This window comes from Schistosoma haematobium, chromosome ZW, assembly GCF_000699445.3.
Source record: "Schistosoma haematobium chromosome ZW, whole genome shotgun sequence".
Taxonomy (NCBI): Eukaryota; Metazoa; Platyhelminthes; class Trematoda; order Strigeidida; family Schistosomatidae; genus Schistosoma; species Schistosoma haematobium.
Window position 1 is genome coordinate 5,433,500 of NC_067195.1, and position 72,089 is coordinate 5,505,588.

Genomic DNA, 72,089 nt, shown 5'->3' on the forward strand with positions numbered 1-72,089 from the left:
CAAATCGATCCCGTAAATCTTCATACTGAACCTTCACTGCAACTTCTTCACCATAATGTGTAACAGCACGGTGTACTTGAGCTAAACTAGCTGCAGCCAATGGTTTATATTCAAAACTGGCAAACAGTTCAGTAGGTGGTTTGCCAAAGTCTTCCATGAATATACGATGTATCTATGAATGAAAATGAATTAATCAGATTTCTAAATACTACTATGAACGATCTAGTCACTTAGCACATTAAATTATTGAAACGGAGTGAATAGAAAATTACTGTCTTCAACTGTTAAAAGGTACACAGCAATTATAAAGGACAAGTAGAAGCTCCTAGCTTTATATTTCTCATTTATTTCAAGGTTTTTGCTACAACCTTGAACTACTGAAATATAGACAAGAAAAGACAAATTATTTTGTACATGTATATTATAAAGTCAGAGGTACCGAACGCGATCTCATAACTGAGCCTCAATTACTTTCATTCTAGATGAGCTGGTTCATTCTTTAACAGCCATCTAAATTTAATAATACACAAACAGAGAAATTTCCCTGTGAACTCTCAAATGATTATCCCTAAATGGTCAAAAATCCGATAAAGGATTTCTCCGGATAGAGTGATCACGCTTCGCAAAATATATGAGAGATGACCAAGAAGCAAGTAGATGAACGCTTAAAAAAACATAACTCGTATAAGATATAAGCAATTAGTGTCCCAGAGTATTACGGAAACGTACTATTCTCACTGCAGCAATTGAAGCACAATTCTTATTCAGAAAATTGTTGATCAGTGAAGAATGGGAGATGAATAATTTAGTTTATTCAAAAGCACAAAAATTAAGTAGGTTAATTACCAAATGCCCTGGTATGGCCGAGAGCGGGGTGGGTTCGCCCTCCCTATCGAAATACTCTCACACGGCCGCGCGTATACAGACTCTGCCAGGGAAGCCCTACTCACTGCCTTCTCGTGGCAAGGGTGTTCTTTACGAAAATGAGAGGACGAAAAGCGAATATCTGGCGCTTTAACCGGATTCCAAATCTATGGTACACATGGGCACCAGTATCCTGCGGGAACAAATGGCGTATGAACCAATTGTTGGTCACCGGCTACCATGGGACTGTATCTCCTTACGATGCTCCACTGCCTTGTGGGTTAGACCTTTGGGTCAAAGGCTCGGGGTGTGGCCCCCTAAGATAACCACCTGCTCCGGTCTGGGCACCCGGGCGGTATCGCAGCCCACATGCAATTAATGAACTGAACTGTCTATGATCATGGAAACTAATTCTCTTGCTTCGACGAACATTCAAATGATTCAATTATTATTATTGCTATTATTATTATTATTATCATTATTCCTATTATTATTATTATTATTATTATTATTATTATTATTATTATTATTATTATTTACTACGTCATTATTCACCCTCTTTTACTCCTACTCTGTCTATACTTATTTTTTCGACTTATACAGCAGCTCGTCTATGGTGGAAATTCGACTCTATCTAAACGTTCTCGAGTCACTGCCCGGTTGAAAATTGTATGTTACCACCGAATATGAGTACTGAAGCAGTTTATCTGAAACCACGTGCATCATTCAAACTGGCTGCCTTCAACGTTCGCACATTTATGCAGGTCGGACAACAGATAGGGCTGGCTATGTCTTTAGAAAGTCTTAATATTGATGTTTGCTGTCTATCCGATACCCGTATTCAAGACTCTAGTGAAGTACTACAAATTCGATCTCCATCTGTCGCTTCAAAAAGCTTGTTTTACGTGCGCCTATCCGGGGACGTTGTGGCATCTTCGTCTGGTGTTGCTGGCGTTGGTGTCGCACTAAGCGCTAGAGCTGAGGCAGCACTAATCGATTGGATCCCCATTAACAGTCGGTTATGTGCTGTTAGATTAGAAAGTTCCATCGAAGTGAGAAGAAATTGGCGTGAGAAACTATGTCTCTTCGTCATCTCCGCCTATGCCCTGACAGATTGCAGCCCGCATGCAATCAAGGATGAATTCTACCACCAGTTATCTGTTCTTCTCCAGAAAGTGCGTTCGACAGATATTGTAGTACTAGCCGGAGACTTGAATGCTCAGGTCGGGCGTCTAGGCACAGAAGAGAGTCGTTTAGGTGGCCGATGGTGACTCGTTGGTCGCAGGACAGATAACGGGGACCGTCTACTGCAACTGTGCACAGACTACAACCTGTTTCTGGATAGCACTAACTTTCGGCACAGTCATCGCCGATGTGCCACCTGGCGTCCTCCCTCTGCATCTCAAGCCTGGACTCAGATTGATCACATCGCGATCAGCTACCGCTGTCGTGGTTGTGTACAAGACTGCCGCTCCTTCTGGAGTACCTATCTGGACTCTGACCATGCCTTCGTCTGCGCCAATCTTACCTTACTTTTCAGTGGACAAAGAAGTGACCGCCACCAACGGATTGATGTTAGCAAGCTGGTTGCAACTTCTGTTGCTAGTAAGTATCGAACCGAGCTAGTTTCTAGGCTAGCTACCATTCCGCCGAGAAGTATAGATGAGCATTGGTTGCAATTGCATGACGCCATGAAAATGGTGGGTACAGTCAGTTGTGGGTTCGCGAAACGTCCCGCTTTTAAGCACTGGGTTTCTTCTGGTTCCTTACAATTCATTGAAGCCCGTCGGTCTACTCCGAGTAATCGTGAGTTTGACCACAAACGAAGGTTGTTACGTAGTGAAATTGGGCAAAGCTTGCGTAAGGACCGAGAAGCCTGGTGGTCGGAGTGTGCTTATGAGTTGAAAGCAGCAGCTGCATCTGGTAATTATCGGAAGCTCTTCCAACTCATCCGAGCCACTGGCAGCAAGAAGTCTGCTGTGAGTGAAACAATCTGCGAGGATGGTGGGATGCCAATCACTAACATCCATCGACGTCTTGGACGATGGGCAGAACTTTTCGAAGGGCAGTTCAACTGGTCTGCTGCGCCGGCAACATCGGTCAGACTGTCCTGCCCTCCATGGCCGGTGACGAATGATCCACCAAATGAGGCGGAAGTCCGCAAGGTACTCCAACTCTTGAAGCGTTACAAATCACCTGGTCCAGATGACTTACCTCCGGCTCTTTTTAAAGATAGTGGTGACTTTCTGACTAAGGAATTGACGACGTTGTTTACAAAGGCCTGGGAACTAGAGAATGTACTAACGTCATGGAATGAGTCGATAGTTGTCCCTATCTTCAAAAAGGGTTCACGTCGTTCCTGTTACAACTATCGGGGGATAAGTCTACTTCCGATTGCGTCCAAGCTATTGGCTTCCGTCATACTTCGTAGGTTGTTCAAAACCCGAGAAAAATTGACTCGCGAGGAGCAGGCTGGTTTTCGTTCTGGTCGAGGATGTATTGATCATATCTTCACCCTTCGCCAAATGTTAGAACACCGTGATACTTTTCAAAGGCCAACAATTGTAGTGTTTCTTGACGTCAGGGCTTCCTTCGATTCGTTGGATAGGACTGTTCTCTGGGATTGTTTATTGAAGAAGGGTGTGCCTGAGAAGTTTATTAACATCCTAAAAGCCCTATATACAAACACCTCAGGCAGAGTGAGGGCATACAACCACCTCTCTTCATTGTTCCATTCGAGCAGTGGGGTTAGGCAGGGTTGCCCAATCTCACCATTCCTCTTCAACTTTGCCATCGACGACATTCTGGAAACAGCTCTGATGGATGTAAGTAATGGCGGTGTAGATCTGTTGCCTGGAGAAAGACTTATCGACCTTGAGTATGCGGACGATATTGTCATACTGTGCGATAATGCCCAAGCCATGCAATCCGCACTTAATCAGTTGGCAATCAGTGTCCGTAGGTATGGTGTGTGCTTTGCACCTTCGAAATGCAAAGTACTTCTACAAGACCGGCAGGATTCTAATCCTGTACTCACCCTGGATGGTGAGCAGATAGAAATAGTCGAGAAGTTCGTGTATCTGGGTAGCTGCATAAGTGCTGGTGGGGGTGTGAGTGATGAGATTAATACACGTATAGTGAAAGCCAGAGCGGCTTATGCCAATCTGGGCTACCTTTGGAGCCTTCGTGATGTCAGTCTGGCTGTAAAAGGTCGGATCTACAACGCGTCGGTGAGAGCAGTTCTGCTCTATGCTTGTGAAACCTGGTCTCTCCGAGTTGAGGATGTTAGACGACTCTCTGTGTTTGATCATCGTTGTCTCCAAAGGATTGCTGACATCCAGTGGCAACACCATGTCAGTAATGCAGAGGTTCGGCATCGTGTGTTCGGGCACAGAGACGATAATTCAATCGGTGTCACCATCTTGAAACACCGACTTCCGTGGCTTGGACATGTTCTACGAATGTCGTCCCAGAGGATACCACGTCGAGCATTATTTGCCGACTCTGGGACTGGTTGGAAAAAGCGGAGAGGTGGTCAGTGCATGACATGGTGTCGGAGTATGAAAGAAAGCTGCGAAGGACTGGCTTCTGTTGGTCCTTCCCGACTCCCTGGTTGGGGTCTGAGAGATGGTACAACACAGTGGCTAGAGACGTTATCAGATATGGCTCAGAATAGAAGCCAGTGGCAATCATGCTGTAACCTTCTTTTACTTTCTTCATAAAACGTGGTTGTATCTTCCTTAACTGAAAAATTTCTTCTGATTGTACCCTTCTGTTTCCCTACTATTACTATTATTATTACACTACCTTACACCAATCTCTTCGTTATTGTTTTTTTGTACGTTCCCCCACCTTTTTTCTTTTTCTTCTTAAATTCTCATTGTTTTGTGTGGCGCATATATATTTGGCGCACTCCTGTGCCAATATATATGTGTTCAAATAAATAATAATAAATAAATACATCGAGACCAATATGCGGGAATGTATTTAACCATGAGATTTCGTTACAAAGAGCTCATCAAGTATGTTACAAATCTAGCATATACTAGTTAAAATCTACTTTTTACAGTTTTCCTAAGACATCAAATTATTCTCTATGTCAGACAACTTAGACATCTCGATCAATATCCGTTAATCAGAAGAAACCTAATTACTGAATTTATTAAAACACGTAGATAATGTAACACTACACGAAAATAAATGAAATCATGCGCTTTTAATTCTTTGCATCGAAACAGAGAATATATGAAATTAGGATTTCCGAAGAGTTTGACACTTTCCATTTTTGAAAAAGTGATGAAGTGAATACTGTCACAGCAAATATCCATATTCTAATAGTCTTGAAAGCTAGGTTAGGCATAAGAGAACACTAATTGTAACTTCAATATTTTGAATTATCGGTTCCGATTTAAGTGCCATCATCAAACCAAATTCACAAAGTTACAAGGTGATAGGAGTTCACCTGTAATTTTTTTGCTTCTTTAAACAGCGTGAAATTACCAGCGTAAGCTCCTTCAAAGACATTACCTCCCCTATATATTTACAGTACTATTATACTAGTTTGTGACGCATTTTGATGACCACGTAGTATGGAGATTATGATAACATATTTAAGACATCTAACACAAAATTTCGAAGTCAAAATGAAGTTGTAAAACACCAAGTGATGATACTTCATCTTTCTTTTAAGTCATAGCTTTATCGTATGAACTGATTTAGTTCTAGTCCCAGCAAAGCAGTAGTATTATTTTAAAGATTGAATTCACTGAAGTCAACTATAAGACCCAGTCAATCGGTCATAAGCATTGTAGAACCTGTCACATGTTTAACCATTTGAAAGGTCACACAGAATATGGTAATTCGTCTGTTATGTGAAAGATAACATTGCTGGAAGCGGTAAATAGTCCTAAAGCATGTATACCAGAGCCTTGAAGGCTGACGTCAAGATGCTTCACTTGTGACTGGCGAGTCACAATATTGTCACTGGTATCTGAGATAAAAAAGCGAGGCTGAAAACTCAGTACACTTGGTGCTGATAACCCCAACTTGATATCATACATTTTGAAGTAAAAAGTAAATGTGTGCAACTTGCTGAGTACATATTTAAGTATCATGCTACTTTTTTGCAACCGTAATACGGAGGATAACCAAACTCGCTGGCCACACAAATGTGATATCTAGATGCTTCCAGAAGATCTACATGTAACCTGACAGTTTACAGAAATCTGACACTTGATTTTTTTCCTACATGTGGAGAAGTCAGTGAAATGTATGTCAGAAAAATTTGAGACAATGATTACATAAAGTGGTCACGTGCGTTCAGCCTTGTAACTGGCTTACCAACCACTACAGATAAAGCAGAATGAGTGGTAAACTCTCTAAATCTATGTGAATGCATTATTAACGTACCTCATCCCCTGAACGTACAAGTGCTTGATCATGCAATTTTTCTAATGTTTCTGTGTACTGCACAGGTAAGACATGGTTCATACTAGCTAAACCCTGTCCCATCTTGATATATAAACCTCCATTAGAAAGACACCCTTGTAATATCCTGTCCGCAGCTCTTTGATGGCATTTAGCCAATTCATCATGATAATGTTTAGAACCCTAAAAAACAGGTCAACACGAAAATATATATTCATGGACTTTACTTGCATGTGGGAATATGGTCATAGTCCACTTATAATCCATAGATATAAGAGTCCCAGTATAAACAGCTCTAACATTGAAATTAATAGTAGTTCGACCACTCAAATAAATACCTCAGGAACCTTTTGGCTGTCAAAACATGATTGTAGACAGTTCGTTCATTTCCATTATGTAGGTAAACATAGTAGACAAGAGAGCCGAATATTGGAACAGAAAATGCCAGTCCCGAATAGCTACCATGTTTAATAGTTAGACCTGTCAGGCGAGACCACCTGCCACCGAACGTCATACTACCCGGATGACCACAACATGGTCAAGCCAATCAGAAACAAGGACACAAATGAAGAAATTTTAAGGTGCCCTATAGGAAACAAGGCCATGTAGGAAGCTGTAAACTTGGGGATGCAAACTTGACTCTAAAACTGTTATAGCATAGGCTGATACTTAATATTTCTGTGGGAATTTTCTCACTTACTGAACATCAGAAACAGTAAGCCACATGTAATAAGACATTCGGTGTGTTTCCTGGTTCATACTCATAAACTTTAAGTGAACTGAAACGGTAAAATGTTTGTTCTCAGGGATGTACATCCAGTTATTGAAGGAGGGTTTCATCTACGGAAAATTTTAGTTCCTATTCTCATCGCGGGAAATTAAAAGGAGAGGACGTAAGTGGACAAAAGGAAGCTTTGATCAGGGAACAAAACACGTACCGGTAAATTAGTTCATGAAACAAATAGGTTTGTAGGCATTTGATTCCCATCTTTACGTCGTCAGCTTCAATGGAGTTTGATATTTGAAGCCGATTTATGAGCCATAATATTCATACCTCGACTGAGCTAGAATGACCCTCTTTCACTTCTAGATAGTCAGCCTAGTAGTCCCACATTTTATCTCTGAATCCACTCAAATATATCGTTCTTCTCAGTCCTTATCCTCTCCCTTGTTTGTCATGGATATGTCGTGCTTGGAATGTTTCGATATCTGGATATTGTGATTCTGTTATACTTCTGTACCTTTAAATCTATTCTCTTTCAATACCGTTAGGTCTGTGGTAGATTTTGAACAGAAATAAAAGACGCTGTCACCATAATCCCTCGTAGTAACTTTATTTGATACATATTCTAAAATTCAACGTAGCAATTAAAGAATTTGTGTTTTGTTTTGTCTATATGAGGTGCAATTATTTTCGTGTTTGCCGTTTTACTTCATTAAAGTTTTTGACATCAACTGAAACCGCAAAATCTCCTGTAGCGGTAAATAAATCCCCAGAATAAATAGCACTAAGTTTTCGACATTGGATGCTGACCATATGTTTTAGTGGACTCATCTAGCTGAAGGTGCTCGGTCAGGCATCCGCACCAGATCACGTGTGGTAACGCCGTGCTCAACATCAACCGCAATCGCTAGCCAGATTAGATCAGAGAATTCCGATATATTGGTCATCGCCAAATATACTCTTCCGATCTCCTCGACTCTGTCTTTTGATTTCTCTTGGTGGGAACGAAATATATTAGAAGGTGTTACTGGTAGAAGCGTTGTCAAACACTGAATACCTGTGACATCATCATTGGTGAACCCAACGTGATCTGGTACACCTAATTGTAACTGTGAGTCTGTTCCTTTTTGGGATTTTTTATATATCATTGCCTTATTTTTTATTTTTTTAAACATTGTGATTTTTTTTTCGTGTTTTTCTTGGATATATATATATTTTCCCCTCGTTCATTATCGTACTTCATACTTCATCATGACTGAACAGACACCTAAAGTACTCAAGCTTAAGACTTTGTCCCCACCTTCGTTTCAACTGATGCCTTTCTGGCCCGACAACATCGAAGCCTGGTTTTGCTACGCAGAAGCCGACTTCCACGAGCACGGCGTGATCGACACACGTGCACAATTCCTCGCAGTAGTCAAGGCACTACCGCGCGAATTCAACAGGTACGTAACACCTAGTATGTTTACTAGTGATGTTTCCGATCCTTACGAAATCTTAAAACGCTCGATTCTTAAACGAGGAGATCTAACCGATCGACAAAGGTTAGATCAACTCTTCAATAACATCGACCTGCAACACGGTTCTGCGACGGACATGTTGCAACGGATGAGAGAGGTTATAGGCCTAAGAACTTTCGACGAAGGTCTATTCAAACAACTCTTCTTGTCAAAACTTCCCCAACAGGTGCAAGCAGTTCTGGTCTCGTTCCAGAACAACGGCTTAGACGAGCTAGCTGCATCTGCCGACCGCATTCTAGAAATTACGAAACCTTCTACTACCGAGGTATTTTCAGTCAAAGAAAGGCCTCACACGACTCAGAATGATATAACCGACTTATGTCACACACTCACGCGTTATCTTAGTCTTCGTACCGACCGTAAGAGATCGCGCACACCACGTAGAAGCATTTCTCGTAAGCGATCTATCTCTACACTGGCGCAGAAGTTAGCGTTCTCCCAGCAAATCCTAACGACCGACTACACGAATCGACCCTAAACTTATAGGCGGCAAACGGAAAACCGATCGCTACATATGGCAAAAGGTACGTTTACCTTAACGTGGGTTTACGCAAACCCATACACTGGATTTTCGTTGTTGCAGATGTTTCTCTACAACGCCACAATCTGATCAAGGCTAGTAGACGGGAACACTAATTTGTCCGTTTGCGTAACTTCTTTTACTGGTTGTAGAGTATCCCCAGTCACAGTTAAACATATGATAGACCCACTCTATCAACCACTACTCGATAAGTACCCTGGGATACTAGCTCCTGAAAAGCTAAGGTTAGCGAAAAACGAATACGGCATTTCCAACACTACATACAGTGATCTTCAGCACGAGTTATCGTCCACAACCCTTAAACTACGCATCAAACAGATGGTAACAGGTAAAGAAACCTTACTTTGTGACACATCTACAGGTAGGGATCGCCAATGAATAAATGCTTTCACTCGACGTCAATCAACTGATGTTTTCGTTCAACCTATTTAAAAAAACAAAACAAGAAAAACAAATTTTTTTAACGCTATTACGTGTTCATGAGTTTATTTTCCATTTTTTTCCAAACCCCCAGAATAAATAGCACTAAGTTTTCGACATTGGATGCTGACCATATGTTTTAGTGGACTCATCTAGCTGAAGGCGCTCGGTCAGGCATCCACACCAGATCACGTGTGGTAACGCCGTGCTCAACATCAACCGCAATCGCTAGCCAGATTAGATCAGAGAATTCCGATATATTGGTCATCGCCAAATATACTCTTCCGGTCTCCTCGACTCTGTCTTTTGATTTCTCTTGGTGGGAACGAAATATATTAGAAGGTGTTACTGGTAGAAGCGTTGTCAAACACTGAATACCTGTGACATCATCACTCCGTTTTCAGTTTCTTTTGTCCACAGAACCGTGGACCCACAAAGTCGTAGATTTGGGCTATTTTCTACCTAACAACTTTACTGATGCTATCAACCGAAATAGCATAACTTCCAAATTTATCAGATCCAACGTTAAAGATTTCGATTTGTTTATTAAGTGCATATTCACCTAAGTGCTAATGTTCTAAAAAATTCCATAGTCCTTGTACTCTCTGTATCCGAATTCTCAATATTTTGTAGAGGTGCTGACCACATGTTTTAATGGACTTACCTTGCTGAATGCGCTCGGTCATGCATCCGCACCAGATCACGTGGGGGAACGCCGTGCTCAACATCTACTGCAATCACTAGCCAGATTAGATCAGACGATCCTCGATATATTGATATCACATCAAATATATCGTCCAATCTTCCTCTAGAGAAAGAACCAGACCCAAATACAGAGTCAACAAACCAGCTGCTCACCGTGAACTTCGACCAAAACGATGTGCTTAAGGCTCTTAGCACCCTAAACATGGAGAAGTCAACAGGACCAGATGAACTACACCCCAAAATCTTGAGACATATTGCCCAATATATCGCGATCCTACTGACTGTGATATTCAATATGTCACTTCACCAAGGTGTGTTACCTATGGACTGGAAGGACGCAATCGTCACTCCCATACATAAAACAGGTCCATGACAAGTTCCATCGAATTACAGACCCGTAAGCCTCACCAGTGTGGTAATTAAAATACTGGAAAGATAATCAAACGGACCATAACGGCATTTATGGAAGCCAATAACTTGCTGAACATGGCACAACATGGTTTTAGAAAGGGTCTATCCTAAACAACGAACTTCCTTTTAGCTAGGGAGTTCTGGATTAATGCACTAGACAACGGAAACTCAGTGGATGTTGTCTACATAGACTTCAGTAAGGCTTTTGACAAGGTGCCAACTAATAGACTGCTATTGAAGTTGGAAAACCTTGGTATTGCCAGACCTCTTTTAAAATGGATTAAAGATTTCCTAGTAGGTCGTAGACAAAAAGTAAGAATAAATTCCAAGTGCTCCATCTGGAGACCAGTACTTAGTGGAGTAACCAAAAGTTCCGTCCTAGGTCCTTTACTTTTTATAATGTACGTTAATGATCTTACAAGTATAGTACAGTCCCCAATGTTATTATACGCTGACGATGTAAAAATTTGACGAGTACTAACTGGAGACAAAGACGCATTTACTCTTCAGGCAGACTCAAATAATATGATAAACTGGTCTAAAGAGTGGCTGATGCCTATCAACGCTGAAAAGTGTGTCTACATGCACTTGGATGATTCAGAGGTTAATAGGTACAACGCAGGTGATGTGTCATTACCAGTAGTCCGGTCTCATAAGGATCTAGGGGTGACAGTGAGTAGTGATCTTAAGACGACGGCCCATTGCCGGGAGGTCGTAGCCAAGGGGTTTCGAACCCTCTGGGCTTTAAAAAGGACATTCACTAAGTTAGATACTACCATGTTCACCACAGTATACACATCCTTAGTGAGAAATAAGCTAGAGAACTGCGTTCGGGCTGCAAGCCCCTGTTTAAAAGGTGACTCGGACATACTAGAAAAAGTACAGAGGGCAGCTACCCGTGCAATTCCGGAACTCCGGAGCTTATCACACAAAGAGCGACTTGAAAAGCTGGACCTCTTTACTCTGTCCTATCGCAGACTGAGGGGAGATCTAATTTTGATGTACGGAATACTGAGAAATGATTTCGGACCTAACTTATTCTCTCTTTTTCTTTCCACTAGATCGGGGCACCTCAGAGGACATAGCAGGCGAGTAGAAAAGCCAAGAACGAACAAGATACCCGTGGCCTACAGGTTTTCACACCGAGTCATCAATACTTAGAACCTGCTGCCTGAAGCAGTGGTGTCCGCACCTTCAATTGACGCTTTCAACAGAAGACTGGACACTTACAGAAGCATACTAGAGAAGGAATAACACAGGCCGTAGGCCTTCTGACCTTACTACACAAATTTGAATCTGAATCTGATTATAGAGCAGTAAATATGTGAGCGATTCCTGACAGGTACTCCACACTCACAACTTCTTAAATTCTACTGCAGAAGTCACTATCTGTAAGATCCGTTTTGAATGTTTTGTGTGTGTGTGAAAATCTCTCCATGTATACACTTGCACTTTGTTCCTATTGATCCCCTTGGTTGTACATTGTTAGTTTTTTGATTACATCTGACTTGTTAATATTTGTTTTTTATTATAGTTTTTATTTTTCTTACGCCTTCACTAAGTTTTTGTGTTTCTTCCCGAACTAAATCTATGTTGTTTTACTTGATACTTGTTCCTGGCGGTAGCCATATTGATTTGCTCCTCCTTTTGTGTGTGTTCTACCAAGTCAGGATAGAATAGCGTTCATTTGTTGTGACTGGTAATTTTCCCTCATCGTTTATCAACTTCTTTATTTATTGTAATTTAGATTCAATTGATTGAACAATTATTGGTTGAATAGCCGGGTGGTAATATTTGTTTAGGCAACGACGTACATTTAAATTTATGATGAATTATAGAACAGCTATTTACCCGATTACTTGTTTTGATTTTAACGGGCAGGGGCGCGTGTCTAACTTGCCTGGACAGCTATTCAACAGTCCAAACCGTTGTTTGGATTCTACACTATCTTTTCTATGGCAAGTTCAGTAAAGGTTAATTATTCTAAACCAGTAAAACCAGAGGTTATTTTAAAAACGACAGTCACAAAGTTATTCAGTCCCTGTGCATATTACTCAGGTTAACACTTCGTCATTTTGTTACCTTGGTTGTGAATGATGTATCTTTGGTTGGCACATATGTTGATAACCTGGTGACTTTCTGTGTGACCCAATGTGAAAATCTGCAATACATGAAGGTGCTTTGTAAGCAAAAATGCAAATATGGTTTGGTGTCAGTCCCTGAAACCTTGGGACTAGAGAGAAATCCCTGTTTCCTCTCAGTCAAGTGACGAACTTAAAGGTTATTTCTCCTGTTTTATAAGCATCTAATCCCATCATTGATCATTATATACTAGATTCTTTTCTTAGCTTACTCTTATACCTTCGGCGCCTACAGCGGACCTTAAAAGATTAGAGTGTACTTTAGTCCAAGGACTCTCCGAACACATCGTTACATTCAGACATATCTCCCACTCATAGGAAATATAAATGCTGCAGACGTTCTGCAGAAATATGTTGGTAAGCAGCAGCAATAAACACTCGTCCAAGAGCGACTTTATAAAACAGACAAGACAGAATCAGTTAAATCTATACCATTATGGAAAACCTGGAAGCACTCGACTGCCGTTTCATCCTAATATGGGTGTACTCAGAAGTGCGCATCCGCGATCCCAACTCGCGAGTTCCAAGCCTAGGACCTATCGGTCTCGCGCACGAACACTTAACCTCTAGACTACTGAGCCGACCAGCATCCAGTGGTGTTAATGTCTAACTTGAACCAATCCACGAAATCGCTCCACCGTCCACCATTGTCTTCAGTGAGTTACTGTCACACAACAGACCCAGTTGAACTCGTCTTAGTATGGGACTCCTTAACAGTGCGCATCCACGATCCTGCTCCCGGGATTCGAAGGGCGTCCAGTGCTTTCAGGTTTTCATGATGGTCTAGCTTTGATTGACTCATGAATTTAACTAGTAAGTTACTACAATATCCACAAAACCCCTTCCTGATTATAAATAAGATTAAGATGAATCTCTTTTCTTTATGAAATAATAGTGGCAAATTTATTTGTCAAAAACTACCGAATGTAGTATTGTATTATATGCTCACTATAACGTTATTGATTTCTACTTGTAATAACTCACTACTTCATTATTTTATTGATAAGTGCTGATTTGCAATGTAATCAAGTAAATCACATGTGCTAATTCTACAAAAACCTCCTCAACTTGTTTAAATTTCTTGGTCATTAGGCGTGAACAAATCCTAAATCACCAAAAGTATTAAGCATCAGAAATAGTACTACCTGTTTTCTATTGACTAATCCTTGATGGGCATTATGTGCAGGCAGTCATAATAATTTTTTGATATCGTCACATAGCGTTTTTACAGCTTAGCAATCAAATAATATGATTGATGCAGAAAACAAATGTACTAGAAAGGATTTTATGAATAGGTCGACTCTCGACGGTTAATAAATAAAGTGTTATTTCCCCGTAGCTGACTTTATTTAGCATACATTTGGTGTGTTGCTCTATTGGTTGTTACGTTTGTAAATCACCTGAAAAGTTGCTAGCCTGTTTGGAGCTTTGGAGGCAAAATCATTCATGCAAACAACAAAGTTAGGCGGATGAGATATTCTAAAACCTGAGGGCCACTGTCGAATTTACCTCAGCATTAACGAACGTATATGCCGTTATCGCAGACATGAGCTGGTAGTCATTAAATTTTGATTTCTAAGTTGTCTAAAATAAAAAATTCAAATGCCTTATGAGCACTAATATCTCTTAACAATCAGTTTATGGGTACGATTGTAAATAGATAGTTCGTGAGATATCAAAACACTGCGTCTGAAGCATATCTCTCGTAGATATACTCATGTCCGACTAATTATTATCGGTTTTCCATGCCGAAATTCATTAGATAATCGGTGTTCTCGTTAGTAATAGAGTTCATATTGTCAGCAGCACCATAAAATTTCACTAATAAACGGAATTGAGGTAGAAGTAATATCCGTAGGACTAAGTAAACGATACCAAAACAAAAAACGCAGAGGTACAAGTAAAAACTCCTTTCTTCTGCGGCTGTATTTCTGTTCGTTCAGTAAGCCTAAAGTAACTTCAGTTAGGTGTATGAAGGTCAGCCGAGAACCATCGATTGAGATTAAAACATTGTAGTTCAAGTAACCGTTTACTTGAATATTTTGTGATGGGGTTATGTTTCTTATTATTCTATTTTGAATGTGAAAGAGTATTTTGGTTTAGAACAATACTCTTGCATTCACGTATTCGCTATCCAGACAATAACACTTCCTTAAACGCCAAGGCCCTTAACATATATTAAAGGAGAGGAAGATATGAGTAAAAGATCCTTTTTGAAGGTTTCGTTTGTGAAAATCCCCAATCAGAATGAGTTTTGTGGAGATTTTTAGGAAATTTCACAGGTTGAAATCATGAGTCAATTGAAGCTAGACCACCATTGAAAACCTGGAAGCACTGGACGGCCGTTTCGTCCTAGTATGGGACTCTTCAGCAGTGCGCATCCACGAACCCGCTCCCTCGCGGGATTCGAACCCAGGACCTACTGGCTTCGCTCACGAGCACTTAATCATTAGGCCACTGAGCCGGCATCCAACGGTGTTAATGTCTAACTCCAACCAATCCACGAAGTTGCGCCACCGTACACTATTGTCTTCAGTGAGCTGATATCTCACAACCGACCTGGTTGAACTCCACTGGAGACGGCTTCTCATTAGAACTCCAGGAGGTTTTCCTGAAGTCAGTCAATAGTGAGCGGTTGATTATTATCAGAATGAGTTTTGCGGAGATTTTTAGGATATCAGCTCACCGAAGACAATGGTGTTCGGTGGCGCAACTTCGTGGATTGGTTGAAGTTAGACATTAACACCGTTGGATGCCGGCTCAGTGGTCAAACGGTTAAGTGCTCGCGCGCGAAGCCAGTAGGTCCTGGGTTCGAATCCCGCGAGGGAGCGGGTTCGTGGATGCGCACTGCTGAAGAGTCCCATACTAGGACGAAACGGCCGTCCAGTGCTTCCAGGTTTTCAATGGTGGTCTAGCTTCAATTGACTCATGATTTCAGCCTGTGGAAAATTCCCGATGTTTACACTTTTAATGTAGTCCTATCAATTCTTTCAGTTGTAGGTTGTGTTAGTCGTGTTGATTACATTTGAGGTGTTAGTATTTTTTTATTGAAGTTTTTGTTTTCCATGTTTCCTTATTAACTGCATTTAGGTTGTTTTAGTTGATACTTAGTCTTGGCGGCAGCCAAAATGACTTGTTCCCCTTTTGGTTATGTTGCTTGCATTGACTGGAACAGTGCATTTTTGATTGTGTATTAAGTCACTCTTCCAGAATTAGGAACATTCAGTGTTATAACGTGATCAGATAATATTTTTCGAACAAATCTGTGCGTGGTCCATCCAGAAATGATAGAATAGCATTTATTGTATAATTTTGGTTGAATAACTGGGTTTTACTATTTGTATTTATAATAAAATGTAGAACAGTCATTTACATAATTACCTTGTTTTGGTCTTAACTGGGCATTTTACATTTTTAAATAAATATGTGGTGATTAAACGAAGTTATTTGGCTTCCGTTTCGTGTATTTCAATTTTCATCCCTCTAGATATTCTGTTCCTTCGTTCGTGATGCCAAACGCTCGTCAAAAAAGTTATGCTCAAAGTTCGTTGTTGTTAATAAAAACAAACTAAATGACGAATCCTCTTTAACAAAGCAAGTGCCCCTTGTGTGTCGTGGTTCAGACTCAGATAGTGACTCTATTTGTCATTAGACGGTAGATGACGTAAAAGATCTAAGTGTAGATGGGAAGCAAAAGCTTGAAATATCAGAGAAGAGCATAGTACCTAAGGTGCCTGTTTGTAAACAGAAGTTAGAAGACCATGTACGTAATCTTTATGTCGTGGAGTTGCCCAAAATAAAACCTATTACAACCACCGGTCTGGCTTCTTCACACATAAAGTGAGGGGTGACTTCAAGCATTAAAAGGCTAATATTACAAACATGACTTCAAGTTCATAAAGACGGTTGGAATAACGTCAGTAATATAAACCAACTCTCTGTTTCAAACCAAAATCGGTGCTATTACCTATCTATCTATATAGGTTATGGATTGTTTTGCTATCTGAATATTAATAATACAGACATGAATTTTTTGTGTTTTTCATATGTTAAATTGTTAACCACCAATCACTACAATACGTATTAATGCGCTTAGATTAAACATCTCCAAACGAAATCATCCCTCGCCAAAATAATTCCTATTTCTTCAGATGTCGGTGCTTCTGAACTTAAATTTTCAAGTAAAGCGTGTTGAGAATGAATCTTAAAATATTGAACATAATCACAGATTTCACAATTGGTTGTTGGGACCCTCGTTTTCGCTTAACTGTCAGCCAGTCAATACCCGGACGAACTTGGAGACCACCGGCACTAGATGACACCAACTAGTTTAGCATCGAATCAGCATGGCCTGGATCCCAGTGAGAGAGTGATTTAGCAACGGTGGAATAACAACGAATGCTTAGTGATGAATAAAGAAAAGTGAGCTAGACGCTGGTGAGCTTGTATTGATAATGGTAACTAACCACACGATACTCGAAGCCGAAGATATAACCACTGAAAATATTGACATCCAATATGCCACACTTGGAGGAGGTCGATGAACGTGGACGCGGAAGATTCATTCAAGATGGCATGGTTCGATCATGCAGAAATGGTCACATTATGTAAAACGTTCTGAATGTTGTATTAAATATATTACTTTTTACCCAGGTCAAGTGTGTTCTTAAGAAATATCAGACGTTATGTAGCTGATTCTTTAGATACGACGTGTCAGGATAGACAATGACGTGACTTCCATGTAAAATCTTATAGACTAGGTTTTCACATCATGAAAAACCTAAGATTTTAGAATTAGGTCTACCATTACAGTAGTACTAAACATAACTCCACAAACTTGTGGAAAATTTGCGTTTTGACCGTTTATGAGCGGTCACCTAGAATCTATCCTCTTTATGCCGGAGGTATTATTCTATCATCGGTCTGAATGAGTTTTGATAGGTCCTTGCGATCAATGCCACCGAATTCCATCAAAGTGAGATTCAGAATGAGAAAATGGTGTGACATAAGCGGCTTTAGACAAGTCAGTAACAATGCTGCAATTAAAATATCTAATGTTAGGGTTTTAATATGGTAGAAAGAGCAAACTGACTTGTAGCGTGGAGTCGAGTCACGATTGACTATGAACACCACTAAAAAGGAACGCGTGCCAGGATATTCATAAAATTCCCCGGAAGCCAAATATCAGGAGGCAGTTAATGGAACAAGTCGAGATATATTTGTTGGCGATCTCGTGGTATCGAAAGAATACCGAGATCATGCCAAAAGAGTACAAGTGTGGTTACTGACCGTAACCGGATTCGCGCGAGGTCACAATGGAAGTAAGTATAATGGATGTTTTTAGCACAGTTAAACAAAGAGCACATTAAAACAGTCACTGGTACTATTGGTTATAATAATAATTGTTTTCATTAAACCAGTCGTGTTCTCGTGATAAAAGTAAGTCACTTCAGTCTAATACCGATACTAATTATAAGTCCCATATATATCCGACAGCCTGAATTAATTACTTATTTAATTTGTATAGACAATATGTGTGAGGAAATTAAATCAATATAGCGGGGATTCGATCCAGAATCTCTTCGGCTTCTTTTGCAACGAACAAGATGCTGAGATCCCAAAATGATGATAAAGATCTGGAAGAATCTCGAAGGTCTGAGACGTCACTCATGCCAAATATCATCCTGATAGCATTTTTAGTCCCAGTATGAGGTTCATGAACTGGAAGGCTATGTTTAGTAGTCCCGCAGACCACGAAGTGCACAACGTTCGAGAAGTTTCTCAGTCTATGACACATGGACGTCATGGGTATTTATTAGTCTCTTGGTAACTGTTTCTGAACAATATAATGGCGTTTTTAGTCATGAAGGCACGATCCAAGCTACGTTCTTCTGTATAGTTCAATATATGTTATTGAGGATTCGACATTGTTTCTTAACGTCAAGGTGGAAGCGTTAAGAAATCAATTGGCTTATCTCAGCTCGTCAAATGCATATTGTTTTATGAAGAGCGCCTCCAGTCACTTAACCTTTACCCATTAGAGTATAGGCGTCTTAGAGGTAACCTAATGGCTTACAGTATCCTTAACACTTCTGGACATCCTCATAAACACCTACTTAAGCTTAGTCCTAATACCAACCTAAGGGGTAACACCCAGAAATTGGAGATACAACATAGCGGAACGGACTGTAGACACAAATTCTACTCCTTAAGAGTTGTCAAATGCTGGAATTCGCTGCCGACTGAACTAGTCCAAGCGACTTCCCAGGAGTCCTTTAAGAGGCAACTTGATCTATACTTAAGGTCTAAAGATAGTATCATACTATGATTTACCACTTTGTTTTTCCTCTTTTATCGTTAACATATCTAGGTTCCTGCCTGGAGTTAATCGTGATCCCCTGCTACTAGACACGGAAGCCTGTTAAGCGAAAGCTTCTTTTATTCCGTCCACAACCATTTGAACCATTTGAAGAGCGCCTAACACAACATTGCCGCCACCGTTAGCATAATGTCTGAATTCGACTTAACAAAGAAGATAAGTAGTTTTCTAGATAAACACTTAACTTTACCACTGCTGGAATACATATGTGTCAAAAATGTAAGTCATTCAGAATCTTTTATTGCTAGATATATGATGAAAAAAGCATTCTGAAGACCAAATGGGAGGTTCTCTTGGGGACTTCTATGGTTGATTATGCCGCAGATACTTATAGAAGTATATACGAAACAGAGCCTCCAAAAGGTTTGACCAGATTACTCTTCTTATTTGCTAGGATTACTTGACAAGAGAGAAAAAGTCTTAGAGAGTATTCAAGAAACGGAGGTTAAGTTAAAACCAGTGAAGGTAATATTTAGTCAAGAAACAATGAAAGAAGTTGCCCAATGTAAAAACGCCAAAGATCTGTTGACTAGTTTGGAAACTAAATACAACTTCAAGACAGAGATGCTTAACGATATGTTTGATGCTGCACGCGTAAGTTGATTACTATAGTTCTACATGATATAATGTCTTTATTGTTCAAAAGAAATAGGTGAATTTTTCCTTCACTCACTATATCCAAAATAAATTTTAGATTTGCTGATCCTTCTATTTATAGGTATTTTATGATGCCGGAAATTACAACTTATCATCTGAATATTTAAAAATAGTCCGCCAGCTTGTAACCCCTGGGACACAAAGACATTTGGATGCCAGTTGGGGCCGCCTAGCCAGTGAAATTTTAGTCCAAAACTGGGATGAAGCGTTGGAAGATTTAGAAAAGTTGAAGGATGCTATAGATTGTCAAAATGAAGATAGAGTAAGTATCGTCAGCCTTTTTTGCATTATGTTCAAAAACACCCTTTCTAACTTTTGCTTATAAAACCAGTCAGTCAGCTACAACGTAGGACCAGGCATATATGTTCATCGGTCCAGGTTGCCATACCGCATTAGCACAGCAAGATGAACACCGGATTCATAGGAGTGGTTAGGTCAAAGGTAGTAATATATAGGAGAAAGATTGCATATAAGGATACAGTACAGGACGAAAGAATTAGTTCGTAGAAAGAAAGATATGAAGTGATTTTAATCTCTTAGTTTAAGGCCAGATAGATAGTGTATACACCGACGCCATTGTGATCGATTCTGAGCCGTCACCAAGAGTCTCCAACCATTGGTTACGAAAGTCACGCGGACCCCAACCAAGTAGTCGGCATCTACCAACATGGCTCAGACTGGAGGTTAGTGTCTTCAAGCACTGGTGCCGCGTTTTGGTTTGGCCGCCCCTAATTCTCTTCCAACCATCTCTAACACCCGTTAGCATTGCACGACGTGGTAATCGGTGTTCAGGCATACGTAACACGTGGCCCAACTATCTCACTCGATGAAGATTAACAACCTCATCAACTGATTTACCATCATTCCCTAATACCCTGCGTTTAACCTCACTATTACCCGGTGATCCCAACAGACGCCAGCAATATTTCTAAGGCATCTGTGGTCAAATACTAGTAGCTTACGGGTGTCTTCTACTCTTAAAGGCCATGTTTCGCTGCCGTAAGGTAAAACAGAACGGACTGCCGCGCAGTATACTCGTCCTTTTATTGATAGACGGATATCTCGCCTTCGCCAAAGGTGACGTAAGTTGGCAAAAGCCAAGCGAGCTTTCCGAATCCGTGCTGAGATTTCGTCCGATACCAGCCCATTAGAGCTGATCAGACTTCCAAGATAAGTGAATTTGTCGACGCGTTCGACTACTTCGCTCCCTATCCTTAGTTCAGGTGTTGACGCAGACCAGTCCTGAAGCAACAACTTGCATTTGGAGGGAGAGAAGCGCATTCCAAACATTCTGGCATTGCTGCTTAGTGCTACCAAAAGACTCTGCATTTTGTCAGCGTCTTCACCAAACAGGACTATGTCATCTGCGTATTGTAAGTCGATAAGTGGACCTCCTGGTAGGAGATCAATACCCGAGAATTCAGTAGACGAGAATGTTATTTCCTGCTTATAAAATGCGCTGTATATTATGAGGGAACAAGTAACTTGGTCTTATTATCCTTTGCCTCATCGTATGTTTTTAAGGTATCGACACCACACTTTCTACATGCAATTGTCAGTGCGAATTCAACATCATGAGACAATAATATAGTGTCTTATTATACTAAACTGTTTGTTATAAATGAATTTGTCGTCAAAAAGATGAGTACTCGAAACCAGTTTTGTAGAATATTCATCTAAGTCCGTAAGGGTTTTGGGCTCTAGATTGTCATATCAGATTAGTCTCAATGATTCATCATTCAGTCCTGATCGTAGCCAGTACCTTGGTTTGTTGATCAGACTTGTTTATTGTGGTAGTTTGATGGAGCTGAGTTAGCTGATAATTTTCTTCCTCTTAATCGTGCGATAACAAGCAGGTTGGTTGGGGTATGATAAGACCGGAAGCAGCAAACTCAGGGTTCGACCGTTTTAGGGTGTCGTGACGATGATGTGTTTACCTTAGACATCTAGCATTTGTAGCGAAGTCGCATCCTCGCGAAAAAAGAAAGGGGTTAAATGTCAACCCTAATATCATTATACTTCACCTGGCCTCGTGGATTTCTATCACCAGTGTTAAAACGTTGAATGTATGGGTCTGATCAGTCAATTGGCCATAAGCGACCTAGGCCCCGAGAAAACCCTGGAACGGCCGAGAGTGGGGAGAGCCCTCTCCCCCTCTCCAAATGCTCTCACATTGCCACGCGTATATAGCCTCTACCAGGGAAGTTCTACTCACTATCTCCTCGTGGCGGGGGTGTTGTTTACGAAATTGAGAGGACAAAAGCGAATGTCCGGTGCTTTAACCGGGTTAGTGGGCATGGAGAGTCCATCTAGTGGAGTTGGAAAACCCTGATTCCAAACCAATGGTGCACATGGGCTCCAGTATCCTAAAGGAACAAGTAGCGTATGAAACAATTGTTGGTCACCGGCTACCATGGGACTGCATCTCCTGACGTTGCTCCACTGCCTTGTGGATCAGACCTTCAGGTCGAATGCTCCGGGTGTGGCCCCCTAAAAAAACCACATGCTTCGATTTGGGCACCTGGGCAGTATCACAGCCCTCACACACCAAATGAAATTTGTGTGGACACATGTTACGTATGCCCAACCACCGACTGCCTCGACGTGCGATGTTCATTGGTATAGTAGTAGGTTGGAAGAAAGCTAGGGGCGTCTAGACCAAAACATAGCACAAGTCCATGAAGTCACTGACAAGTAGACTGAGCCATGTTGGTAGGTGTAGACTACCTGGTTGGGGACCGCGAGATGATAGCAACCGATGTTTAGAGACCCTGAATTACATAGCTGAAAATCGTTTGCAATGGCGCAGGTACATCCACTCTTTGTGTTCTCCTAAATTTTAATCCCCTGAATCCTTGTCTCTTTTTCTCTTTCCAGTTTTATTTCACTGGATTATACTCTTTAAATAATATCTTCAAACCCTAATCTTTCCGATTACTGCTTATACTCTTACCGCCTCTACCACTACGGGATTTGAATCGACAACTGCATCTCTGTGCTAGTGTGGTGTTGCAACTTGAACTGATGTACGTACGTACGAAGTTCTACGTTGTTACTGACTGACTGACTGTGTGGCGCATATGTATTTGGCGCATCCTTGTGTTAAGATAAATAAATAAATAAAAGCGACCTAGAACATGACATGTGCGTATCGACACAAGCTGCCATACTATGCCAGCATTCTGTGACGAAGTTGTCAGAACAAGTGTCAATGTAGTAGAATTGGTAACAGTATCAGCAGTAATAGAAAAGACTAGATAGACAGTACGATTTAAGAATAAGTTCATGGAATAGGAATTATGAGATGATTTTAAAACTCGAGATCTAACGTAAAACAAGACAAAAATGACTTCGTACTCCATTGCTAGTGGTTCTGAACGACGCCACCCATCTCCAACCTTTGGTTACGTTAAGTCCAACCAAGTAGTTTGCACGGGTGTAGTACGACAAAAACTACTCAAAAAGGTTTATGCGGCTGACTTCGAGCAGTTGTTTCTTGAGCTCTGCAGTCGTGCTCCTAGGTCGACAACAGCACTGTCAACTCAGTTACATAGAGTTATTTCTGGTCTCCTGACTGCATGTTAGAGCCTTCAATGTTCCAAAGTCGTGTTAAAGCAGGTGACAGGCTTCTTTTGATAGGATTCTAGAATCTTATGCCACTGGTACATGCTGCGTCTCCAAAACTTGCATCACGTGTGATCTTTCACTTGACTTCAGTCAATATGGAAGAGTGGCTCTATCCGACCCTCGTTTATCTGCAAATTTTACTTCTCGATGCCTTACTGTATGTAAACTCACGTTGATTAGATTCTGGTAGACAGTTGATTAGGCAATAAATATTCAGAAAATAGGGACATTCCATTGCCATTTCGTCTCTATATACACTCCTACCGACTAAAGTTCGGGTAAATAAAAAGATTGGTTTGTACAGGAAACGTTTGACCGTCAACGAGGTAACCGCCCAGACATAGTACTCATTGCCGGTTATTATAATCCCTCCGTAGTTAGTATAAATCAAGTTGGAAAATACTCAGGTGAATCTCTCGGCATCTTCGCTCAGTGGACATATGACTACGGTCGTGTTCTTGTAAATATTCCCAGACATCCATTTATTTCTATTTAGCACCAACTTTAAGTATTAGAGTAGACATCTGTCATGATGACCCCGAAAATCAACTCAATAGTTCATACCACCATCAGGCATCGTTAGGACACATGTTTAGGGCCTAATCATGCTATGGTGAGAGCTTGGTAAACTCGGTAGCTGCGTCTCTCGTATGTTTAGTAAAAAATCATGTCACTCACTAGTCTTATATAAATGTTCGTTTCACAATAAACCACATTTGTTACGTAAATGTTGGTGATACTGCCTGGTTACCTAAACCTCAGTAAGTCAATTGAGACTTAAGACAATCTTTGAGTTTTACATTGTCGAGGTAATTAACGTCCTACTTGGTTAAGGCTAGTAAATTTGGAGCCTGAAAATGTTTTCCTTACTGTCGTAAGATCAACTCAGTTTTATTGAAAATCCAAGGTAGTCAATCATAATCAATCAAGAACCTATATGTCAATGATTGCGACGACTGTTCAAGGCAATAATGATAATGTTTATACAGCTTTCATACTAGATCATTTTGTCTGTTATGAAAGTAAAAAATTTCCATTTATACCTAGTCATAAGTATTATTTCAAATTGATTCATAAGAATTTGACTGCGAAATCAAATTATTTCCAAATTAGTTAATGTTAATTAGTTCGTAATGTATAAGAAAATAAACAAAATCTTTGTAAATATTTAATTTTATGTATTTCATCGGACAGTCATAAAACGAAATAATCAGTTTACTTCACTATGAAGTTGGGATTAATCACCTAATCTTGGACATCAAACTAAGTAATCTAATTATCTTGTTTAAATTCATATGTATTGGATTACAAGCTTACACCATACTTTTGTATGGTTACAATTAAGAAATCGTAAACCTACATGAAATCTACAGGGGCCTTATTTTGGAAGTTTATGCATCTGCCGTTCTCGAGAACGCTCAAGTACTACTTTTCGTGACATAAAAGATTTATGGCAAGTCCTTTGGGATCAACAGTAGTTAGGTCGTCGAATCTTTGATGACTGACTCTAGTCTTGGATTGTCGTTATTGGAGTTTTCAGACTGAGTTAAAAATCATCCATTCAATCATACAGTCAGACATGATGCAAGACTTGGTACGGTTGTGCATTGGCTCAAGTTGTCATATCATATCAATACAGTTAATCGAAGCTAACACAATAAATCAAATTATGTTGAATTAACTGTAGTATCAGTTCTAGCCAAAAAGTTTAATATGAAATATCAGGTTCAAATAAAAAGAATGAAAGCTTGAAGCAATATGGAAACTCGAAATCTAGGGGAGGATAAAGAATGAATGCATCTGAACTATTTTTGGTTTTAATCCATATCAACTAAAGTTTCCAACCAATTGTACTGCACCTAATATTACGGCTCAAACTAAAAGTCAACAGCCAGCATTACGTCCTATTTTGGGGCTTCCTGACTGCTAACCTGCTCATTCTTTTAGCTAAATCACTAAATTACGACTCTAATGTAGCATCTTTGCTTGTCGATAAATTTTCTCTTCAATAATATTTCGCAATGGTTTCCGAAAATTAACAGTCCATTGTATTTGTTTATGACTGATATCTAGTGATCGATTTACTTTGTAATACGCTTACAACAATAGTTATTAAGTATTACCATGGTGTACTGATTTGTACTACTACGTGACAATAATAGTAATAGTATTAATAATAATGATAACTTTATGGGTTCAACACAGTATGGCGATTGAGATGTTTTCTCATCGGCTGACTAATGTAGGTGTATTGTTTAACAAACACCCTGGTACCTTGAGTTATTCACGTTACTTGATGTAATCCTTATAAAAACATTGAAGAATATATAATAACAGATTCATAGATTTTCGCTAAATATTTATTTATTACTGTTTCTGAATAAATTAATGCTCCTGCTACTTAACAATAATTTATTTTGTGGCTCGTAATTCAGTTTTATAGTCAGTGGCGAGCTTATTTGCTAGACCCCCTCTTGGTCTTTTCCTTTAATTCTTCTGCTTTGAAAAGGTTTGTTGAATTTACATTGTACTGTTAAATCGATCAAGTGGATTATCTTATATACATTTATATTTTTCTTTGCTCTAATTTAAAGTTTGTAATTTTATATAGCTTAAATTCACTTTGATATTTCATCTTGTTTCATTTCTACAACTAGCCTGCATCTCGTACATATTTAATACAACTACAACAGCGTACATGGATGTTACACTGGTCACTTTTTGTTTTTTTCAATCATCCCCAGGGCAAAGAAAAATTAATTGAATGGTTTATGCAAAATACAACGTAAATCCCTGAATTTTAGTTATTTTCACGTTATATATATATACAATATCGTAATTTTCAAGTTGATTGTTTCTAGTAGATCTTATTGATTGTAACAGTTTTTTATTATTATTTCGGACACCCAGTATCTTTTTTTAATGCAGTGGATAGTTGTGGAAACTTCAATTGTTTTGAAATATAATAATTCAAGAGACCAAATACTTAAACAACCCGTTAGATAAGTATTAAAATTTTTCCTACCTTGATGTTAGGTAACAGTCACTTTGAAATTTTTTTTCTAAGATCTGTGTTTAGTCTTTACTTTTCCAATATAGTTATTTTATTTATTGATTTGAACACATAAATATTGGTACAAGAGGGCACCAGATATTTATGCGCCATACATTAATAATGAGAACGGGAAGAGAAGAAGAATGCAAGATACGTATAAGAGAGAAGAAAAGAAAGAGAACAATAGTGACCACAGATTAGTGTATGGTAGTGTAGTAATAATAGTGGGGGAAACGGAAAGGTGCAACCAGAAATAATTCTTTCAGTTAAAGGATTTGCAACCACTTCTTATGAAGAAAGTAAAAGAAAGTTACAGCAGGATCGTCACTGGCTTCTATTCTGAGCCATATCTGATAACGTATCTGGCCACTGTGTTACACCATCTCTAGGACCCCAACAGAAGTCAGTCCTGTGCAGCTTTCTTTCATATCACGACACCATATCATACACTGACTACCTCTCCTCTTTTTCCAACCAGTCCCAGCGTCGACAAATAAAATACGGCGTGGAATTCTCTGAGACGACATTTGTAGAACATGTCCAAGCCACCGAAGTCGATGTTTCAAGATGGTGACATCAATTGAATTATCGTCTCTGCACCCGAACAGACGATGCTGAACCTCCTCTGTATTACTAACATGGTGTTTCCACTGAATGTCAGCAATCCCCCAAACGCTCTGGTACAGCCGAGAGTGGGGCGAGTTCGCCCTGTCTCTCGGAATGCTCTCACATGGCCACGCGTATATAGCCTCTGCCAGGGAAGTCCTGCTCACTATCTCCTCGTGGCTGGGGTGTTGTTTACGAAATTGAGAGGACGAAAAGCGAATGTCCGGCGCTTTAACCGGGTTGGTGGAGACGGTGACTCCACCTAGGGGAGTTGGGAAACCCCGATTCCAAACCAATGGTGCACACGGGCACCAGTATCCTGCGGGAACAAATGGCGTATGAACCAATTGTTGGTCACCGTCTACCATGTGACCGCATCTCCTGACGTTGCTCCACTGCCTTGTGGGTCAGACTTTCAGGTCAAAGACTCGGGGTGTGTCCCCCTAAGGAAACTACCTGCTTCGGTCTTGGCACTCGGGCAGTATCATAGCCCACACACAATTAAAATGAAATGACAATGACTATTTCCAATATAAAAAATGAGGTGTAAAGTTGCAAAAAGCCCATTTTTTTAATCAAAGTAAATAATAGTAGAATATGACATAATGGGAATGGCTCTTGTTCTTAAGTATCGTCAAATCCACTTTAAAAGTAGATCCGCTTTTGATATACATATTTTACTTACAGATTCGTGTTGTGCAAGGTTTCAGGTTTTGAGTACCCCTTTACATGCCTTAATTTAAACTTTTGGGTAATATCACTTCTCTTCAGATGAAAATTGAATGTAACAATGTACAGTTGATAAATGGGTCGTTTTTTATTTCGGCTGGGAATCTGTAATATATATGGTTGAATGCAGTACAAATGTTTGAATTTAGCTATGTTATTTTTTGTGCTTTGGAATTATGGGTATTTATGCAGCATTATTAATAATACTTCTTATGACAAACATAAAGTTATGAAAAACTGTAGACACATGCTGTGCACATGATTCCTATAAGGTCTGATTTTGGCATGTAATAGACTATAGGATTTGTTTGCCAGTTTTTTTAGAATTACTTACCAGGAATCAGTCAATAGTGATCTTAGCATTTTATTACACTTCATTTTCAGTAATCATTGCGAAAAGCCATTCCAATTTTTCGTTTAAAAACTAAAACCTTCCTTTTTTTAATAAATAGACATTTGAACGCTATTCAGACGTTGGCGCCACATTTATTGCGTTACCTTACTGTGTGCGTAATCACTAGTACTGATAAAAAGAAAAAGAATCTTATACGAGATTTAAAATATCTTATTCAACAGGAAAGTTATTCTTATCGTGATCCAGTTACTGAATTCTTTGAGTGTTTATTTGTGAAATTCGATTTCGATGGAGCTCAACAAAAACTTCGAGTTTGTGAAACTGTAAGTCTTTTTTTCATTATTATCGTTGTCTATTTAACTTTAAACTGTTGGATTTAGTGTTGAGTAATTGGTCAGTGGTAGTCGGTACGAATGTTATATAGAACAGTTCAGTTTTTTGTTTGATATTAAATTTGCATGTTTACTTTACTTTATAATGTAACCTCTCAAACCAGTGATGTTTGGTAAAAATAGGTTGTCTAATCTAATGAACAGTGTTTGTATATCAATTAATGATAAGTTGTATGTATATTTCTCATATAGATGAATCTACCGTAACAGAGAGCTCTTGAGGTTAAGCATAAAATACAATTACTCAAAAGAAGTTAATTAATAACGTGTCGGTGCCAAAAATGTTTGTTTTTAAAACATTTCACTGGGTCATAATCGTTTTTATCAACTAGAAAAAATATTGTCTGGTTTTATAAATTAACATCCTCAAGGAGAAAGAGTTATTTTCTTTTTTTAAGGCCTAAAGGTGTTCTTGTAAATGCGGTGTTGATATTGAAAACTATAAACACTCATTCAATACAATGAGTTATGGTCAATTAGATTAAAATAACTAAAAAACATATATGGATGTCATGGTTTTATTTGGAATATTAATGTAAAAATCAGTTACACTCATCGTAGTTAAATGGAAAAGCACGTTCTTGGATTCCTCTCTATGTGTGTACTTATTGGTAGTAGTATTAGTAGTAACTTAGTTTATTAAAATGCACAGCTTTCAATTATTATTAATCTTAAACTCTGTTTATCCTGATTTAATTTGAAAAGTTTGATATCGCATATTATCAATATCCCCTTTATTATCAATTAATTATAGTAATTTCAATGGTTAAGATCATGAGTCAGTTGAAGCTAGACCACCATGGAAAACCTGGAAGCACTGGACGGCCATTTCGTCCCATTGTGGGACTCCTCAGCAGTGCGCATCCACGACCTCGCTCCCTGCGAGATTCGTGGATGTGCACTGTCGAGGAGTCCTAAACTAGGACGAAACGGCGGTCCGGTGCTTCCAGGTTTTCCATGGTGGTCTAGCTTCAACCGACTCATGATCTTAGCCATTGAAATTACTGCAATATCCACAAAACCCATCTGAAATTAATTATAGCTCAAACTGGATGTACGCAAATGTTCTGTTATATTTCAGTAGTAATGTTCAACAACTGTCTTTTACTCTTAGTAGTATCTATACATTATTTTTTTCTCCTACACAAAGCAATACAATGTATCTGATTTTTTAAAAATACTTTCAAGGTTTTACCAAATGATTTCTTCTTAACTGGATGTTATGATGAATTTATGGAGAATGCTCGTTTACTTATGTTTGAATCATTTTGTCGAATACATCATAGTGTTGGAATAAGGTATGTTAACTGATTTTTTTCTCATTTATTTTACATGAATTAATCATTGAACAGTACTTCGTCATAACTTATTAGTCTGCGCAACTGAACATTTGGTGTAATCTGTTTTGTTGTTAGGTCGTTGAAAATTGTTTCGGGGAAAATCCTGATTAATATAGTTTTCTTGCTAGTTGATAATTTACAATAGGGTTTACTTACAATTTTAAAGGAATTATTATTGTTGGATTCTAACAGAAGTGTCATTCAACTTCTAAGTCTAATACTGTTATGTTGTAGCGAAGATTAAGTTACGAGTAACTTTTGAGACCTATTAATAGACTAATATTGTATATTCTTATAGGATAATTATTAAGTAATTAGATTGTGTATCTTTATATTCATTTTAGCGTAAGCTTCATTTTGACCTATAAATCATTATTATACGATTTACTGTTCCTAAATTATGTTCAGTTTATAAACTACCATCTCCCACGTTCGCAGCCACTTTTTGGCTTTATTGTGTATAAATGTTATTTCCTATTTTATGGTGCGTTGCTGTCTGTTTGGTTGATATATAAACCCAGTACGTCTGAAATAAATGATTCACATAGTGGAAGCTGGTATCGGTGTTCTGGACTCAAGTGAATGGGCTAGGCGAACACAGGACCAATAAGGACGCTAGGCTGCTCATACTGGTCGAACGTCATTGGTTTAGCACAGTGTGAAGATTGTATAATTCGTATTTCGATTGGCGGATAAATCACGTGATAACTAGCCAGACTTAAAGTCATAACGAATACATTACTACTGAGCTGTTTAGGTCTCAATTGACTTTATTTAAAATTGTATTTTTATGAAATTTCCCGACAAATTTCAATTATATTCTTTTCTATTCTTTGTAATTTGACAATTTTATTACGTAGGATGAATTTTTAATAATTAATGACTACCTTTTAGAAACTTCAAATCCAGTAATAATAATTGACTTATTAATACAGTGTTTTGAAACTGTAGCATGAGAATCCTCATTATACATTATTTGTCAATGAGCCTCTCAATTTTGGTTTCATACTAGTCAGTACTTGTCAACATGGAGTATCTGATGGTGTCTATTGAACTAAAACTTGTACCTTTCACTGTTATAATTAAAGATGTTAACAATAAGTTGTTCAGACTATAATTGATTTTGTGTGTAGGACAGATTTTCGGAATAATTCATCACTAAGCAATAACCAATATTTTATTGTTTGGTCCTAAGCGCTTATTGAATTCTTTTATATTCCTGTTAGTTATGTATTGGTTTACAGTTATTTTGAAGGTGATGCTTCTTTTTTATCATTAAGTGTACTTGCTGAAAAGTTGAATATGGATGTGGATGATGCGGAAAAATGGATTGTAAATTTAATACGCAACGCTCGTATGGATGCGAAGATAGATTCACAAAAGGTAAAGCAGTATTCGTTTTCTAACTGAATATTTACTGTTATCTAGGAATTATGTATTAGGTGAAGAATAGGATCCTTTTCGTTGCTTCATATTGTAATATGCTATGTTAAGTATTGTTAAAGCCTTCAACCACACGATGAAGTGACACGTAAAAGTCGGTGGTCAAAGACACAAAATTATCTGCAAATACCATTTTTTACGAAAATATACGGAATGGATTACAAACCTCAATTCGTAAGATGTCTATGGTATTTACTGTGTCATTATACAATTGAAAAAGGGATGCTTCCTAAAATGGATATATAAAGTTATTTATAACAATATGCGTTAAGTAAACGACAGTTAATAGCTATGTTGAAATTACAACGGCAGACAAGATCTAAATAAGAACTAAGAACACCAAAAATTTAGTCTGTCACAGTAAAACAACTATTCGACGAATATAATAACAATAAGGGTAATTGCTACAAGCATTAAAAAGATGCAATTATAATAACACATAAATTTAATGTTACTAGTTTACGTAAAGAGCTAGAAATACTACTCAACAACAGGCAACAATGGTATTCTCTCAAAAGTTATTAGAATGGAAACTGATTACTGGATATTAGTAAGTAGCATAATATAATATACAAAAGAGGATTGGTAAACAAAAGAATGCAAATAGAGAAAGTGTATATAAACTTAGCATTCAACTTTATCCTGATGAATGGAGTTGATCAACAGTACTGGGTTATAGCTGTAAAACATATCACTCTACCTAGTTGATTTGGGGAAGATAACAAGAACGTAGCATTGAAGAGACTATAGAATATTCATCTGTGAAGTTACACTTTATACTACCACACCATGAAATGTAAGTTAAACAAGAAATGTTCATATTTCTGTTGCCTATTATCTTGAATCTGCTGTTCTTGAGTCAATAATACTGGTCTCCCAACTCGACGGTATTCCAACGCTTATTGAGGCGCTCGAAATCCCTTTTTTCAAAGCCATAATCAGAACACGAGTATAAGACAATCGATGTGCCTTATGTATTGTCTGACTGAAAAATACATGAGTTATAGGGGCGCAACAGTGAATGAGCTTAACCATCCATTTTCCAATGTTTAGTAAACATGCGGTATCCAGAATTTTCAGACATTTTTTCGCTTATTTGGTATGTGAATGTTGTATATTAAAATGTATTTTTCATTAGAGATTTTATTTCAAGCACTTCAAGTTATCTACATTTGTCCGCTACGAACAATTCAATGCAGCGCATTTCAACTTGTCAGATGGAAAATGCAAACAAAATGAAGATTGAGACTTAAAGCGAATTCTCCAGTAAAAGTTACACTCTTACATAGAACAATTTACCCACTAAATGAGCTTAAAAATATCTGAAAATGGTGGACATCACATAATTATTAATCACTAAAAAAATCCCAGATGGATAACTTAATATAAACGGTTCCAACTAAGAATTACAATTAATTTACAACAGTGAAACATATAAAAACAGATAATGAATCAAATGAAAACTCACAATGAATAAGAAATTATACAAAACTATATAAACTAAATGTTAAGTGAATTCACGTCAGAAATATACTTACTGATGGCTAAAGGAAACTCTATGTTTCCTTATTTATTCTCCTCGTTCTGAAATTATAGATGTTAGTGACATTCAGTTGTATGATCTGTACAGTTTCTGTTTGTATATTAAATTTACGCAGTTCGTCAATTTATGTCTCTAACAACATGCTATGTTCAAGGGATTAAGCTATCTCCGGCAAACGTAACTCAATTCAGCAACATGCCGACGGAAAAGCTAAGCTATTGCACTTCTCCTCTGATCTGCTAACTAGAGGAAGAAGATCAGATTCAGTCGAGAAAATATATAATTCCATAAGCAAGCCGAAAAAAATGAACAACAAGCACACAACTCATGTATATGTATATATATATAGTACAAAAATATTCTTGAAGAACGTCAGAAAATAGCATATTAAAAGAAATCTAACCAATGAGGTTGACAGTCCTTCCAGGTGGGAAGCACAAACTGAAAGTAAAAATAGGCATTTTTGGCGCGAAATTGAGAATCTTAAATTTCCATTATTAAGTTACAGAAATAAGAAGTTTACTAAGTAATTTCTGGGGAACTAGCATCCCCAATACAACAGTCCATATTTGTGAATATGTTGTAATTATATTTTTCCCTATTAATGTCATACCATTAATCTCAATACAGTTAATAAAATTATATAATTATAATACAAATCACAAACTGTTGTATATATTTGTGTATATAGGGTGTTATTGTAATGGGAACACAGAATGTTTCACCGTATCAACAAGTTATTGAACGAACTAAGAGTAGTGGAACATGTGCTCATAAACTATTGGAAAGATTGCGTTGGGAGAAATCAATCGATACAGAACTGGTAAGTCATATATATATATATATATATATATATATATATATATATATATATCATTGGCCTATTCAGTTATCTTTTAATATCGAATAATAATACTAATGGTTATTATTATTATATCGAATGAATTTTTTCCATGCTTAATTTATTCCTAAAACTCCCAACGTAAATAGATACATAGATTATTCATGTTTACGCATAATTGCAGTGTGTATTTGTTTGTTTGTTCACATTGTATACACATATATGTGTGTTTGTGTTTTATAATATCTCTTTTTTTCTTATATCTTATTCAACTATTTCCCACTATTTTTCATTATTAGTTGGCAGCCAGTTCGTTAGTTAGTTCGTTAGTAAGTTATTCAATATAGTTTATTCTAACTACTCTGATTATTGTTGCCCTGTGTAATAAAATGCGCGCACGCGCACATGCACACACATAGTGAGACACATACAAAGAGAGGAATAAACAATGATGTACACAGGATCTATGACATTTGGATGTGACATTGTTTCTTTTTATCATTGTTTTTATTATCCAACATTCAATAGATTTGAGTAGGTGGATTTTATTGTTATTATTATTGTTATTCACATTGATGAGTTAATTGCCAAATGCAATAAACATTTTGTTCACTCCAATAATACGTCTTACTATTTGGATGTTTTCTATATCATTACTATAATGAGTTATTTGATAAGTTATTTTGCTAGCTTTTCATTCTTCTAATAGTTTAGTTTGATTAAATTTATCTTTTAGTACGCTATTTTTTGACGTTTTTCAAGAACATTTTTGTGCTATATATATATATATATATATATATGCATGAGTTGTGTGCTCGTTGTTTCGTGCTTCCGACCGATTGCGGAATATACTTTTCCCTCCTCTGAATCTAGTCTTCTCCCTTTAGTTCGCATTGCAGGGACGCAGTAGAATAGTTTAGTTTATCCTGTGTTTATGTTACTGACTTGCGTTCTGTTCGCCAGTTTTTAGTGATATCTTCGAACGTAGCAGCCATTGCAATACATATCGTTATAGTTTGTAATAATGAGTTCGATAGCTATGTAATAAGGATGATAAGAATGAACACATGTCATGTTTATTATATTTTAGATAATTAACGGATTGACACTATTATTGACTGAAAATAATCTATGAATCTGTTGTGGTAATTTTAGAGGGCATAAAGGGTTTCAGAATGCTGAGGGAACAAATGGTCACTGTCTACCATGTGACTGCAACTCCTAAGATTGCTCCACCATCTTGTAGATTTGGCCTCTATGTAAAAGAGTCGGGGAGTAACCCTCTGTGAAACCACATGTTTCTGTTTAGACACACATGCAGTATCCCAACCCGTTCACATTCAGTGATTTCTGTGGTCCATATATGTATATGTATTTTTATATATATTGGTGCCCATTTGTTATAATATCATTTTTTTGGCGGTTGTCATTTAAGTACCGTTTTATTTAGATTATTCTTTAGTCAGTTAATCTCGTAGTACATCACTAGTAATATCTTCGTTGAATTGTAATTTTAGGAAGAGAGGTCTCTTACTCACATCAAAAAACACCATAAATAAAGAACTAGAATGTATTCATAATATTTTTCATTGAAATTGGTAATCCATCAGGGGTTTTCGAAAGAAGAAGTACTTACATCTAATGAATAGATCTTGTAATGACAAGGAACAATTCAGTAAGAAATCTCTCTTCTTCAATCTACAATATAATAGAGATATAATTTATGATCTACTACAAGATAGACGGATTAAATTAATCTATTCAATGTTTTATTCTTGATTAATTTCACTACATTACATGAACTGTTTTCATTATTTCTTTCATTTCATTTATTTCATTTTTTTTGTATTTCAACTTGTAGTGGACCTCTTCAAATCTGCACGTCTATTGATTTGATGCATTGTTGTTCAGAAGAAAAAATTGTTTCTTTTTTCTATTGATGAATTTCTTTTCTGAACACTATGAAGTAATAATTATTATCACTGATAAGTATATCCATTCAATTGACATATGTGTACTGGTGTATCATATACTACCTACTGTTGTTTGTTTGTGTTTGACTACTGAGATTCATTTTGGGAATATCGTTTAGATAATTCGAATCTCTTTATGTATATGTAAATGAAATTGATATAACACATTGATTATGTAAGAAATGATTGGTTTTCTTCTATTTCTTGACATTTTTATGATACACTATTGTTTACAATTTGGTAATGGATTTTCTGTCATCAATAATTGGTTTCCTACTTTTTTTTTGGAAGGGAGTTATTATGGAGAGATGATAAATGATTTTAGGTCATATTTAAATTCCTCATAAAAATCCAACTGTTTATTAATAATATTGTAATTAAGTCATACTACATTTCGTCATTTGAATTATCGTTATTTAAAGTGGATCAATCAGTCATAAACTATGTAATACATCATATAAGTGTACATGTCTATGTAATTAAGTCCGATTAACAATAATCTGACATCAGAATGTTTAGTAAGGCAAGTGAAAGAACTAAAAGAAATTGGGAAAGGAGGGTGATGGTTATATATACTGTAAAGACGTGCTTCAGCTGGAACTATTTACTTACTTACTTATGCCTGTTACCCCTCATGAAGGAGTATACGCCGTTCAACAGCATTCTCCATTCGACTCCATCCTGTGCTCTCTTTCCTAGTTGTTTCTACATTATATTCATTCTATACATGTCTACTTCCGATTCCTGACGTACTATGTACTATGTCCCCTGGCATTCCTCTTTTCCATTTCCCTTCAGGATTCCAAGTTAGCGCTCACCTAGTGATGCAGTTTGATGATTTCCACAATGTATATCCTATCCACTTCCATCGTCTTTTCCTAATTTCCTGCTCAGATTGAAGCTGGTTTGTTCTCTCTCACAGTAGAGCGTTGCTGATAGTATTTGGTCAACGGACATTGAGTATATTGCGTAGATAATTGTTTATAAATGTTTGTACGTTTTTGATGATGGTTGTGATAGTTCTCGAAGTTTCAACTCTGTACAGTAGAACTGTGTTGATGTTCGTATTAAAGATTGTGACTTTGATATTGGTTGATAGTTGTTTTGAGTTCCATATGTTCTTTAACTATGGGAATGCTGCCCTCATTTGTCCACTCTTTGCTTTTATGTCTTCATCGGATCCTCCTTGTTCATCGATGATTATTATTATTATTATTATTATTATTATTATAAGCTTTATTCAATATTATATTTTTGGTACAATATAGAATTCTCAGCGCAAAGTATTTCAACAAGTTTCCGTTTCTTTCTTCTTGGTCGGTCCTGGCGATAAATATTGAGTGATCGCCAGTTAGATGTTAGCAGTCCAGTAAATGAACATCTGAATAATGTGCATTCCTTCAGTTGTATATTGCCACCAACCACATTGTCTCTTATTGAGCTTTTTGTAACTTTGACAACAAAAGGTTGTACACTCTTCAGAAACGCAGCAGAATAGGTTATGCAATTAATAAACATAATGATATATTAAAACAAACAAAAAGAGATAACTTGTTGAAATATCTAGATGTCAGGAACAGGTAGCCCAGACGCTCAAGCTGGCCGCCCTTTATGGTAATGTCCAGCTCCGTGAATGTTTCCATCTCTTCCAGAGTTTCTCAATCGAATGTGATTGGGTTGGTGTTCTCCGTGTTATATTTGAAGATCTTGCTATTTCCCTTGTGTATGTCGAGGTTTACTTATGCAAGGGCTTCTGCTACACTGGTCGTCTTCATCTGCATTGGTTGTTGTATATAAGATAGAAGAGCTAGGTGATCTGTGAAGTCCAAATCATCTAGTTTTAGGCAAGCTGTCCATTGTATTCAGTGATTCCTGTGATATTTGGAGGTTTTCATAATCCAGTCAAGTATCAGAAGAAAGAGAAAGAGGTAGAGTATTCGTCCTGGTCAGAATCTGGTCCTCACTTGGAATGCGTCTCTAAGTTGTCCTCCATTCACGTCTTTGCACTGTAGTCCGTCGTATGAACTCCGTATGATGTTGACGATTTTCTCAGGTACACCATAGTGTCGAAGAAAGTTTCATGAGTTTCTCCTATCTACATTGTCAAAAGCTTTCTCATAGATAGGTGGTTGTATGTGCATTACTATGACGGTTTTTAACTCGTTTCACCTTACATCTCCACAGGTAATTGGCAATTATACAAATTAGTCCGGTGATAGGTCTGAATCTATCCATATGGGTTAGAACTATTGGCAATCACTTCATGAACTGATATAATATTTTTGCTTAATCGAATCTACCAACTTCTATGGTTTTCTATATTGTATATGAAGTTAGTTGGTATCTAAGAATGGCTTATACACGGAACTCATCTATTCCAGTCGAAGGTTCACGTTCTTATCATTTCTAACTAAAATCATGTACGTAACTTCGGCATCACGCTATCAGTAGTACAAAGATATGTATGATCGAGTACTTGCTACAGAACACACCAAAAGATGCAAACGGACGACTGAAGGCTACGTATTATATAAATACTTTGTAACTTGTCGCAGTTAGTATATATTTCTATCTATTGTTGTGCTTTACTGTATAACCGAGTTATTCGGAACAACGTTAGGTGTGTATTTCTGTAATCAAGAGAACTGCTCAGCAATTAACTTTATCACGAAAAATATGAATTAAATAATAAACAACTACGCACGTTTTGCTTAACATATATAGTGATGTTTTTTGATTTATTCTTAGAAAGTAAGCAAATTATACAGATGTTTCAAATCTAACTAGACAAGATATACAGTAGCTTTTCAAGTGTTTAGCCCCTAAATGCCCTGGTACGATCGAGGGTTGGAAGAGTCCTCTCTTTCTGAGGAAAACAAGAAAAACAATTGGTTAATCACTGGGTGGTGATCAGTGTCATATGTGTCCGGTCCTTCTTAGTGCAGGTCGAATGCTATCAAAACAGTTGCAATATGGCCACTAGTTTAGATGACTCGACATTGCGTGCACCATGTTGAGGTAAGATGGTGGTTGAAGTTAGTCAACAGGAAACTGTGGATACGGGTTTCGTGCTATTTGGCATTCGTCAGGAATTTTTACTTGTAATCTTGAGGGAACTAGTGATCCCTGAGGCATTCGATCTGGCGTCACCCAGTTTCACAGTCAGAGACGTTACCACTGGACTATCCGAGCCGCTATCGTCCTCCTGTAAGACAGATGTATTCACAATTGATTGATCACTGGGTCGTGATCATTGTCAGGTCTTTTTTAGTGCAGACCGAATACTAGCAACCAAGTTGCAATATGGCCACTAATCTAGGTGACTCGACATTGCGTGCACTATATTGACATAAGATAATGGTTGGAGGTAGTCAATAGGGAACTGGGTGACACGAGACCTCTTCCGTCAGGGAGCATCAATCCTCTCAAGATTACAGATACACCCTACTGATGAGTGCCAAATATCACGAAACTCGGGTTTAAGGTTTCCTGTTAATTATCTCCAACCACCATCTTAAACATAAATACTACACAGAGTAATCATTATATTGAATTAATAAACGGAAGTAATGTTGACCAAATATCATAATGAGTACAAAAATGTAATTTGGCCTGTTTTTTCCTGTCCCCTCCCCATCATATCAGAGAAAATTCTAAAAAAAATATTTTGTTAAACTTAATGGGCTAAAATCTGTAGATTTATTTATCCTCATTTTTGTTTGTTTGTTTGTTTGTTTCGTTAATGACCTTAATAGACATTAATAATTAACATAAAAAATAATATATAACACTGTAGAATAATCCTCTTGTGATTTAATGCAAATATTGAAGTTTTGTTTTGTTTTACTTAATGAGGTTATTTATATAGATACCATTGATCAATATGTGCGACCAAAATTTATATTTACTAGAATCTACTTATGAGTAGATTGTTACAAGATCTATAATGAAGATATAGACCCATAGGATATGAATATATGAATTGAACTACTAACAATCTTACCTGATATGTCATTGTGTTTTAGTTTCTCATATCTGGCAAATTGATTATTATGTAATGTTACTTGAAAAAATTGTTTCATTTCTTCAAATGTTGAGAAGTGTAGGTTGAGTATTTGTTTATTTATTTATTTGAACACATATATATTGGTACAAGGGGGTGCCAGATTCATATGCGCCACACAATAACAATGAGAATGGGAAGAGATAAAGAATGTAAGGTGCGTATAAAAAGAAAAAAGAACAATAACAATCACAAATTAGTGTATGGTAGTGAAATAATAATAATAATGAAAGAAACAGAAAGGTACAGCCGGAAATAATTCTTTCAGTTAAGGAATTTACAGCCACTTATGCAGAAAGTGAAAGAAAGTTACAGCAAGGTCGCCACTGGCTTCTATTCTGAGCCATATCTGATAACGTATCTGGCCACTGTGTTACACCATCTCTAGGACCCCAACAGAAGTCAGTCCTGTTCTACTTTCTTTCATAACAGGACACCATATCATACACTGACTACCTCTCCTCTTTTTCCAACCAGTCCCAGCGTCGACGAATAATATACGACGAGGAATTCTCTGAGACGACATTTGTAGAACATGTCCAAGCCACCGAAGTCGATGTTTCAAGATGGTGACACCAATTGAATTATCGTCTCTGCACCCGAACAGACGATGCTGTACCTCGTCTATATTACTAATATGGTGTTGCCACTGGATGTCAGCAATCCTTCGGAGACAACGATGATCAAACATAGAGAGTCGTCTAACATCCTCAACTCGGAGAGGCCAGGTTTCACAAGTATAGAGCAAAACTACTATCATCGACGCGTTGTAGATCCGACCTTTTACGGCCAGACTAACATCAAGAAGGCGCCAAAGATGGCCCAGATTGGCATAAGCCGCTCTGGCTTTCATTATACGTGAATTGATCTCATCACTCACGCAGTAGGTTGAGTTATTCGCTTATGTTGTCAGAAATGTGGTTCAACTGATATATTAAACTTGAGTGATTTATAGAAATCTTGAAGATAGTTTACTCGATTGATATATTTAAAGCCGTTAGGTCATCAATATTCCTGTTTCAGATCGAGGCTCTTTAAGTGTAAAGTAAATAGTCAATGGATACCAATAGTATTAAGTGGTGCACATGAGCTAAAGCTGGAAAGTTTAGACTGCGGAATTGTACAGTGTTTGCTTCACGGTCTGAGGATCTCCGGTTCTATACCATACGGTCAGCTAATGAATTCCTCGCGATTATAAAACACTTCAATCCATATTCTTTTGAATGATTATCTAGGTAACAGCAGTGATTTTCATAAGCTTATTATTTCTTAAGTTTACAGAAGAATTCTAAAATAAATTGTTTGATTTATCCTTAAAATATTATAAAGTAAAAAGAGATTTTATCTAATGAACCCAGTCCTTGTTCACACAGTTTTTCTTTTTAGATCTCAAGGTGACTACAAAATCTTCATCTAACTTCTATTAATTCAAATTGACACCCGAAATCTTCAAACTATCACCAATTAAATTATTTGCAGTTCTACTAACATTATGGAATTGCTCAGCAAACACCAAGCGAAAATGCCGATAAATTAATATAAATGCACATGATGTCAAATCACTTATACTAAAGACTACATTCCAACTTGATTGGTAAGATTTAATAGGCACTAAGGATTAAAGAAAAAAATGTATGAGATTGGTTACACTTCTATTATTAATCTGTACATAGTATGTTGAATGCAGGAACATTTGCCGTGTCTTTGGAGAATGATTTGTCTTCTATATATGTGAAACTATGGAACCATATCTATAATACTTGAACATAGTTAATGTTAAAATAAATCAGTATTGTGTCATTAACAAAATGGTCAACATTTCCAGGTATCAAATTTTTGATGATAACAGTCTACTATATGTTAATTAACTGTATTTAGAATTGTGTTGGAAACAAACACGACCAAACTAATGCCAACATTTCTTTAAAGTTCCATGCATTATATAATAATTAGTCACAGATAAGTAACTTGTTTCAGTTTTGTTTAGTTCTCAGCTCTGGTCAAACTCTATCGATGTAGACATCGGTCTTAGTGTCTCAACATTGCCTGCATTTTCTTTTGATGTTAAGTAGTTCAATACGACTGGCAAAAGGGACTACAAGCTAAACAGAGCATGAAATTGACTACTATTATGTGGTGCCCCGAAATACTTCCCTCCAAATACTCTCATATGACCACGTGTATATAGCCATTTCCAGGCAAGTCCTACTCACTGCCTTCTCGTTGTGGTATTTTTGTTTACAAAAGGCGAATGCTCGGCACTTTAACCAGGTTGGTGGACACGGAATATCCACCTAGATGAATTGGAAAACCCTGATTCCATACAAATGGTGAGAATGGGCTTCAGAATCGTGAGGGAACAAATGGCATATGAACCCATTATTGGTCACCGTCTACCATGAGATTGCAACTCCTAATATTGCTCCACTACCTTTTACATTTGACCTGTAGGTCAGGGTCGAAGAGTGTTCCTCTATGAAACCACATGTTTCTGTTTGGACACGCATGCAGTATCTCAACCCATTCACATTCAATGACTTGTGTGGCGCATATATATTTGATACCCTTTTGTACCAATATTTATGTGTTCAAGGAAATAAATAAATTATTAGGTGGTTAGCCACTATATCAATCAATTATACAGGACACCAGTGTAGATAATCTGTGTCAGGTAGAGAAAGGTATCTACCTCAAACAATGGAAGACAATCGCGCGATTCCGTGGATTGGTTGAATTTAGACATTAACACCGTGGAACACCGCCTCAGTGGTTTAGAGTTTGAACGTTCACGCGTAATACCAAAGGTCCATGATTCGGCTCCCGCGGGCGGGACCGTGAATGCATACTAGTGAGGAGTTCCATACTAGAACGAGAGAGTCGTCCAGTGCTTTCAGCTTTTCAATGGTGGTCTAACACCGATCGATGCATGATTTAATTACTGTATAGATGAATGGGTAATTTACTACTGACTGTTTAAAGAAAATAGATTGTTTTCATCAAATCATCATATATAATACCGGATATAAAATAATATTCAAATAAATATCAAAATGTTATATCAATTATAGACTAACAGAATCATATTATGGATAGATATTTTCATTGATTATACAATAATAGAAAAGCTTTAAATGAGCTTATGTAATATGAAGAATCAGTGTAATTCTATATAACCCTTAAGGAGGACATTAGAAAGTGGTTATTGATTAATACCACTATTTTGTCAAACTCATAAATCAAGGCTTGATTATTATCAGAAGGGGTTTTTTGTGGATATTATAGTAATTTTAATAGTTGAGATCATGAGTCATTTGAAGCTAGACCACCATGGAAATCATGTAATAACTGGACGGCCGTCTCATCCTAGTTTATGACTCCTCGACACTGCACATCCACGATCCCGCCCCACGAGGTTCGAACCCAGGACCTATCAATCTCAAATGCGAACGCTTAGACATTAACACCGTTGGATCGCGGCCAGTTCAGTGGTCTATAAGTTAAGTGTTCGCACATGGGACTGATAGGTCCTGAGTTCGGATCTGGCGAGGCGAAATCGTGAATGCGCAATGCTGAGGAGTCCCAAAATAGGACGGAACATTCGTCCAGTGCTTCTAAGTTTCCTATAATGGTCTGGCTTCAATGGACTCATGAATTCAATTCTTAACTTACTACAATCTCCACAAAAATCCCTCACTGAATATAAATATCTAACAACTTTTGATTCTTTTATATTCAACAATCATGATAAATATTATTGTTTACTTAAATAAAATAAATTTTAAAAATTTACTCATTTGTTATCTTTAAATTAGAATTTGACCTACATTTCTCATTAGACACTTTTTTTAAAGAAAAAAGTCAGTAAGATAAGACTAAAATATGAAAGATTTTATTTATCGAATCAATGACCTTATAAGATCTTTTCCCTAAATTCATCATTGAATAGAACATTCTTACAGGCTTTTATGATAAATAAATAAACTTTTTTCTCTTTTTTGGAATTTAATTGAAGTAAATTTACTCAGAATGATTGGTTATTTGACTAAAAAAAAACAATATGGAAAACTCTGGAAGAGATGGAAACATTCACGGACCTGGACATTATCATCGATGAACAAGGAGGATCCGATGAAGACATAAAAGCAAAGAGTGGACAAATGAGGGCAGCATTCCCATAGTTAAAGAACATATGGAACTCAAAACAACTATCAACCAATATCAAAGTCACAATCTTTAATACGAACATCAACACAGTTCTACTGTACAGAGTTGAAACTTCGAGAACTATCACAACCATCATCAAAAACGTACAAACATTTATAAACAATTATCTACGCAATATACTCAATGTCCGTTGACCAAATACTATCAGCAACGCTCTACTGTGAGAGAGAACAAACCAGCTTCAATCTGAGCAGGAAATTAGGAAAAGACGATGGAAGTGGATAGGATATACATTGTGGAAATCATCAAACTGCATCACTAGGTGAGCGCTAACTTGGAATCCTGAAGGGAAATGGAAAAGAGGAATGCCAGGGGACATAGTACATAGTACGTCAGGAATCGGAAGTAGACATGTATAGAATGAATATAATGTAGAAACAACTAGAAAAGGGAGCACATGATAGAGTTGAGTGGAGAATGCTGTTGAGCGGCATATACTCCTCCTCCATGAGAGGTAACAGGCGTAAGTAAGTAAATATACATGAAAACTAAAATTTTTTTAGTAAACGTATCATAAGCGACGTTGAATGTGTAAAAAGTAAGTCAGTGAGAACGTGATGTATCAGTGCATTGATATAAGTTACTGAATTACAATAACACAGTGAGATATTAGGGTATTATAAGTTGTACGTGTCAGATGTAGTAGAAGAGATTAGAAATAAACAATTTTCAGGAAGGAACAATGAATTTATGGAATAAAAAGGGGTTACATAAATCAGGAATTTATCATCTAAGGAAAGACAAAGAGTGGATTGTTTTGCAATATTGGGATCAATTCTGAGTTATGTTTTTTAACAACTCTAATCATTGGTCATAATAATCATAAGGACCCCAATCTACCAATATGGCTTATTCCAACAGTTAATGACTTCATGGGTTGATATGAAAATTTGTTCTGGCCTTCTTTAGTTTTCTTTCAATCTATTTGAATTATCTCGAGGATCATAATCAATAAATTTTCATCTGGTCGCATAGCTTATATTAGCAGTCACTGATTTCATCAGGTGCTGAAAGATGTTTTCAAAATTTCTAATTTTCTTCCAACTTAATCTTAGAGAGCATAAGATCTGTGGTTGGTTGCTGGCTAAAGATTGGTGGGGGATGTTCTAGTTGCTTAACTCAATGTAGATTGAGAGCCATATTAAAACATTCACCCTCTTACTTGATAGAACACATCTAACGTCATTATGGGGCTGTGGAGATGATTATTAAGTTTTTGATTGAGATCATGAACCCATTGATGTTAGACAATCATTGAAAACCTGAAAACATTAGACGGCAGTTTCGTCCTATTATTAGACTCTTCAGCAGTGCGCATCAATGATCCTGCTCGCGGGGTCCGAACCCAGAACCTACCAGTCTCACACACGAGCACTTAACCACCAGACCACTGAGCCGGCCGGCATCCAACAGTGTCAATATCTACCCCCAACTAATCCACGAAATTGAGCGACACATCCGCCATTATCATCAGTGAGTGACATATAATATGATGCAAAAGCGATTATGTTTTATAGTGATTAAGTCAATTTAACATTCTTCATATCCTTTCTAGTTGTATTTCACTTTTGTAGTTATATATTTTTCTAAAATCGTATACAACATATTTCCATCGTTATTTTTAATCTTAAAATATATTTTTATAGGAATTTCTTGAACAATTCTATATCAAAATAGGGATTTGTTATATTTGGCACTTAGATTCTTAATATACCACATATAACGTGAGCACTCAAACTCTAGAACCCCCCTTCCCCAAGTTGCAAATGAGTAGACAGAAGATAAGTGAAAGGAATACTATTCCAAACAATGTCAATTATGGTACAAAACTATCAGGTATTTATAGTTTTTACTAAAAACGAAATCATCATTATAGTCCTTCAGTCCGTATACAGGGGGTTATCAGCTAATTGTCTAATAGGGAAGCTAAACGTCAAGATTCTGGAATATTCTTCCAAAAGACGATTGAATAAAATATCTTTGGCTCTTTCTGAGCTTATTAGAGCTTCCTCGAGTTCATCAGTGGGCTGTCCTCACAGAATTTGTGAAGATTGTAGTAATTTTAATAGTTGAATTCATGAGTCAATCTAAGAGAAATCACCATTATAAACCTTGGGTATAGAGAACACTAGTTTCGTCCTATTTGGAACTTGTCAGCTGGTTATGTGATAAGGTTTGAAGAGAACGTTACTAGGTTAGGATCTTGGTGTGAACATCAACTCTGAGATGTAAGTACATTCACTTGAAGAATCACAAATAGTATTAAAGGTGGATCCTGAATCCTATTGTTAGCCACGGTCCATCTAATTAATACTAGCAATTAAACTGAAGTGGTTTGATTTTAGTCAACTAATCATTTTGGTAAGACAAAATTAACTTACCAGGCAATATGAATGTAATGAAAATATTATTTCTACAACTTTATATTACTATTATAGTGAACGAAAACACCAGTGGGGATAACCAAATTTTGAGAAGTTGGAGATTTGTAGCTCAGATAGATAATTTTGATGAAGTTTCATTCTCTGGGCTGGATGGTTTGGTCATGGAGCTTTCATTGTTCTTCCAAACAACATCATCAGCACAAACTTCAGGTAGAACTGAGGTGTATGAATATCTAAAGAAACCAATATCCGTGTATAGAAAATCAGCAAAACCTGTAACAACTTGAAAAAGAGATCTACTAGTGAATAGTGGATAATATGCAATGTATTTATATGATTGATATTGTAGAATGTCCTATTAAAGAAAGTGGTATATTTTTGATGAAGTTTTGTTCTCTAAGCTAGATGTTTTGATTACGTAGTACGCTTCTCATCGTTCGAAAATGTGAGAATTTCACCAAAAAACAGGCTTCCAGTCGAGAACATATTTTCTCCATAAGTGTTTCACGACCAAAGCATCCAACTCCAAGAACAAAACTCCATTACAATCATTCACCTGAGCTATAAATTGTCCCCACCATATTAAAGTGACATTTATTCAATCGATTAAATTTATTTACACTCTTACTATACTATACTGATATGTGGTAATAGCAACTTTCATGTAAGTAATTTACTATTATCAATTTTAATGTAAATATGTCAGATTCATCTGTAAATAAAAATTTATGCCTCTTCAACTGTTCATGTTTATTGATTTGTTTGAACACACCGAATACATATGCGTCACATAAGTCACTCGATTTGTGTGTGGACTATGATACCGCCTGAGTGCTCAGAACGAAGCAGGTGGTTTTCTAAGGGGATCACACCCGAAGCCTTTGACCTAGAAGTCTGATCCACAAGATAATGTGACACTGTAAGAAGATGCGTTCTCATGATAGCAATTCCAAAAGCATTTACAAAAAAATTAAAAGAAAATTGACTAGAAATTTCATTTGTTCTGAATGATACTGTTTTCATATTACCCCCGAATGGGATCATGGATGCGCATTATTGAGGAGTCTCATATTAGGGATGAAACGGCCATCCAGTTCTTCTATGTTTTCAATGGTCGTCTAACATTAGTCGATTCATGAACATAATCGATAATGTTTTAATTGCAACAGCTCTATCCTTCAAAACTTCATCGTGAAATATACTTGATCATTTCTTCATTTAAGTTATATAATGAAATAAATCCCTGTAAATCATCCAATACCAAATCTTTTAACTGATTTCTTCTTTTTTTGGCAAAAACAGAATGAAGCAATAATTTTCTAGAAATTAGTTCATTAGTAATCCATTTGTAAAATGAATTGAATATTGGGATTCATAAGAAACTGAATTAGTTCAATATCTTTTATTGACAGAGAAAGTTGATAACCATCTAAACTATGTATCATTCTTGTAGATTTCACTTCGTCATTGAAATGTTTAGTTCGTTTGAATAGATCTATTAGTGAGACTATAATTTATAGATAACCTTTGAACGACGCCAAAAACACCTTGAGAATGTCCACCTACATACTACGGCTAAATGAGAGTTATAAACCAATATGACAAATGAGGATTAGTATTTACAGTTGATAGATAGGGTTAGGAATTAGGTTTAGGATTTTCATCACGAACTGACATCAGCTATAATGCAATGCCAAAACTCTATTTAGTTAAATGAATGAATGAATTTCGCACCAAAACTCAAGACCTTTGATGTGTGGGCGAGAATGATAATGCTTGGTTGTCTGCTTAGTCAAACATGTAGACAGTCTGACAGGTGTCAGATGGGTTATATATTCCCCTATCTTTATTATTATTACTACTCACTTATTATTGATTGTTCATTGCTGTTGGATTGTGTCGGGTTTTTAGTGTGGAAATATACTTACGTTCTAGTCAGGCTAATCACGTGTTCTCGATTTGAGTTTTGTTGGCGTCCTGTAGAATAGACACTAAGAGGGAATATAGTGTAGATATTTGTCTAAGGTAAATTAACATCCCATAGGTGTAAACGTGAGAAACTCAACCATTATAACAACAATAAACGAAGTAAAACCGAGCGTTATAACAACCTGTTATCTTATACCTGATTGGTTCATGTATAAAATTATAATCTTACCGATCTATTTTATTCAATGCACTATTTCCATCAATAATCATTCATCTAACTTTATCAACCTAGTTACTACTTTCATAACTTTATTGAATGATAATAAAATTTCTATTTTATCAAGTTCAGGGACATAATGTAACCTTTACTATTATTAGTTAAATAGTAATTATATCAAATGTATGTCAAATTTAATTAACAAAATTATCTTAGAAGTAAAGTATATACAATCTAGTCTAATTAAAATATATAATGAATCACATTACTAGTGTGATATCTGTTATTAATGTTAATAGATATAAGTAGTATATGTATCATTAATCAAAAATGAAATATCTGATAACAGAAGGCTAATGAAAATCAAAGAAAAGGGAATGAGAACAAAACAAAATGATTGATGTAGAAATGAAAGAACAATGAAGTCTACGATGATTGATCGATTGATTGACTGATTGACATTTTTCCAAATGAGGCATTTACTGTATTGTTCTCAGATTTTATTCAGAGATTCTGTATTCAAATACTTTCGATTGTCCCCACTTGTGTTCTCATTCACTACAGAATGACTTATATGAAAGTATTGTTCTTATTAGTGAGGAAAGCTAGTAAATATCAGTTGGAGGTAATCAACAGGAAACTCTGGATCCGGGTTTCGTGCTTTTCGGCATTCGTCAGGAATTTTTACTTGTAATCTTGAGGGAACTAGTGATCCCTGACGCATTCGATCTAGTTTCACCCAGTTTCACAATCAAAGACGTTACCACTGGACTATCCGAGCCGCGACCGAGCTCCTGTAAGACTGAGATGTATTCACAATTGATTGATCACTGGGTGGTGATCAACGTCATGTATATCAGGTCTTACTTAGTGTAGACTACCTCCAACCATTATCTTATCTCAATATAGTGTACGCAATGTCGAGTCACCTAGATTAGTGGCCATATTGCAACTTGGTCGATAGCATTCTATCTGCACTAAAAAGGGCTTGGCATTGATCACGACCCAGTGATCGATCAATTGTAAACAATGAATGTCCATTTTATCTTCAATCACACAAATTGATGTCATAACAATGAGCTCACCTCTAGGTTCTATTCTTGCAGATTTTTTTTCTAATGAAACTAGAAAACCGGCCTCTCAAAGATGTTGATAAGCTTGACTTCAAAAAGTAAAAAAATTGAAATCCCCCCTGCCAAAATGGTTGCCAACCCATCTAAATGAATTGTTTCGACTTTATTCTATTAACATATGGTATAAATGATTAACCATCTGTCTTTAATAAATATTAACGTTATTTAGTTATTAATTATGAGGAAAAATAAAGTTCAATAAATTTTCCGCATAAAAATAAACAAAAATAATAAATAAACAAATAAAAAAGAAGAAGAAGAAGAAGAAAGGAATGAAAGATAATTTCTGAGTAAATAGTTTTAAGTAAATATTATGTTATGTAATTCAAATTGGTTTGTGACATACTTTTGATGATAATAATGGTGGTCTAGCATTAATTGACTCATAATCTCAACTATTGAAATTGCTACAATCTCCACAAAACCCCTTCTGATATTAATCAACATATGCTCACTAGTGACTGACTTCAAGAGTTCTAGTGAGAAGTAGTGACCAGTGGAGTTCAATCGGGTCTTTTGTGAGATAGTAACTCACTAAAGACAATGGTGGATGTGTCACTCAATTTCGTGGATTAGTTGAAGTTAGATATTACCACCGTTGGATGCCGGCCGGCTCAGTGGTCTAGTGGTTAAGCGATCGCGAGCCGGACTGATAGGTTCTGGGTTCAAATCTGGCAAGGTGCGATCATGGATGCTCACTGCTGAAAAGTCCCGTACTAGGACGAAACGGCTGTTCAGTGCCTCCAGGTTTTCCATGGTGGTCTAGCTTCAACTGACTCATGATCGCAACTATCGAAATTACTACAATCTCCACAAAACCCCTTCTGATAATAATAATAATAAAGATATGAGATGGTAACTAGTGAAAAACCACATCATTGAAATTTACTCATTTTGATGCTTATGAAATAAATAGATATACTCAAATGTAATCGATAGAATTCAATCAAAATCAAAGAATACCCAATGATCGATCAATATAAATATCTTAGTCCTACATAATGTTAGTTGTGATCCAAATACGTCATTAGTATATAATGCCTTAAATTATGAAATTCTCAAAGACAATTAGTCTCTTCAGTATTTTATATATTCCTTGCTGACAGATTGTCAAATACTTACTTAATTACGCCTGTTACTCCCAGTGGAGCATAGGCCGCCGACCAGCATTCTCTAACCCACTCTATCATGGGCATTCCTTTCTAGTTCTATATAATTTTTGTTCATTTTTCACATGTCTGTCTCCATTTCTCGACGTAATGTGTTCTTTGGTCTTCCTCTTTTCCTTTAGCCTTGAGAACTCCATGTGAGGGCTTGCCCTGTGATGCAGTTGGGTGCTTTCCTCAATGTGTGTCCTATCCACTTACAGTGCTTCTTCCTGATTTCTTCCTCTGCTGGAATTCGGTTTTTTCTTTCCCACAATAGGCTGTTGCTGATAATGTCTGTTCAACGGATCCGAAGTATTTAGATTGTCAAATAGCACCAAACAATTAATGCTACACAATAAAATCTTTCATCAAAAGCATCAATCTCTAATAGAAAAATGTTTCAAATAAATTAGCTCAGTTTTTATTATGTTGTTAATCAAAGTTTGTTTATTTTTTCTTTAAATTTTCAAGTTTTTGTTATGTCCCGATAAGAATAATGAGTGGTAATTTTTGGGATCCATTTGCGAACCAAATACTATGCGTATATTTTTATCGTATAATTGTTAAATAACTAAGCTATTCATATTCATGTCCCTCTTATTATGAGCTTTATTTTGACCTATGAACTATTATTATACGATTTACCATTCTTGAATTATTCCCTGCCTATTAATTACTACCTCCCACATTCACAGGCACATTTGACTAAATCCTGGACAAATGTCATTTTCCATTTTATGGTACGATGTGGTCTGTTTGATTGGTATATGAACCGAGTATGTTTGAAATAAATAATTCATATCACGGTGTCTGAGATTGGTGTTGTGGACTTAACTGGCTGTGCTAGGCGGAAAGCAGGAACAATCAGAACTCCAGGCTGCTCGCATGTGTTTTACGCGTCCTTGGTCCGACCGATAATTCATTGCTCTCTAATCGTCGGTTAAAAGTTATAACAGTTTCTGAATAAAAATAAACAATTTTAAATGACAAATTAAGGCAAGAAATTCACTGCCATATTTAAAATGTAATAACTTTCATTTTTTACGTTATTATTTTATTTTATTAATTTACTCTCGCAATTAATTTTGAAGGATGTTTATTTTATTCCCATATGGAAACAATAATAACTAAAAAAACACAACAGTTCATTTTTAATTAGTTTTCCAAAGACCACCAACCCCCCCTCCAACCGCACTCCTTTCACCCCACCCGCCGTTTAACTGTAAATTAATTATTATCAAAATGTAAATGAATTAAAACAGTATGGAGAAAATGAAAGATTTAGTAAGATGATTCTTGTTTGTAAGTGTTATGGAAACTTAATATTGATTGACGAAAAAACTGAACTAAGAAAAAGCAACTCAAAAACTGTTATGCTTGAAGTGATTACGAATTCATCTAGTTTGAGAATGGAACGAAAACTCTGATGCATCACAGCCCCGTTAATTAGAGAGAGAAATCCAAGTTCGAAACGGGGAAATATATTCCACAAGCACTCAGAAGCACGAGTATTAACAACAGGCACAAATCAAATGTATATTTACAGCATAAAATTGTCCTTGGGAAGCGTTACAAAATAGCATACTAAAAGATATAACGGGCTAATAATGTTTAAAATTCTCCCAAGTGGGGAATACGACATGAAGGTGGGAATGAGCGCTTTTGGCACGAAAACAAGAAATTCGAATTTTTAAAATAAAATTACAAAAACAAGGTATTTACCAAGTTAGTTCTTGGGATCTAACATTTTAAAAGACTTAGATAAACTCTACAAAATAAACAGAGATGAATAGTGGCCAGCAGTATAATCCTGGACACGCGTTTCATCTCATTTAGGACTTGTCACCCGTGTGTGCCTACATTCCAAAGTAGATGTACAAAATGAGTTTTTCGAAGTTAATTTAATACACTAGTGGAAAAATGTGAACATACCATCAGAAAATATTGATCATCATTCATCCTATTTGGGACTCGTTTACTGAATGTAACTGTATCCCAGAGTTGATGTTCACTTAGGGAACTCGAATCCAGTACCGTTCACTCCAAACGCCATCACGTTATCCACTTATCTACTGAGTTCAGTTAGTCACTACCTTTTACAGTAGAGTAAAGTTTAATTCATATTTGTATTGTTTGTTTGAATCTTTCCATTAATGTTTACGACTGCAATTGATCAATCTCTTATTGGCATATGTACATCCTGGGCGTACTGTCTCAATATTGTCCCAAGTTACAAACATTATAAGCAGAGATAGATGATGATTAGCAGAGACTGATTAGTTGCATTCCTAAATATCAATGGAAGTATTCAAGTAGTCGATACAAAGCAATGAAGTATTAAAATTTAACAATTTCACATATAAATTTATCTGTGAAATACATTAAAACAAATATTTATGCATTCTATTTCCTACATATGTATACTATTGTATACTCCTGAGCTGCGAGACCAAAGGTTGTGTGTTCAAGTCCGCTTGTTGTGGGATTGTGGATACATACTGCTGAGAAGTCCCGTACTAAAGCAAAATGGCCATTCAGTGCTTTCAAGTTTTCCATGGTGATCTAGATTCAACTATTGAAAATTATTACAATCGACCAAAGTAAAAACCATTCTGACAATCCATTCTTGTTCATTCTTATTTTCCATTGAAAAAAAATGTAATTTATCGATAGTTTGAGAAACCTAAAATAGTTTTATTCTGTTTCATTTCAAATAATACAACTTATCAATACAATATAAAGTAACTAAGTCAAAACTTTATGGTATTATAAATGAACCACATAAATTAGTTTATTTTCATAAGAGTTATGCTCTCTCTCTCTCTCACACACACACACTCAACATCACTCTCCCTCTCTCCTTCTCTTTCTTCCCCTCTCTCCCTCCCTCTCTCACTCTCCATGCATATAATTGATATTTGTTATTACCTGAAAAATTATCATCAATCACTCTTGTCAGTTTTTTTCTACTTTTTATACGTTGCTAATGTTATCAGTGACTGTTTATTTATTGTCAATAGAATTTGAAAAAAAAACATTTCCAGTGTAAAATGTAAAGAAAGTTCTGAAATGATTACGCAAGAAATATCAATTATGATTAGGGTAATAGTTTATTTATTATTTATTTATTTCAACACAGATATTAGTACAAGGAGGCACCAAATACATATGCGACACACAAATCTCATTCGAAATGTGTGAGGGCTGTGATACTGCTCGGGTGCCTAAACCGAAGCAGGTGGTTTTCTTAGGGGGGCACTCCCCGAGCCTTCGACCTTAAGGTCTGACCCACAAGGTGGTGGAGCATCGTATGAAGATGCAGTCCCATGGAAGCCGGTGACCAACAATTGTTTCATACGCTACTGGAGCCTATGTGCACCATTGGTTTGGAATCTGGTTAAAGCGCTGGACATTCGGTTTGCGTGCTCTCATTTTCGTAAACAACACCCCCGCCACGAGAAGGCAGCTAGTAGAACTTCCCTAACAGAGGCTGTATTCGCGTGGCCGTTTGAGAGCATTTCGAGAGGGAGGGCGGACCCACCCCGCTCTCGGCCGTACCAGGGCATTTGGGGGCCTACAATTTAACGTGTAGGGTAATAGTAGTGGTGATTATGTTTGTTTCGATGTAAAATCAAAATGAAATTATGTAATATGCTATCTTTTTTTCTCCTCACTTATCATATTAGTTTATTCATTGTGATCAATGGTAAAATGATACCTTATAATATTTGAGGATTGGTAATGGATTGGTTGAGATTAGACATTAACACAGTTACATCCTGGCCGACTCAGTAGTCTAGAGGTTAAGTGTTCGCGTATGAGACCGAAGGTCGTGGGTTCGAATCCTGTGCGCAGGATCGTGGATGCTCACTGTTAAGTAGTCCCATACTAGGATGAAACGATGTCCGGTGCTTTCAGGTTTTTCATAGTAGTCTAACCTAAATTAACTCGTGAATTCAACTACTAAATTTACTATAACGCTCACCCCCCATTCTGATAAAAATATGGAATTGTTTTAATAAATTTAAACTCCTAGTTTAGTATCAGAAGGGTTTTGTGGATAGTATAGTAATTTCACTGGTTGAGATCATGAGTCAATTGAAGCTAGACCACCATGAAAAACCTGGAAGCACTGGACAGGTCCTGGGTTCAAATCTCGCGAGGCGAGGTCGTGGATGAACACTGCTGAGGAGTCTCACAATAGGACGAAACGGCTGTCCAGTGCTTCCAGGTTTTCCTAGTTTAGTATATGAATTCTTGGTATTAATTTTGTAAATGATTAGATACTGAAAAACTAAATTTATATCCAGATGTTTCTTTAAATTAGAACATGTGTTAAACATTTCAAAAAGTATCACCCTACTTTAATGAATATTACTTATCAAGTTATTTTGTATTTAATATGAGGTTAAATTGTAAATTTTCATCTAATAGAGTTAGAAAAATAGTTGAATGGAAACTAAGGAATCTATCCTTATGTTAATTAAGCAATATTTTGAAGAATTTAACATAATACAATGTCTGTTTATTAATAAATGCTATATGTAGAGATTAGATTCTTGGAATATAACACGTACAACGTAAGCACTTGAACGCTAGAACATTCCAAGTTACAAATGAAAAGATAGAAGACAAGTGAAAGGAATCCTATTGTAAACAGTGTCAATTATGGTACAAAACTATCAGGTATTTATAGTTTTTACTAGAAACGAAATCATCATTGTAGTCATCCAATCCACATACAGGCGTTTATTAGCATTTCTTCAATAGGGAAGCTAAACGTCAAGATTCTGGAATGTTCTTCCAAAAGATGATTAGATGGACTATCTTTGGCTTTTTCTGAGCTTCTTAAAGCTTCATAGAGTTCACTCAATGGCCGTCTTCATAATAAGCCATTACTGACCGTCTAAACATAGGAGATACATACTACAAGTATAAATCTTGGTAAAGATTTGAGAAAATATCATAGCAAGCAGTCATATGGTAGTGAACAAAGACTTAGTGGAGATAACCAATTTATTGTTCTATTCATGCATACAGAATCATAAAAACTACTGTGGTGTGTGCTACTGATGTCGATAGATATAAGTAGTATGTATCATCAATTGAAAGTGAAATACCTGGTGGCAGAACGTTAAAAAGATAGAACAAAAGAGAACGAGAACAGAGAATGATTGGTGTAGAAAAAAAGAACAATGAAGTCTGAGACGATTGATTGACATTTTGCAAATGAAATATTTACTGTATATTTCTCAGATTTTACTAAGTTGTTCTGTAAATCTATATTTAAATACATTCGATTGTCCCCACTAGTGTTCTCGTTCATTACAATACAATTGAAGTGAAGTTTTCAACTCATATTATCTTCCTGAAACATTTATTGCAAGCTTCTACTACATTTCTAATCAATAAATATATCCATCTTTGAAATATTCTTTCTTTAAAGATAACTGTACTGTTTATCGTTCCGTTGGCCGGATAACATCAACAACAGCTTACTGTGAGAGAGAACAAACCATCTTCCAGCTGAGCAGGAAATTAGGAAAGGGTGTTTGGAGGGGTAGTGGTGGTGGATAGAACATATATATACATGGTGCCATATATATGATCAAAAGAGTAAATAATATTCAAACGAAAAATAGATTACAAAACTTTTGTCTTAACATTAATAAACTAGTTGTTTATAAGGATATATTCCGTGACAATATCTATTATACATAAAACATATCAATGAATCATCTATTCGTGTTATAATAAATAAGAAGTGATAGTAAATCAATAATATTGAGAAATAATAAATTTCATATTGATTCATCGATGAACAGGGGAGAGATCTGGTGAAGACGTAAAGGCAAGGATTAGCAAAGCAAGGACAGCATTTTTACGATTGAAGAGCGTATAGAACTCAAAACAACTATCAACCAATCTTAAAGTCAAAATCTTTAATACAAATTTCAAGACAGTCCTAATGTATGAAGATGAAACTTCGAGAACTACTACAATCATCATAAAAAACACAAGTATTTGTAAACAGTTGTCTGAGCAAGATATTCAATATCCATTGATCGGATACCATCAGCAAAAACCTACTGCGGGGGAGGAGAAAGCAGCTTCTATCTGTGGAGGAAATAAGGAAAAGACGATGAAAATGGATAGGAAATACATTGTGGAAATTACCAAACAGCATCACGAAAAAATCGCTAACTTGGAATCCTGAACGGAAACGGAATAAAGCAAGACCAAGGAATACACTACGTCGGGAATTGGAAGCAGACATGAATAGGATTAATAGCAACTAAAATCGAATTCCCAGATCAAGGTTGGATGGAGAATGCTGATCGGCGGCCTATGCTCCATTGGGAGTAACAGGGGTAAGTAAGTAAGTAAGTAAGTAAGTAAGTAAGTAAGTAAGTAAGTAAGTAAGTAAGTAAGTAAGTAGTTAAGTAAGTAAGCAAGAAATTTCATAATTTCCGTTTGTTTTTGTTTTGTAAAAACAGTATCATAATTTCTTTCTAAGAAAACACTATTCATGTTGAAGTATAATGTCACCCTTTGTTTATCCTACATATATCACTTGTTCGTGATTAATGATAAATAAGAAACCATCTCTCAACCTACATATATCATCACAAGGGAATGAAAGAAATTTTTTCTGAATTAATCATTATTGAGAATATTTATACTGAAAATTGATCATATATTCTAAGGAAGATTTGTGGATATTGTTTACCTCAAATAATGTAAGATTATTATTATTAATAAAATGAACAGTTTTATTATTCTATTTACTTGGTATTGTTTACTTAAATCTCCCCATTGATGTTTACGAATGCAATTGAGCAGTCTCTTGTAGGCATGTGCTCACCCTGTTTGGATTGCTTCAATATTGCCTAAACTAACAAGCATTATAAGCAAAAGTGGTTAGTGGCTAGCAGTAGAATCTAGTTTGACGCGTGTTTCGTCCTAGTTGGGACTTATCAGCTGGATGTACCAGCATCCCAGAGTTGGTGTTCACTCCAGTACAAACAAGTGGCTATCACGACTCAGTAACAAAGTGGATAACTTGATTGCGTTCAAAGTGAACGGTAATGGGTTGAAATCCCATAGTGAACATCAACTTTGAGATACAAATTTAGTTATGAAGCTTTCATCGTTCTTCTGAACTACATCATCAGCTCAAACTTCAGGAAGAAGTAAAGTTTTTGAATTTCTCCACATATGGCTTACATAGAACAAAACTTTATCAAAACCATTCACCTAAGCTATAAATTTTCTCCACCATTTCACAAAGTACGAATGTTTTTTCATTAATTTATTAATTTCCACCTTTCCTAGGTCTTTACTTAAATGAGATAAAAAGAACGATAGGATAGATACTTTATAACATAAATCAACCAATCACAGATTTTGAATCATTTGAGTGATGAAATTTTACAGATATTCAGACTGTGAACAACTTCATTTGATAAATATCTGGTTATTTTAGTACAATTCAAATCACACATTACTTTGCCAAATCAAGATCATTTTAAACGTATAAGATCAATGTTCGGGATATAGAAATAGTTGAAAACCAGTGTAAATCTAGAAGTTTGTGAAAATTATCCTTGATAAGTCTGTATTTCCTCAAGTCATTAGTATGAATTACATGAGTCGGTTGAAGCTAGACCACCACAAGAAATCTGGAAGAACTCGACGACTATTTCATCTTAGTATAGGACTATTCACCAGTGCGCATCCACGATCCCGCCCCCAGCGATTCGAACACAGGACCTATCAGTCTCGCGCACGAACGCTTAACAACTAGACAACTCAGCCGGCATCCATTAATGTTTATGTCTAACTTTAACCAATTCAAAAAATTGCGCCACCGTTCACCATTGTCTTCAGTGAGTTACTATCTTACAGACCTAGATGAACTCCATTGGTCACAGATTCTCACTAGAACTCCAGCAAGTACCTCTTAAATCCAGTCATTAGTGAGCACATGATGATTATTATCAGGAGGTTTATTCGAGGCTTTAGTAATTCCATTAGTTGAAATCATGAGTCAATGGAAGTTCAACATTAACACCGTTGGATGCCGGATCAGTGTTGTAGAGCTTAAGTATTCATTATCAATTCATTTTGATAGGATTGTTTTGGAATGATTTCAATTATGGATCTTATTGTTTTTTTGTTCATTCTTTTATTCAAGTTCAACTATTTCAATTCTTTGACTTTTGATTATACTTTTATTTAAATGATTTGACAGATCTGATTTTGATCAATCATCATTTAATAGATTACGAAACCAACAACGATAATCAATCACAAATGTTGCTATCAAAATCTCAAATATTAACTAAGGATTGATAGTGTTGTCCACAAGGATACAATTTCGGCAATTGTTTCCACTAGCTTTTATCTATTTCTTTTCCTAATAACTGTTATTTAATGAAAACTTCACTAAAACAAAAAGTCATGTTAATAGACATTAATTTATTTCCAAAGTTTCATTTTGTTTTTCTTAATAAAATTTATGTAAATGAAGATAAAAGAGGAAGGAGAAGAAGGAGAAGAAAGAAGAGGAAGAAAGAAGAAGAAAGAAGGAGGAAGAAGAAGGATAAACAATATTTGTAATAATAATAATAACTAATAATTCTCATGTTTAAAATGTGTTGAACTTTAAAAGAATGAGGGGAGTTTCGAAAGAACTGCTTAAATACGCTCCAAGTTACTTAGTTCAAAATTGTACGTTAATAATATTTGTTGATAGCGTAAAGTGGGTCATTGCTAAATTACTCTTATTGGATATATATATATATATATATATTTATGATTGAGAAGATTATTGATTGAAAAGCATATGACATTCTAGATACAACCTTGAGGTAGGGGAGAGTGAAATTGATATTTTATTAGTTTGTTTCATAGTTTATAATCATTTATGATATTTTAATGGCAAGTGAGTTATTTTGATAGCTAATACAAAAAAACATTAACTAGATAATTAATTGACATTAAGCATAGAAACAAAGGTATTCAGTATACAAGAATATTGTATTTGGCATTGATATACCTTGGAATGCTACGGTAAGGCCAAGGGTGGGGAATATTCACTCTCCTTCTTCAAATGCACTCATATGACCACATGTATACAACCACTTTCAGGTAAATCCTACTCACTAACTTCTCGCACTGCCAAGATGTTGTTTACGAAATTGAGAGGATGAAAAGCGAATGTCCGTCGCTCTAATCGGGTTGGTGGATATGGAGGATCAACCTAGAAGAGTCGGATAATCCTGATTCCAAACCAGTAATGCAAATAGACTCCAGAATTCTGAGGGGACAAATGGCGTGTGAACCTATTGTTGGTCACTGGTTACCATGAGACTACATCTCCTAACATTACTTCACTACCTTGTGGATTAGACCTTTAGTTCAAAGGCTTAGGGAGTGGCCTCCTAAGAAAACAACCTACTTCGGTCTGCGTACTCAGACAGCATCACATCCCTTACACAAATCAATGATAACTGTTACTGGCCTCATTGTTATTGTGTGGCGAATATGTATTTCGTGCCCCCTTGTACCAATGTTTATGTGCTTAAATAAATAAATAAGTACATTAATGTTACATTTTAGTACAATATCGATTGATGATGTGAGTACTAATGAAATATATCATGTATTATCAACCCGAAACAACCTTGTCATTAGAAATGGTTAGTAGTCGATAGCTGGGTGAGTATATTCACGAAATTTTCTCATGGTTTATTATTCTTAAGATGAATTCACAAATTTAAAGGACTGACGCTTACTCAAAAATTTATCATTCTCATTGTGATTTATTTTAAGGAAGCCAACTAAAATGCTAAACCACAAGTCCTTAGAAAATATACACACAAGATGAATGCTAGTTCTCATGAATATTAGGAATAATAGATTACCAGATCTACTTTCAAGTGAACAATACCGAGGATATTTAAAACTTCACCCCATTGCACAAGGACGTGGCTTTCAGGATTTAGTTGCTAAATGAATAACGTGATGGCGTTTGATGTGAACAGTACTGGGTTGGAGTCCCTGAGTGAATATCAAATCAGGGATATAGGTACATCCAACTGACGAGTCTCAAATAGGACGAAACACGTACCATCAAACTTAATTCAACTATTAGCCACCATCCATCTGTGCTTATAACGCTTGTGAATTTAGGCGATATTGAGGAAATCCGAACAGCATGCAAATATACTTATAAAAAACTAATCAACTGCAGTCGTAAACATCAATGCGAAGATTCAATTGAATAATACCAAGTAAATCTAGATTTACTTTGGTTTTATAAAAATATTTTAAACCATATTTACTTAAATAACTGAAATAAAATAGACATAAATGGGAATTATTTATAGGCTGTTTTATATCCATATCATAATTGGAATCTTAAGGTCACGAATTAGATGGATCAAATAAGATACCGTATGTATGATGAGAGATAGATGGTGACTAGCGATGGGATCCAGGACGCTCATTTCGTTTTATTTGGGACTCGTCTACTGGATGTACCTGTATCCCATAGTTAATGTTAACTGTGAAACTCGAACCCAGTCCGGATAGCTACTTACTTTTGCAATGGGATGACGTTTAATTCATATTTATGTTGGTTGTTTGAATCTTCACATTGATGTTTACGACTACAATTGATAGGGCTTGCCACGTTAGGGAGATATTGAGGCAATCTTCACAGGATGCATATATGCCAATAAGAAACTGATTAACTACAGTCCCAATCATCAATGGAGAGATTTAACTGATCAACTTAAGCTTCGTCAATAGGATGTGTCTAGTAAGAAATTAACTATGAAATAGATATTATTGAAACATTCAATAAGGATACAGATGTTGAAGAATAGAAATTGTAATTATCATCAAAAAATTGTATAAAACAGTTTTACAACAAATACTTTGGTGAAAATAATTCATACAACAAAATGAGATCAGTTTGAGCACCTTTAAAATTAAGAAAGAGCTGAATGATTATGTTATCCTAGATTGCGAAATTTTGTCGACAGCAGAATATCATTAAACTAGTTGACATATAATTCCCAGTTAAACATTAAAGAAATACAAAATTCAATCAAGAGATCGCTTTTCAATGAGTTTATTATCAAGCTGTAAAATCGTATATATGTATGTGAAAGTATTTTTGTTGTTGAAATACTAGTTTCATGAGGACATATGAACATATGACGCAATAGAAAGATTATACAACTATATTACGTGATATGACTAATAACAAAACCCCCTTCTGATAATAATCATCATATGGTCACTAGTGATTGGTTTCAAGAGGTATTTCCTGGAATTCTAGTGAGAAGCCGTGACCAATGGAGTTCAGCTGGGTCTGTTGTGAGATAGTAACTCACTGAAGACAGTGGTGGACGGTGGAACAATTTTGTGGATTAATTGAATTTAGACATTAACACTGTTGAGTGCAGGCCAGCTCAATGGTGTAGAGGTTAAGCGTTCGCTTGCGAGGTCAATAGGTCCTGAGTTGGAATCTCGTGAGTCGGGATCATGGATATGCATTGCTAAGGAGTACCACATTAGGATGAAACGGCCGTCGAGTGCTTCCAGGTTTTTCTATGTTGGTCTAGCTTCAATCGACTCATGAATTCAACTATCAAATAAATTGTCTTGTAAAAGCAATAAGAAGTTAGCAGCGGATTATAATGTGAATAAATTAAGATGAATAAAATACTTAATCACAATAATTAGAGTTAATAAAGGTGTAAAATTAAATGAAGTGATATTAAATACAATGCCGAATAAAATCATGAGGGTATGAAACATAAGTGAAGAGAGAGGCTCATACCTTCAAATACTAAATGAAACAATAATAACGATAATAAGAATAAGAATAGATTAAGGCAAGTATAACAATATCGATAAGACGTACTTCATTTTTACACGCAGTTCTAGCTCGAGCTCATTAAAGGCGAAATCTTCTGCTGTTTTAGGTTAATTACACAAAAAATTAGTTAGATTTGGACAAATTGTATAAAAAACCTTAAAATCAATCTGTTGATCGGTAGAATGATTAGATTCTATTAAATGTTCAAGAATGGAATTTCTAATTGCTTTTCTCTCACCCTTGTAGAATCAAACTGAGAAATGTTCTCATATCTGAGTTGAAAGTAAGCGCCATAAGGACAAGTGTATGTAATGTAATCAAAAAGACGACAAAAGATATGACCTAATCAATGCGTTAGTGTTTTTTGCTTAATGAGTTAGTTATCTATGGGATAGGGTCACTAACCACAATACCCAACCGTCCTTCTTTACCCGATCTTGAGAACGGCAGTAACCCCAGAGAGGCTACAGGCAGAATCGACCTAATAATTCTTAGTGGTCAATATTTTAAATACGAGTCAACTCCTAACTTGGAATTCTAAAGGGAAGCGGAAAAAATGGAGGCTGAAGAACACATTACATCGGGAAATGGAAGTAAATATGAAAAGGATAAATAGTGACTGTAAACAACTGGAAAGGATTACCCAGAACAGGTTTGGATGAAGAATGATGGTGGGCGACCTATGCTCTTTCACGAGGAGTAACAGGCGTAAATAAACAAGTAAGTAAGTAATATTTTAAATGATCAATCGCCCGAAAGAAACACATTCCCCCTCCTTAAAATTAAATTATAATGTTGACAAATGCAATAGAATGAAAATGAATGTTAATAAATTTCTTCTTAAGTTTTTACTTTACAAATTAAACTATTCTGATATATAGTTTAGTAGTTTTGATGACCTTTCTTATTCCCAAATCTTGAAACAAAAACTGAACAAAAGAAAAGAGAACAAGTGATTATGAAGTATAAAAATTGAATATTCTTCATTAAATATTTGACCTGGATTATTGAATAGAAAAGATTTCGATTTTATAATTTGAATATAATCATACAAAGTTTTGTTCTTTAAGTTGGATGGTTTGGTCATAAAGCTTTCATCTTTCAGTGAGACTATATTTTATGAACGAACAAATCACATAAAAGATAACAGGTCTTGAATTTTGGCAAGAAATTCTTTCATCTATTTGACTAAATAGAGTTTTGGAGTTATAGTTGATGTAAATCACAATTCTTATCCTTCACACAGGTTGAAAACCTTCATTTAGCCCTAGTCAGTAGGTAGATATTCTCAAGCTTACTTTAGCGTCGCTCATAGGTCGTCCATAAATTATAGTTTCATGAGAAATTCTCAGTTTAGTTAGCGTTCATATTTATTTACGAAATATGAAATATACCAATTTACTGACGAAAAAAAGTGTTATAACTTGTGCCCTGTGTTCTTATTAATGTATAACGTAATGATACCACCAATCAGAGAACAGTGAATTATCAACCGGAGTCATCATCGGTCCTTCTTACTGCCTAGCCCTGCCTGTTGAGTCCACAACACTAATCTCAGTCTCGGCGATATCAATCATGCATTTCAAATATATTGGGTTCATATACAAACCAAACAGACAACATCATACTATCAAATAGAAACTAACATTTGTGCACGATCTAGCCAGAAGTGGCTGTGAATATGGTAGATAGTAATTGATAGACAGGGCATAACTCAAGAATGGTCAATCGTATAATAATAGTTCAAATGTCAAAATAAAGTTTATAATAAGAGGGACAGGAATATGAATAGTTCAGTTACTTAGCAATTATACAATGAAAATATGCGTATAGTATTGGTGCCTAAATGGATTCCAAAAGTTACCATTGATTATTCTCATCGCGATATGACAAAAGGTTAGCATTATGATGTATACTATGAAGTCATTAAAAATGTTTGTATCAAATATCCAACAGAATGTAGATTTGTAGAGACTATAGTATTTTAACAGTTGAATTCGTGAGTCGATTGAAGCTAGACCAACATAGAAAACCTAGGAGTGCTGGATGGCCGTTTCATTCTAGTGTGGGACTACTCATCAGTGTGCATCCACGATCCCGCCCCATGAGATTCCAACTCAGGACCTATCGATCTCGCGAGTGGACGCTTAACCTCTAAACCACTGAGCTGGCCGGCACTCAACGGTGTTAATGTCTAACTTCAATTAATCCACGAAATTGCTCCACGGTCCACCACTGTCTTCAGTGAGTTACTATCTTACAACAGACCCAGTTGAACTCTACTGGTATATTAACTGTATGTTTAAAAAAATAATCTCAATGATTTAAAAAAGAATACAGCCTAGTTGATTTATCATGTTCAATATACCATACTCAATAAAATGGATTGATTTTACTTAAAACAAATATTTGTTGCTATATAATAAATGAAAATAATTCCTGTCTAGTTTTTTTTATTTTTTCATTCAGACAATGATCATAATATGCCAGTTGTAGTATTTAAAAATCAATAGACATGAAAGTTTTCAAATAACTTAAGTTTTCCCCCTTTATATAGTTTTGATTTTGCGACATCTATGTATATCTAATTCATTGTTGAATACTTCGACATACTATACAGGAACAAGACTTTAACACTAGTATTCGTATATATATATATATTGTATCTATGATGTCTTTAGCTTATATGATTATCGCGAAATACGAATGTCAATATTAGCTAGACTGACTTATACGACCAAACTTAATGACTCATAAATCAGTACGAGTAACTTAGAGGTCCGTTTGGTCCTTTATTCACTTAGCCGTACTTGTTAAGTCCAGAATACCAATTTCAACCTTTGCGATACGAATCGTAAACTTTAAACATACTGGGTTTATATACAAGTCAAATAGACCACATCATATCATGAAATAGGAAACAATATTTCTACAAGATCAAGCCAAAAAGTGGCTGTGATTAGTAAATTGAAAATAACTTGAGAATAGTATATCATATAACAGTGACCAATAGGTCAAATAAAAGCTTATAGTGAAATGGATGTGAATATACATATAATATAGTCACTTAAGTGTCATACAATAAGAATATGCGTATGATATAAGCCTATAAATCATTCCTAACGGTTACCATTCATTCATGCTCCTCCGGAGACAACAGTATCCCATTTAGATTCAATTGACATTGACGTTTAAAACTGTAATTGATCAGTCTCTTATTGATATATGTACATACCTGTATGTACTGCCTCGATATTGCCTGAATTCACAAGTAATATAAGCAAAGATGGATTCCACTGGTAGTCATTATCCATTATTGTTTATAATTTCTATAAGTACTAGAATGAATAATAAGTTTATATTACTTTTATTAACGGTTGTTTAATTAAATCATTCTAATATGGAACTCCTCAGTAGTGCTCACCCACGATCCTGCATGCGGGACTCGAACCCACGCATGAACGCTTAACTTTTTGATTACTGAGACGGCATTCAACTGTATGAATGTCTAACTTCCAACTTAATTCGACTCATAAATTTAACTATTAGAGATTACTACAATCTTTACATTCTAAGAATAGACTATTCACTACAAGATAATGATTAACTTAATCATCATTATTTTACGATGTGATTATGCATATTTCTCAACATATCAGATCACTGTGATATGGATAATAGTCGTTCTCTTTTGGTATATATATATGATGAAGTTAGACTTAAATCCAAAAAATATGAACTGGTTTATAACTTTTGGAAAACTAATACTTAAGTATTCAAATTATTTTGTTTACAAGGTAGTAAGAAATATAGAGAACAGTAGTGATAATAATAACCATCTATGATACACCAAATAGTACGTGCTTTCTATACTTTTATCAAAAACTTTGTAGGAGAATTTCTGTTCAAATCCAAACAGTTAAAAATAAGCTAATTAATTTATTCTATTACTTCAGGACAAATATACATAAGTATTCTGTGAAACTTATTTTAAGATAATGAATTGTGAAGTGCATCATCATTTGCTGTAGACAGATAGACAGATAACACCTGTTATTCCTCGTGGAGGAGCATCGGCCACCAACCAGCACTCTCCATTCAACTCTGTCGTGGGCAATCCTTTCCAGTTCTTTCCAGTTTTTATTCATACTTTTCATATCTGCTTCTGTTTCCCGACGTAATGCGTTCTACGGCCTTCCACTTTTCTGCTTCCCTTCAGGATTTCAAATAAGGGCTTGCATCATGATGCAGTTTGGTGATTTGCGTAATGTATGTCCTATCCATTTCCAAAATCTTTCACTAATTTCTTGTTCAGATGGAATCTGGTAAGTCCTCTCTCACACTGAAGACTGTTACTGATGGTATCCGGTCAATGGATGTTTAGTATTTTGTGTGGACAACTACTTATAAATACTTGTACTTCTTTGATGATGGTTGTGGTAGTTCTCCACGTTTCACCTCCGCACAGTAGAACAGTCTTGATGTTCGTATTGAAGATTGTGACTTTGATGTTGTTTTGCAGACAGTTGATTTAAGTTACATATGTTCTTCAATTGTAGGGATATTGTCCATGCTTTTTCAATCCTTACATTTACGTGTGCATCTGATCCTCCTTGTCCATCGATGATGTTTCCCATGTATGTGACTGATTCCACATTTTCCAGTGTTTCGCCATTAAGTGTGATTAGATTGATGTTCTCCATGTTGTATTTGAGGACCTTGGTTTTTCCCTTGTGCATGTTGAGGCCTACTGATGAAAAGACTGTTGCTACATTGGTTAGCAGTTCGGGAATCGACATTTGAATAGTGTACATACTTTCCAATGCATATTGCCAGTCTCTGATTCGGCCCCTTTGCAACTTGTACAGTGAAATGTTGTACACCTTTCACAAATTTAGATGGCAGGAATAGGTACCACAGATATTCAAACAGGCCGCCTGGAACATGTTCAGAATATATTATAGATTTGTTAGTAAAGATTTGCATTTTTCGATTATTGCATGTTTTTCATCATATTCTTCTGAATATTGTAATTTACAACAGGTATAAATTTTAGAAAGAAAAAATAAACTCATCAAGTACATGCGTTGTACAGCATACATTCTATTCTTTTAACTAATTATTCCTAACTAAATCGATATTTTGATGGAGTTTTGTTCTTTGAACTTAATGATTTGATCGTGGGGCTTTCATCATTCTTCTGAACGACATCATAGGCATAAACTTCAGGTAGAATTGACATTAATTCACATTGAACTAAATATCATGAAACAACTTGTCTTGATCATTTGAAATGATAATATAATATAATAATAGATAGATAGATAGATGTGTGGATAGATAGATAGATAGATAGATAGATAGATAGATAGATAGATAGATAGATAGATAGATAGATAGATAGATAGTTAATATAATCAAAGAAAGAAATCCTAATAGAAAAAATAAAGGCTTGAAAATAAGTCTACTTATAAGTACTATATGTCACTGGAAGTTATGTTTATTTACAGCATAATTAGATAATATTTATTGAAAATCATTTTTTGTAGATAATAATTTTCAGTCCGTTTCTTTTAATTCTTCATAAGTTCTTCAAAAGTACTGCTACTTTGAATTATAGTAATACATATATTCAAACAGATTATTTTTATTGGAAATAAACATAGTCAAGATGTAACCAAAACGTGGCATCAGTCCATAAAGTCACTAAATTCTAGTCTGATCCATGTTGATAGATGCAAACGACTTGGTTGAGGTTCGTGGGACTATCGTAACCAATGATTGGAGACTGTGGGTGACATGGTTCAGAATCGATCACAATGGCGTATGTGTATACACTCTTTAAAGGGTTTGAATTATTTTTTCTGGCTAGCGTTTTTTAGCGAGTTAGTTTTCTATGGGATGGTGTCGCTAACCCAATGCCCAACCTTCCCCTTTTATTCTGGATTGGGGCCGGCAGTAGTCCCAGAGAGGCCCTAGGAGAAGTTGTATACCGTTTTTGTATTCCCTTAAATCGTGAGATTAAAATTGCTTTACACTTTTCTTTCTACGAATTAATTCTTTCTTTCCTGTATCATATTCTTATATGCAATTGTTTTTATATATTACTACCACTAAAGTAACCGCTTCTATGAATTTCATGTTCATTTTGTTTTGCTAATGTGTTGTGACAACTTGGACCAATGAATAAATTTGTGCCTGATCCTACGTTGTAATCGAATAACTAATTAAGTCACTATGAAAAATTACAAACATTTCAACATCAAAAGTAATGTGTAATGTACATTGAAAGATTGACAATAATTAGAATCTTGGAGTGTGATACTATGGAGAGGGTTTAACATTCAGTATTTTGAAATTCAGTATCTTATACTGCACTAGCTAATAGAAAATGCTACAATGAATGTCACTTAAGAAATTATTGTTTAATAACTTAATAATTTATACAGTCAATTAACTTTCTGATTTTGATGAACCTATCATATTGGCAGTATCCTGTAGGCCTATTTTATTCACTCAATAAACATTTATTGTATTGTTTTATTGACATAATCACATTAAGGAATTGAATGACATATTTATTAGTATGACTGAATAGAATTATATGACTATAGTAACATATTCAACTCCGCCTGTAGCTCTTCTAGAGTTACTGCCGGTTCCAAGCCCGGGTAAAGAAGAAGAATTGGGCATGGGGTTAGAGACCCCATCCCGTAGAAAAATAACTCACTAAAAATACAATAACCAGTAACATACTCATTTTAAAATCTAACTACAAAGTTAAATAAACATTTTAGCATGGAATGTTGGGGGGGGGTTTGACAAAATAGGAATATTGTTGAGTTAATCATAAAAATAATCATATATGGTATTAAACGAAGTTGCAAATATCATACCACTGACAAACGTTACAAATAGCTGAATAATGAAGAATTAAGCCATTATGAGGAAGAGGGTTTTGTGAAGATTGTAGTAATTTAATAGTTGGGTTCATGAGTTGAATTAAGCTGAATCACCACGAAAGCCTGGAAGCACTGGACAGCTATTCCGTCCTAGTATAGGATTCGCAACAGTGTTAATTTGGACTCCAAGACCTTAAGTTCTAGTAGAGAATACTTAATCACTAGAAAATTGGTTCGGTATACAATAATTCATGTGCCTAACTTCAGTCAGTTTACGATAACTCTCAACTAACTTCCAATATCATCTAAGGGTATCTTGTATCCAATATGGTCTAATTTCACTGATCGAAACATATTACTAAAAGTCCGAGAATTAGTGAGAATATTATTCTATCCAAGAAGATAAAATAATCTCCATAGCTAGATGAAATATAATATACGTCCATTGGTCCCAGATTTCCAATGGTGGTCTAGCTTTAATCAACTTATGAATTCAACTATAAAATTACTATAATCGCAAACCCCTCCTTTCTGGTGATATCCGAAATTTGTGGATTGGTTGAATTTAGACATTATTCCCGTTGAATACCGGTTGGCTCAGTGGTATAGAGGTTAACTGTTGATATACGAGACCTGGGTTCGAATCTCTCGGGGCGAGGAGTCCTATACTAGGACGAAACAGTCGTCTAGTACTTTTAGGGTTTTCCATAGTGATCTAGTTTTAATTGACTCATGATTTTTTAACTCTTCATTTTCATTGTCATTAAATCAATTACTTGTAAAACTATATAAAAAATTCAATGTTTCCTATTTGTTTTCCTTATTCTTTAATTACTTATTAACAATCCATAGTAGATCTAAACTATTCATTATAAATCAATTACTTGTCCTAAATATTGGCTATTCTCTTTCTTTCCTTTTCTTTTTCTTCTCTTTTTTTGTTTCAATTAAAATGTTATTTTAATGTGAACATTAACTCAATAAAAACAATTCTTCTTCTTCTTCTTCTTCTTCACCAAATTAAGATCAATTGAAGGAATGGGAACAACAGAACGAGAAGTAATAATATGTCACTATGCTTTCATGTTTACTTCTAATAAGTTAATAATCTTTTGTTTTGAAATAAATGAACTTAATTCTATTGTTTAATGTTAAATGTTGTAGAATGTAGTATAAGAGAAGATGAATTAGAAACTATGGCAACCATTATTATTATTCTATCCATTGCTTGTTAGGTGTTAAAATAATATTAAAAAGTTAATGTGTTACTACGGATAGGGGAATTGATAAATTAAAAAAAAAACAATCAATATGAAATAACATTATCCTTAAATCGGAAAAGATGAACTCAGTTTTTTCTATAAATGAATCTCTTTTTACTGTGGTGGTGGGTGGGAGTGGGAAATAAAAGAACTAGTTATTGACACTATGATAAGACAATTATGTACGTACGTACAACTGATTCTTATGATAAAAGTAAACGAATTGATAATTCTACAGAGATTTATGTAATAAAATGGATTTATCAGGTAACTTCTGTCGTATATTATTCCACGAGATTCGAACCCATGACGTATTAGTCTCGCGTCAAGCGCTTAAACAACTAGACCACTGAGCCGGCATCTAATGGTATTAATGTATAACTCCAACCAATCCACGAAATTGCTCCACCGTACACCATTATCTTCAGTGAGCTAATATCTCACAACAAAGCTGGTTGAACTCCACTGAGAAGTCGTGACCAGTGGAGATAGTAACTCACTGAAGATAGTGTTGGACGGTGGCTCAATTTCATGGATTAGTTGAAGTTAGACATTAACATCGTTAGATGCTGGCCGGTTTAGTGCTCTAGAGCTTAAATGTTCACACAAGAGACCGATAGGTTCTGAGTCTGAATATTACAGGGGATGGGATCGTGAATGCACACTTCTGAGCAGTACCATACTAGGACGAAACGGTCGTCCAATACTTCCAGATTTTCCATGATGAGCTAGCTTCAATTGACTCATGAGTTCAACTATTGATATTATGAAGTATAATAAATAATAAACAATGAAAAATAGAATAGTTATAGGTCATTTAATTCTGATTGGTAAAAATTTACTCATCGATCGTTTGAAAGAAAAAAATCTTTTTTTTTCTAAAAAAAACACAAGAGAAACTTTAATTCCATCTATTTAAACATTTAAATTAAAATTTCAATAACGATTCGGGAGGGGGGGATATTTATAATGAAAAGAGGGAGAGAGAGAAAGAGAGAGAAACGAAAAAAGAAGCAAGAACGAGAGAAAGGAGGAAATTCTCCAATTCAACATTTAATATGATAAGATAATTTTTGTTAGATATTTTCAATAATTTAGTTCAAATTTTTTTCTTTCTCCCTAATATTTAGTAGTCAAGTGTATTTTAGGGAGAGAGAGAGAGAGAGGAGTAGTCAGTTCATTCGATGAAGAAGAAAAAAATAAAGATTTTTTTGGAACTATTGAGTTCAAAGTTAATA

At 36.0% G+C, this 72,089-nt stretch overlaps 2 protein-coding genes across 3 annotated transcripts in view; one reads left to right on the forward strand and one right to left on the reverse strand.

The window, feature by feature from the left end:
* The window catches only part of ADCK5 (putative aarF domain-containing protein kinase 5), a 16,310-nt gene extending 9,483 nt beyond the window's left edge, over window positions 1-6,827 (reverse strand). Inside the window, exons 1-4 of the mRNA XM_035732223.2 lie at window positions 6,630-6,827; window positions 6,519-6,586; window positions 6,274-6,474; window positions 1-172 (exon numbers count right to left, since the gene is read on the reverse strand). The exon at window positions 1-172 is cut by the window's left edge and continues 92 nt beyond it. Coding sequence (XP_035588358.2) covers window positions 1-172; window positions 6,274-6,474; window positions 6,519-6,524 — 379 coding nt within the window. The 5' untranslated portion in view covers window positions 6,525-6,586; window positions 6,630-6,827. The remainder of the gene's footprint in view (window positions 173-6,273; window positions 6,475-6,518; window positions 6,587-6,629) is intronic.
* Window positions 6,828-19,133: 12,306 nt separating this feature from the next.
* EIF3E_1 (Eukaryotic translation initiation factor 3 subunit E) lies at window positions 19,134-39,398 on the forward strand. 2 transcript variants are annotated; one of them, XM_051210246.1, is made up of 10 exons: window positions 19,134-19,351; window positions 19,381-19,495; window positions 19,527-19,726; window positions 19,851-20,051; window positions 26,074-26,201; window positions 28,259-28,484; window positions 29,742-29,851; window positions 31,174-31,276; window positions 33,571-33,702; window positions 35,582-39,398. In XM_051210246.1, exons 1-10 carry the CDS (start codon window positions 19,262-19,264, stop codon window positions 35,609-35,611), a joined length of 1,335 nt encoding a protein of 444 aa, XP_051070217.1. In that variant the 5' UTR covers window positions 19,134-19,261; the 3' UTR covers window positions 35,612-39,398. The 2 variants fall into 2 exon arrangements, with proteins under 2 accessions (XP_051070217.1, XP_051070218.1); XM_051210247.1 differs by having other exon boundaries at window positions 19,236-19,726.
* The last annotated feature ends 32,691 nt before the right edge of the window (window positions 39,399-72,089 follow it).

Coding starts and splice junctions, on each gene's coding strand:
- EIF3E_1 (XM_051210246.1), top strand. CDS start 19,262: ATGTCTGAATTCGACTTAACAAAGAAGATAAGTAGTTTTCTAGATAAA. Junction 26,202..28,258: donor TGGTTTATGCAAAATACAAC/GTAAATCCCTGA, acceptor TTTAATAAATAG/ACATTTGAACGCTATTCAGA. Junction 33,703..35,581: donor AATCAATCGATACAGAACTG/GTAAGTCATATA, acceptor TTCAACTTGTAG/TGGACCTCTTCAAATCTGCA.